At 38.1% G+C, this 59337-nt stretch overlaps 4 protein-coding genes across 12 annotated transcripts; 1 reads left to right on the forward strand and 3 right to left on the reverse strand.

Moving 5' to 3' along the window:
* The first annotated feature begins 13147 nt into the window (after nt 1-13147).
* Nucleotides 13148-16905, forward strand: LOC103707891 (elongation factor 1-alpha-like). The gene is made up of 3 exons (XM_008792592.3): nt 13148-13306; nt 15110-15596; nt 15699-16905. The coding sequence occupies exons 2-3, from the start codon at nt 15135-15137 to the stop codon at nt 16578-16580; spliced, it is 1344 nt and encodes a 447-aa protein (XP_008790814.1). The 5' UTR covers nt 13148-13306; nt 15110-15134; the 3' UTR covers nt 16581-16905.
* Nucleotides 16906-20150: 3245 nt separating this feature from the next.
* Nucleotides 20151-26400, reverse strand: LOC103707890 (protein ALTERED PHOSPHATE STARVATION RESPONSE 1-like). Its single transcript, XM_039134260.1, has 5 exons — nt 24394-26400; nt 24214-24285; nt 23848-24062; nt 21897-22120; nt 20151-20983 (listed from the first exon to the last, which is right to left on the reverse strand). Exons 1-5 carry the CDS (start codon nt 25466-25468, stop codon nt 20320-20322), a joined length of 2250 nt encoding a protein of 749 aa, XP_038990188.1. The 5' UTR covers nt 25469-26400; the 3' UTR covers nt 20151-20319.
* Nucleotides 26401-29090: 2690 nt separating this feature from the next.
* LOC103707888 (metallophosphoesterase 1-like) lies at nt 29091-35249 on the reverse strand. Of its 9 annotated transcripts, none has more exons than XR_604209.4 (6): nt 34840-35249; nt 33951-34549; nt 31178-31261; nt 30633-30813; nt 30005-30395; nt 29091-29897 (listed from the first exon to the last, which is right to left on the reverse strand). XR_604209.4 is itself a non-coding variant. In XM_008792588.4 (5 exons), exons 1-5 carry the CDS (start codon nt 35065-35067, stop codon nt 30336-30338), a joined length of 1152 nt encoding a protein of 383 aa, XP_008790810.2. In that variant the 5' UTR covers nt 35068-35249; the 3' UTR covers nt 29091-30335. The 9 variants fall into 9 exon arrangements, 4 of the variants coding, with proteins under 4 accessions (XP_008790810.2, XP_038990189.1, XP_008790811.2 ...); XR_604211.4 differs by having other exon boundaries at nt 29091-29768; nt 29930-30395; XR_005515146.1 differs by having other exon boundaries at nt 29091-29768; nt 29930-30395; nt 30574-30813.
* Nucleotides 35250-36514: 1265 nt separating this feature from the next.
* On the reverse strand, nt 36515-43845 carry LOC103707887 (2,3-bisphosphoglycerate-dependent phosphoglycerate mutase 2-like). Its single transcript, XM_008792585.4, is given in 10 exon segments — nt 36515-36770; nt 36847-36904; nt 39380-39499; nt 39616-39696; nt 39698-39718; nt 41204-41360; nt 41468-41586; nt 41763-41986; nt 42303-42568; nt 43511-43845. Coding segments are annotated over 8 exon segments (1032 nt in total). The 5' UTR covers nt 42568; nt 43511-43845; the 3' UTR covers nt 36515-36770; nt 36847-36859.
* Between the last annotated feature and the right edge of the window lie 15492 nt (nt 43846-59337).

Genomic DNA, 59337 nt, shown 5'->3' on the forward strand with positions numbered 1-59337 from the left:
TGACCCGTCTGCGTTTGAGTTGGTTCTATCTGGACAGGATAGTTATTCACCTGGTGTTGAGAAAGTTACCATCCGCAATCCATCTACTCAGATTCAAAAGAGACGGCCCAAGCAAAAGGTAAGTACCAAATATTTATTTCCTTACAATAGGTATCACAACGTCTACGGGACGGTCCGTGCCGTGCCGGTATGTCATGTGCCGATACGGGACATGTCGGGACGTGCCGTGCCGAGATGTGCCGATACGGGACATGTCGGGACGTGCCGTGCCGAGATGTGCCGATACGGGATGTGCCGTGCCGAGATGTGCCGATACGGGACATGTTCTGCCATTGTTACATATTTTCTATCATTTGATATTATTTGCAGGTTTTTCGTACTAGAGCCCAGTCACATACGCCCATTATCTATATTGATGCTATTCCTTCTGCCTTGAGACCATACATCCAGCATATCAAGGATGTAAAAGCTGATGGGAATTGCGGATTTAGGGCAATAGCTGACTTACTGGGATTTGGAGAAGATGACTGGGTGCGTGTTAGGAAGGATTTATTGCAAGAGTTGCAATGTCATTCGGACCACTATCGCACATTATATGGTGTGGAAGGGACGATTGCTGAGATCACTCATGCATTATCATATTATGATGATTGTCCACCATATGACAGATGGATGACTATGCCGGACATGGGTCATCTTATAGCATCCTGCTATAATGTTGTCCTATACCATCTCTCGTTGCAACAATGTCTGACCTTCCTACCTCTCCGTTCTGTGCCAGTACCTCTTCTATCCCGCAAAGATATCGCTATCGGATTCGTAAATGGAAATCATTTTGTTGAGGTACTACGTTCACAACACTTGCGAATATTTAATTTTGCTTATTTAATTTTGCTTATTTATAATTTTGTAGCTATTAATATTTTCTTATTTCTAATTTTGAAGGTGTTCTTGTTGCCGGGACATCCCGTTCCGCCAGTAGCGACCAACTGGCGAAAATATCATCTTCCTTGTGCTACCGGATGGGAAAATTCATATGAAGCACGGATTCAACAGTTCAAAGAGAGCATCTCACCTAATGTTATAATTAGCGAGACAGTAGAGTTAGATTGATTATTTATATATGTACAATTTTTGAAAGTTGTAAATTTTTTTGGCCTCTTAGAGTCATGTACTGTGAAACTCCATCATCAATATAAATCAAAAAATATCTGTCTTCGCATTGTTAGATTGATTGTTATGTGCACTGTTATATTTGTGTAAAATAGAACGGGCCAGGCTTTACAAAGATTACACGTAAATGTACCAAAAATATATATTTTTCATTAATATCAAAGGCTTTACAAAGATTACAAAGGCTCCATCATCAATCCCTATGACGCCATCGTCGACGCGTGTACTGCTGTACGTCCGAATGAGAGGGTCCTGGATCCGAATGAGAGGGTGCTGTACTCGGGCCAGGCTCATCACCCAGAAGTACCTGATGCATCTGAGAAATAGCATCATATAGGTGCCCGGCACCTAGTGACGTAGCCTCTGAGGGACCCATCCGTACAATGTCGGTACTGATACCGAGTGCAGCTGCATTACGCCGCCGGTGCATGTCAGCATCATCATGACCTCCCCTAGCTCCAGAATGAGTACTCGAGCGCAGATGAGGAGGCTGAACTGCAACGTGCGTGATACGGAGATACCACTCCATGTATCCCGGTACGCTGTCTGATGGCCGGGTAACTGGGTGGCTCCTGCTCGCCTGGCTCAGCACATGGTCCTCCCACCGCTCCCAAAGCTGATCCATATAGGAGTAATGTATCCGGTACGAGCCTGCTGTGGAACCTCTGTTGGCTCGCGTAGGGGCTAGTGGCGCTCGAGGGATGGTCTGAATACGACCAAACTGTCTAAGAACCCTTTCTGGATGATAGGGTTCTACGATATCAAGGCACTTGATGGAGCCACTAAAAAATGCGACGGGTATATATGGGCGATCTCCCCGAAGCCGATGATGGGGATCCCAAATAACCTGTAAAACAAAAGGTCCATTTCAGTTTAATACTATATCGCATATTAAAAGTACTGACAAACACAAGCAAATGGTAATATGATACGTACCTCATCGATGCTCAAAAGGTCCAATGACTCACGTAGAACCACTAAATGGTCCATCGTGGTACGGGATGGAGTACCGGGCATCCAGCGGTGCACGCGGGGACTGGCATCAGTATACTCGAGCGACGGGTGAGGACTGAGTGCTGGAAAATGCTCATAAATCCATGCCTGCAGAAGCGTCATATAACCACTGATCTGTCTCACTGATGACCTCGACGCAATCCCCAACTGCCGATACAAATATGCTAAGGCAGCTGTACCCCAGGCATATGTGCTCACCCTATCTAGATCCCGCAGTAAACACAGATACGCTATAGGCACCCTGGTCCCACTCTTATCAGCAAAGAGTGTGCAGCCTAACAAAAATAACAAATAGGCTCGTGCTGCACACTCTATCCTCTGCTGCCTGTCTCTATCAGATACAGAGTGAAACTGAGTCCTCAGCCACTCCATCCTCACAGACTGACCGCGCGATGATAGTACCTCCTGACGCGCGTCTCCAGCTGACACCCCCAACAACTCCACAAGTAGCTCCTCAGCATCCCGATCACTCATCCTCTCAGGAGAAACTGATACTGAGGAACCTGCGACAGGAATCCCTAAAATGGCGGATACATCATCCAACGTGATAATGATCTCGCCAAATGGTATATGGAAGGTGTTCGTCTCGGGCTGCCATCTCTCTACGAAGCCCGAAATCAGAATCTTATCGATGAATCGATAAAAGCACTGTACTAACTCTACGAGGCCCGACTGCCTCAATAGTGCTCTGAATCTGGTATTTGGTTGGTTTGAAGACCACCACTTCCATTCACCAACCTTGGCAGTATGGTTCATGCACTTTAGTGGAGCTCGTTCCTGTAATATAAATGTATAATTACTACTACTTTATAAAACATCAATAAACAAAATATAATGCTATAACAAATAAACAATACCTGTTGCCTCCAGATGGAAGCTGCTATATGCGTCCTGAAACTGATCAGGACGGACTCATCCTCTGGACCTCCTGGACATGGTCCAACGGACTCATCGTCTTCGCCCCTAGCGGGCATATCATCATGCTCTGACTCAGGAGAGTCCGATGGCATATGAGCAGGCTCGGGAGAAGCAATCCTAGCACGACGTCTCCTAGCTGACGCCGTAGGTCTAACTCTGGCGGGACGGGGATCCATGTCTGAAAATATAGAAATTCAATGTTAGGCTATATCAAAGAAAATAATTCAATTGCATACATAAATGTTCGGCACAAAATTCAGCACGGCACGCGATTTGGCACCAGAAGCCTTCTGTTCGGCTGCACAGTGCCGAACAGAAGGCTTCTGTTCGGCTGCACAGAGCCGAACAGAAGGCTTCTGTTCGGCTGCTCAGAGCCGGACAGAACCATTCTGTTCGGCACTGTGCAGCCGAACAGAAGGCTTCTGTTCGGCACCGTGCAGCCTTCTGTTCGGTTGAGTGTTGCCGAACAGAGGGCTTCTGTTCGGCACTGTTCAGCCGAACAGAAGGGTTCTGTTCGGCGATCCAGTGCCGAACGGAGCACTGGAGGCGGGGGGGCGGGGAGCTACCTCGACGTGGTCGTGGAGGCGCCGGCGAGGTGCTCGTTGCTCGGGAGATGGCCGGGGAGGTGGTTCCGGGAGAATGCCGGCGACGAGAGGGAGAAGGGGAGAATGCCGGCGACGAGAGGGAGAAGGGGGAACGGGGGGGTTTTGGGCGAGGGAGAAGGGGGAGACGGAGGGGGTTTGGCCGCCGGCGAGGTGCTTGAGGTGCTTGAGGCGAAGTTTTTTGGGCGAAAGGGAGAAGCCGGCTGGAGTGGAGTTTTGGAGGGGAAGAGCGGGGTTTTGGGGGGGGGGTTTGGGGGGTGTAGAGAGCAATTTAGGTGAGGGGGTGGGGAGGGTGAAGGGTAATTTAGGATTTTTTAATTTTTTAGGGGTGTCCTTAGCAAATGGGGGGGCGTAGAGAGTATTTAATTTTTTTTTAATTTTTGGGGGGTGTCCTGAGCAATCGGGGGGGGTGTATTTAGAACTACCCCTTTCCACGCCATCGTGATACCTTCCTTCCCTCCCGCCTCGGTCTGCCCGCCCTGACCCCTGGGTAACCCTGACCCCGTGTTCCCCTAACCCTAGGTTTTCTTCCATCTTTTTTTATCTTTCCTCGTTTGGTGTCGTACAATCGGGTCAATATCGGGCGTTGCAGCATTTACAACCTTGTTCGTTTCGTTAGGAAACGGACGTGAACTCGTAGTCCCATGCTTGTGGGATGGACTAATATAAACCCAAACCGCAGAGTTTGGCCAGAGTCCGGTCTGGTTTGCTTCAGCACCGGAGTACGATTATATATATAAATAAATATATATATAAAACTTTTTCTTTCAGACTGAAAGATAGCATTGGATAATTCTCCTAATTTAGGATCTGTTTGAAAAATTGGCACCTTAATTAGCTGATTTTTACTAAATTTTAAAAAATCTTTGGTATGATTAAAAAAACATCAAATAGTGTTAGAATGCTGGTTGATATTTTGCATTGGGCCTAAAGAGAATTATAATTAAGATTTGATTTATTTTCCTGATTAATCCACTTTTATGATCTGTTTATAAATCTATAAAATTAAACATGATTATTTATTATGGTCCGAAAAAAAGAATAATAAGTCAACCCTACATTGTTATTTTGTAAATACTTAAATATAACATCAAAATAGCTTGGTTATCTCTGTTCCAGTATAATATAATTAAATAATTGATCAAAAGTAGTTAAATCAATGTTGTGCAATCTTAATGTTATATATAATTAAATTATCTTATACTTTCTATCCAAGTTATCACAACTTTTCTTTATCATATTTGAATTAAAGTGGATTATCAGGTAAAAAAATGAAGAAAGTTTAAAATATATATGTATAATAAATTGGAGTGCAAGGGGTGACATTATATGATGTCTGTATGAAATTTTTCTTTAGAGAAAACTCCAATAGATCTCTGAGATGAGAAGGTTTCTACATTAAAAACTCTTGCGACCTCGCCGGTTTGGTTCGGTATGAAGCGGTCATGAACCATTCGGCTCAACTCCAACGGTAGCTTAACGTCCGCTTGGTAAAAAATAAAAAGTAATAGTGATGGTGTCGGCTGGATCTACCCTCAACCGCAAAGCAAGACAGAAAGAATTAAATACACGGAAAGCAAAGCTATATCCGCCCCCATTAACTGAACCTAGACGTCGGTGAGCTCTACTCCAAGGTTAGCAAATCTAACCCATGGTCACATCCGTGGTAAAAAAAGGAGGCGATCTCTCTCTCTCTCTCTCTCTCTCTCCCCCTCTCTCTCCGAATCCAAGCGATCCTAAAGTCCGGCCCCCCTCCGTCGCCGCCGCCGTCGGAGACGTGACACCTCGCACGTGAAATCTAACGGTTCTCAGGAAGGATGCCGCAGATCCTCAGCCATCTGATTAAGATTGAGAAGAGGAAAGCACGTGAGGGGGGGACAGCGGCGTTTCCGACGTGGAGCGCACGGGAAGGGAGACGCGTCTTTGCAATAAATTGCGGTTCTTTCCGTCGTCGCCTGTTGCACTAGAAAGAAGGACTCACCTTCCTTCGCGCGAATGTACCGTTGGATCACACAACATCCGCTTCTAGATCTGTGCGGTGAGAGATCCAACGGTGAATATTGCGCAAGAAAATCAATCGTTCCTTCGTGCCCAAGATACGACCCGAACCCATCTCCAAGTGGAATCTGCGACGCGTTCAGACCGCGTGGGGACAGTTTGGTTTTTTGTTAATATCTCGTGGGGGCTCGGGGTGTGCTGCAAGGAAGGGAGGAGCAGTGGCACATGCATGCCTGTCCTTTTATTTGTGTGCGTGCGTGTGTTTTCCTTCCCTTCCACTTCATTTCAAGGGGAGAAAAGTTCACTGCTTTACCTTTGCATGCAAAACAGCAAATGCTTAGAGTCTTATGCAGGGATTATGATCTATATCATCACTAGTAATATATTTCAATCTCCTAATCAATAATTTAAAAAAATAAAAAAATAATTTTTTTTTTGATATCCAATAAGCTAAAGTGAATTATTACCTTCTGCGAAAGACTGATTGGCTTTCTTTGCTTGCAAAATATAAGATTGATTCGTTATACATGGTAGGATCGTCAAGAATAACACCGAGGCAACAAGGTTAGCGAACATGTGATGACAATGAGTTGTTGAAGTCATTGGTCATGTGAATGAGGTGCTAACACTAAGTTTTAGGAATTTTTTGGGAGAGTTGCATGTAAGCGAGTTTGGCACCTGAGCTTGTGAAATTTCTGTGGGAGTATGTATACCTTTGACCTAATGAGGCTGAGGAAAAGATGTAGGAAACTAGCCAGCTTAGTTCCATCGGCAAAGCAGGTAACTGGTATGGCAGGCTGTTTGATGAGAAATACTACCTAATTTCAAGTTGACCTCACCTTTTCTTCTCCCAAAGAGGCACCACTCATCTCATCCTATTGGGCCCGACATAAAAAATAATAATAGCAAGTAGGTGTAACTTGCGACGTTAGAAGGGCGTAGGTGCTGCACGCCATGCACAGTGGTCCTTTTTTTTTTTTTTTTTTGGGTTAAAAATCTAACATGAGTACACCCATTTAGATCACGGGAAAGTAAAGACAACAAAGCAGAATGAACATCTGATCCGGACGTCCACAAAAAATTTTCGGAGTGCCGAACGACATAGAAGGCGACCCAGTCTGCGGCTCTGTTCGCCATGCACAGTGGTCTCTCGCCTCATGCAAGAGTCGCAGCATGCATTTCCCTGGTGAAGCAATGATATCATTCGACATTAGTAGTCAAATGATTAGTGAAAATAATTTTAAAAAATAAAATATTTTTTTTGTGCCAGATCTTGGTTTATGCATCAACGCTCTTTTATTATTTTGCCTAATTCCTTCCAAATTGAAAGGCATGACTTCGTCGAAAATTTTCAAAAATGAAAAAACTTCAGTTTCATTGGGTATTTTGGAGCCTGAACGGCTTCGAGGCAGGATTTTCTAGCATCCGATGGGCTACAGACCGGTCATCATGCTATAGATATCTTCCAAGTTAGGCATACCTCGGACCACATACTTGGCCCATTGAGTCCGAGATGGAGGAAAGTTGGTTTAAGTCCATAATTTCAGCCCATAATTTCAAGGCCTGGTTGCAGTTGTACAAATCCACACCCATCGGCTTTAAATTTGTTACCCTACAGGGTCCAGTTTGACGTGGAGACTCAGGCGAAAGAAATAAAGCGAACGGGAGGGACTTCGATGTGAGTGGCCTCATTCGGAATCGGGATGTTGTATTTAAGCCTGAGATCTTACTTGGCAACAGAATATCTCAAGTCCATGGGTGGGGAGAATAGGTTACAAATCCACTTAACAAGCAGGAATTTGGGCTCACTTAGGTAAACCGTGGTTGGAATTGTTAGACCTTCCTCACCTCCCTCATCAGTTAATAGAAAGAACTATATATATATATATATATATATATATATATATAGAGAGAGAGAGAGAGAGAGAGAGAGAGAGAGAGAGAGAGAGAGGGGGGGGGGGGGGGCAAATTAGTATTGATTTTTCTCAATTATCATTTCACTTACGCTGCATTTGCTGTTGATTTATTTTGTGATTGCACAAATTTCCATCAATATTAATCTGTTTGCTGTTTCAAAACAATCTTAGGGTACCATAGAGCCTAAATGCAATCAGAGGTATTTTTTGTTTTTTTTTTTTTTTTTGTACAACGATTGCTCACATAGCTCTAGCATGAGTACACTCGAAAAAGTCGAAGGAAAGGAGATGACATAGAGAAGGAGGGGCAGATACATAACACGTCCAAAGAACTTCTCCCAAGTGTTGAGTAGTAAAGGAGGTAACCTAGTCTGCGACCCTATTTGCCTTTCGATACATATGAACGGTCTGAAATGAGCCGTAATCTCTCACCAGCTAGCGAATGTCATTGAGCAACGGGTGTCCATCCCTCCGCCGCTCCTTTAGTGGAGTAAAGACAATTGGGTGCTCTTCTTACAAATTAAAACAAAGTAAGTGGCCAAAAAACATAATGTTGAAAACCTATGCTATCATTCAGGGCTCGTTTGGTTCGCGGGAAACATTTTTCCTCCTAGGAATATGATTCCTGGGAAACAAATTTTTAGGAAGAGGATGCTTAGGAATGTACTTTTGGCATGTTTGGTTGACCATGGGAAAGTGACAATTTTCCAAAGTGCTTATGTTTGGTTGGCCATCCACTTTCCTAAGAAAGTTATGTATAATTTCTATTATGCCCTTAATAAAAATTAGATCCTTAATGTCTCTTTAATTCTTCTTTAATTCTGAAGGGCCAATTTGGGAAAAAGTAAAAATGGAATGATTCGCACCTCATGGGAAAGTAGCTTTCCCATGTTTCTCATGGGAAAGACTTTCCAATGAAATGTGGGAATCATATTTCCATGAAAATATAACTTTTCCGTTTCTCTCCTTTGAAAACTCCAACCAAACAAGAGACATTTCATTACTTTTCCGTTGACCATACTTTCCCCTCTTCTTTTTCCGCAAACCAAACGAGCCCTCAAGGAATGTTTGCTTAGAAGTTCTAAATTCTCTTTGATAGCATGCCAACTTTGCATCCAAACATTGCTCAAGACGACACTTCCAAACACTTCCTTGAGTTCAACAGCATTTGACCTAATAAGCTTCTTATAATATCCATTTTCTTTACATGGCAAGGGCTGCTGATGCCATTGCCGATTGGTTGGCAAGAAAGGGACGCGAAGGCAAGCTTCAGCTATCGCTGGAGTGGGACTTCCTGTCTGAAGTTTAAAGAGCCGGCTTATCAGGGTCATGCCTTTTTTTGTTAATTGGGATGTAAACGATGCTTTTTCATTAACTAATCAGCTGATGCCTAATGCATAATGCTTGTCATTAAGTTAATCGGCTGAATTAAATAACAAATCTTATACTCTCTCAAGGAACAAAATTAAGGACATAATTAACTATGTAGAGTGTAGGACATGCCAAATCCTTTACCATACTACGAATAACATTATGCAAGTTTCGTAATCCTTGTCATGATTGCATTATTGCATAATCTAGAATTTTTCCCCGTTCAAAGATCTTAGGAATTGGAGGTGCTAAACGATTTGCTATATAGATGATCTTTCCATGGTTTCCCTGAAAATTTTTGAACTGAATTCAACTATTGTCAAGGCCGATGCTGCTAGCACAAAATTACATCAAATCTTCTCTTTCAGGTCCAGACATGATCAAATCTTCTTTCCATACCGCCTGCAAGTTGAGTTGCAGGCAACGGCAGTTTAGAGGTTTGCAAGTCAATTGCAGGTTGTAGGTCAAGTAGCAGCCCAACTGCAACTCAAGTCCAAAGCATTGCAACATAATTGTGCAGCCAAAATTGTTGGAAAAAAATATATTGCCTAAAAATTGCTAATATTGTTATTATAGAATAATAGAATACTATGATAAAAGAATAATCTGTAAAAATAAATTCAGAAGATTGAAAATATTTTGCCTGGATTGAGGCGTGCGATGTACACTGCCTTAAGAACATGATTCATCCTCTACGTTCTGCAGCGATCTCGTCTTCAAAGTACAATAATCCAGCTCAGTTTGATTCTCCTCTAATGAGCACGATTACTGGAGAGGTTTGACCCGATCGAATCTTTCAGATGTTTAGAAAATAAAAAAAAAATAGAAAGCAAAAAGTTGGAGGGTGGAAAAAGTTTTTGTCTGCAAAAAAACTCTTAAAAAACAGAGTACCAATGAGAAAGAGACCGGACCGGATTGTATTAGATTAATTCTGGAGAAGTCTCTCCGTTGTCCTAACTGTGCGCTCCCTCCAACCCCTCATCCTATTCCTCTTCCTCTAACTCCCCATCTCCTCAATTGCTCCCCCTCTTCTCTCCTCTGACCTCCTCTTCCACTCTTCCCCCACCCTACTCCTCCTCCTCCTCCTTCCCATTCTCCTCCTCTGGTGGCGGCAGCCACCTCCTCCATCTCCATCTGTAGATATCCGCTGCCATTATTTTTCTTTCCCCTCCTTTTCTTTATCTCTTTCTCCCCCTTGATTGCTCCCTCTCTTTTCCTCCTTATCTCCTACATCTCTTCCAAACAAAAGGAGATGAGAATCCTGTAACATAACTATGCAACTCAAGCTGCAATGCAACTTGGGTTGTCATGCAACTTCAAAATAAAGGTTCGTAAAAACACCTAAACATATAACGAAGCTCTGATAGGATATTAAAGGAGGCAATAAAAGGATTCTTTTATAACAACTAAGATTAATTGATCAACATATCAACCCTTGTCATCTTGACTACTAGACTTTTTCTCCCTCCAACAAGAAGCTTTATTTTGGCACTCCCAAGCAGTCATCCTTCCAATCATAAATTATGATCATAAATTGAGATCTCACATGGAGGGATTGCTTTGTTTATGTCGATCTCAAGCAAAACAAGGCAAGCACTTACCATGAGATCATAAACTAGGATCTTGTTGGATTCCTATAGAAATTGGATGATTTGGCTTCTTGTTAAAATCCGTGGACTCAAAATAAAACATGGTAGAAGGATGATACTCAAGTAGAGTGCGATGGGTGCAGTCTTTACGGATATACAATCACAACCATCAATATTGCCAACCAAGCTCAATGCATGGGCTAATAGTAAAGTAAAAAATCATATTAACATATTAGAGTCATCCAAAAAAACCACCCAAATTGCTCCCAAAACTTGTAGTCCTCTTGTGATTTTTGGTCTTTGCTAGGTTTTTATTATGCCATTGTTTGTCATCACTATTTCAAGTTTAACCTTATTGATTGTTATAATAAAGATATTTATTGATACTCATTAATTATTCATTAGCCATTATAATAGAAAAAAGTTTTTTTTGTTGTTTTGTTTCAAAGGACATGTAATGGGGACACCACCCAAGTTTTTATTATGCCATTGTTTGTCATCACCATTTCAAGGTTAACATTATTGTTTGTTATAATAAAGTTATTTATTGATATTCATTAATTAGTCATTAGCCATTATAATAAAAAAAGTTTTTTTGTTGTTTTGTTTCAAATGAATTGCAATGGGGACACCACCCAAGTTTCTATTATGCCATTGTTTGCCATCACTATTTGAAGCTTAACATTATTGATTGTTATAATAAGATATTTATTGATACTCATTAATTATTCATTAGCATTTAGCCATTATAATAGAAAAAAAGTTTTTATTTTGTTGTTTTGTTTCAAAGGAAATGTAACGGGGAAGCCACCCAAGTTTTATAAGAAAAAATTGTTGACGCAGTGCAATTTGACTAAATAAATCATCCATATCGATAATTTGAGAAAATCTTGGATAGTGCATTCTCAAGTATTGAGACCTTATAAGTGATTGATGTGAGGATGGATCTTCCCCATTTTATCTCAAAAAAAAAAAGGACAAAGCCATTGGTATAGATAAAATCTTTTTTTTTTGTTCGAATTAATACATATTATACATTATTTACATTAGGACTTTATAAACGAAACTTTGTTCTGGATATACTAAAAATTTGAATGAAGGTTGTTGTCTTGGTCATATGATGGCCAACATGATGAGTGTAACAGCTGAATATTGATGGTTTTTGGACAATCTAATGTATGTAAATACAACAAACTATTGTAATGGCCGTTTATAGACGGGTCCACGTTTCATTTCTAGAACTATGTAACTTTGAAAAGGAAGAAGCTGCCAATCCTTGACCTCTTGACGAAGTTACTAAGAGAGATTCTACGGCCACGAAGGCAAGACGAGCAATTGGTCTACAAGTACATAGTTGAAATTCGAAAACAGATATTGACTCTCAAAGAAAACTCCAAATCAGACAGCCATCCTTGATCGATGATACATGTACTTCATAGTGTGTTAGGAAAGGATCCACCGTATACCATATGACAATGTGAGGTGATTCTTGAGCATTCTTTGGGGCTAAGATGCCTTCTTAAAAAGAAAGCATCCTTGAATATAAATAATATTTTTAATTTTTTTTTTAAAGGACTTGGATGAGAGGAGACCAAGTCGAAAATCGGACAGAGTGTGACTTAAATATAAGTCCTTGATATCCATTGATGCCAAAATTCTGTCCATCGAAGGTGGACGCTCAGTGAGCATTGGTGAATCTGCACATCAGCTTGGTTCCAGTCGGGCATGTATACCCCAGACCAGATGAACCGGCCTTTCGATATTGAAATCAGAAAGTGCTTTGAAATTTTAGTCGGAAAGAGAAAAATTAAGAGAAAAGAATATAGTGTTCTTATTAGTATACTTGATATCTTAGGCTCCTTTTTATAGAAGAGAAGCTGTTAGATTAGTTTATCGGATATGCTTTGGTTAGCTTAGTTCTTGTCGGCATGGATAGCTCGCCTTGAGTCTGTTTTAGTTGGCTTTTTAGCTCAGGGTCAGCCTTGGTATCTCTATGAAAGCTTTGGGTTGTTAGAGTTCGAAAGCATTTCCTTTTAGGATCCTTTATCTTATTTACATAGAGGAAGTAGTGTGGTTCCATCTTGAAGGCAGAAATATATGGCCTATAATTATTCTTCCATATGTGGATCACTTTAATGAAGAAGTCATAACGGATTGTTTTAAATATGCCTTAAATTTAAATTTGCCAACTTAATAATTTTATCAATATTGGAATGACGTTTTAGACCATATCAATATCAATCTTTAATAATTTTATCAACTATACAATTTGCCAACTTTGACACAAAATTATATAGGTTGAGTAGGAAGAAAAGATTTTTTTTTAAAAAAAATGTATATGCAGTAAAGTCTAATTTGATAATTGAAATCATAGCCACTGATCTTCCTTGTGTTGTGTGTCACATGTGCACAAGAACCAAGCTACCATCATTATGACCCGTCTAACGGTTGTGATTCACTTGCAATCACTTCCATAAACCCCACTATACCGTCGCCCGCACGGCCAAAATCGCCGCCTTTGGTGGCGTTCCCGCAGAAAAGACCGAATTGCTCACGCCGACCTGGCGAAACCCTAAGGGCAATTCCGTAATCGCGTCATCTATAAATACTGGCCTAATCGCGCTAGGGTTTTTTCGCCTTCCCATCGCGACCCAGCTCTCAGGGGAGTGGAATCGGCGGCCGATCCCATATCTCTTGATCCCTTCCTACACTCGAATCCTCTTGGGTGAGACCTCTTCACCTCGATCTCTTGTTCTTTTCCTTTAGTTGGGGCCTTCTTTGATCCATGATTTGCTTGTTTTTCCGATGGTTTTGTGCTTCGATTCTCTAATGTTATCTAACTGATCTATATGATGAACCTATGAAGTCTTCTTGGAGATTTTCGGGTTTTTGACACGTGGTTTTTGGTTCACATATGCTATATTTTTGTAGAGAAACTTCTTGTTTTGCGATCTCTACGATCAATCCTAGAAATTTTTTCGTACGACCTTTTTTTATTGAAAATTTCCAGTAGATAATGAAAAGATCCATACCATGGTATGGATCTGTTGTTGGATTTTTTTTTTCGTTTGTTTTTATTTTGCTTCTTTAATTGTGTGGCATTTTTTATCTTACCTTTATACTGATAAGGACATAATGATTAATTTAAAGGTAATAGTAGGAGGCGCGTTAATTAGGCATGCAACCCATGTTCTTTTGCTCCGCCAAGTGATTGAGAAGTAGGAATTTGAGCTTGAAAAGGCGATTTTTAATCGTGTCCATTTCCCTAGCTACCAAACAGTAGCATGTACGTGATTTGGATGCTACCTGTTAGCCCTTTTTTTGCAACTATATTTATTTGTCTGAACTGATTTGTGTAGCGGATGATCTATATTTAATATCAGATCATGTCAGTCCCTTAGCTGTCTGATTTCCCAGTTGGGACCATGATTTCTGAGAAGCCTGTTATTTAACAAGTTCTTAAGGTTCCCTAAGAACTGTTGATGTCATATTTGCCATATTTATCCTTGTGTAAATAACAGAATGCTAATTGGAAATCATATTTGTATTATTTTCCGATATCTGTAACAGGCATTGCTGCTGGTGTTGTTTAGAGTTTCCTTTGATTGTTGCTACTAGTTGTTACATCTTACTTTCCACTAGCATTTAAGCATTGATACCCCTGCCAGCTACATTTAGTGTTGGTTCTATGTAATTTAAATTACAGAAAGGAAAAAAGAATTCATGGTTATGCAATGCTACCAATTTTTGTTCTCTTGATGGTTGTTCCAAGCAATTCCTTTCTCTGTTTTTGAAACCTTCATAGATAATTATGCATCAATAGTATTTTTTATGGTAATTTTTTATAGTATAATTATCCAAGCAATTTTACTCTTTGGAACCATAATTTTGGCATTCTGGGAGTTATTACAGTTGATTTGACATACCATGATGGATTACATAGGGAAAAAAGAAAATATATATTTTTTGTTAGCATATTGTTTTCCACGACATAATGCAAAGCATGATACAAGACTGAAGCTAAAGGTGTTAAGATTTTAGAACTTCTATATCTAATTGGTTGTGATCTTTAAGAAAGTAATCCTAGTTGGAAACCGATTATATCTATGCTTGTTGACAGAAAGGATTTCAAGCATTGTGAAACACCTATACTTTACTTTGTAACTTTTTTCCGAAAATAATTTTTGAGAAGTAAAATAGAAATATGACAAAAAGTTCAAAACTAATCATATATTGTGGGAAATCCGTGTCCTTGGGATATATTCTATTGATTGTCCAAAAGATGAACTTTGTGTTCTAGATGATAATTATATTACTGATGTATCACGGCCTCATTTCGCTCTCATGGTATTGTACTTGTATGTTGTTGTTGAGATTAATGTATTTGTTGATAGTGACTAAGCTGGATATTGTGATTCAGGCTTCTAATTGCTTTCTATAAATATTAATGAGTTGTTTGTATTCTTGGAATATTTTTTTGATGTCTGAAGTTGATCTTTAGACTCACCAAAATTTCTTTTTCTTGCAGATTGTAGATTAACCAGCAAATACCAATGGGAAAGGAGAAGTTTCACCTTAACATTGTGGTCATTGGCCATGTCGATTCTGGGAAATCAACTACAACTGGGCATCTTATCTACAAGCTTGGTGGTATCGACAAGCGTGTGATCGAGAGGTTTGAGAAAGAAGCTGCTGAGATGAACAAAAGGTCATTCAAGTATGCCTGGGTGCTTGACAAGTTGAAAGCTGAGCGTGAGCGTGGTATCACCATTGATATCGCTCTCTGGAAGTTTGAAACCACAAAATACTACTGCACTGTCATTGATGCTCCTGGCCACCGTGATTTCATCAAGAACATGATAACAGGAACCTCTCAGGCTGACTGTGCTGTCCTCATTATTGATTCCACCACTGGTGGTTTTGAAGCAGGAATTTCGAAGGATGGCCAGACTCGTGAGCATGCTCTTCTTGCCTTCACTCTTGGAGTCAGGCAGATGATCTGTTGCTGTAACAAGGTAACCATGCACTGTGTAATCTCATCTACCGATGCATGCTTCTTTTTTTTTTTTGTGTGTTAGTCATCATTAACTAATTTGTGTGGCTTATCGTGTTGATAGATGGATGCCACGACACCCAAATACTCAAAAGCAAGGTATGATGAGATTGTGAAGGAGGTCTCATCCTATCTGAAGAAGGTTGGTTACAATCCTGACAAGATTCCATTTGTCCCAATCTCTGGTTTTGAAGGAGATAACATGATCGAAAGATCCACCAACCTTGACTGGTACAAGGGCCCCACCCTCCTGGAAGCACTGGACTTGATCCAGGAGCCCAAGCGTCCATCAGACAAGCCCCTCCGACTTCCTCTGCAGGATGTCTACAAGATTGGAGGCATTGGCACTGTTCCTGTTGGTCGTGTAGAGACTGGAATCCTCAAGCCTGGTATGGTTGTGACTTTTGGACCGTCAGGACTGACAACTGAAGTCAAGTCTGTGGAGATGCACCATGAGGCTCTCCAGGAGGCGCTTCCAGGAGACAATGTTGGCTTCAACGTCAAGAACGTTGCTGTCAAGGATCTGAAGCGTGGTTATGTTGCTTCAAACTCTAAGGATGACCCAGCTAAGGAGGCCGCCAACTTCACCGCTCAGGTCATCATCATGAACCACCCAGGCCAGATTGGCAATGGTTATGCCCCAGTTTTAGACTGTCACACTTCTCACATTGCTGTTAAGTTTGCGGAGCTTTTGACCAAGATCGATCGTCGTTCCGGTAAGGAGCTGGAGAAGGAGCCCAAATTCTTGAAGAATGGAGATGCTGGGCTTGTTAAGATGATTCCCACCAAGCCAATGGTGGTGGAGACCTTCTCTGCGTACCCTCCTCTGGGTAGGTTTGCTGTGAGAGACATGAGGCAGACGGTCGCCGTGGGTGTCATCAAGAGTGTGGAGAAGAAGGATCCCACTGGAGCCAAGGTAACCAAGGCGGCGCAAAAGAAGAAATGAACCGAGGAGACCTCTGCATCGGTGTGGTTTGGAGTCGGTAGCAGTTGTGGTGTGGTAGGTCCCTGCCGTCATTATGTGTCCACGGTATCTGGTTTCTGGATGCAGAATTGGGTGCTTGACCGGCGGTGGCAGTATTAAACGTTAATTATCTTCTACTATTATGTTCTGCATTACCCAAAACTGTTGAGGGTGTTTAACTTGTCTTTTTAAATGCTACTACTACGTGTTTGTGCTTTGTGAAGGGCTGGGATGTTTGCTGTCATTTTGCCTACCTGTTGTTATTTTGGATGCTTTTTAGTATTAAATAAACGAGTCTTTTGGACAATGTGCGATGTTATTTAATAGCACTTTTTTCTTTTAATACAACAGTATCTCATGCGATGCATGGGTGCACCCATAAGAGTAAGAGAGAAACAAAAGAAAGGAGAAAAGAATGAACTCAATATTGCCTGTTGTAGCACCGTCCTGATATAAATAATATGCTTTCAAGCTGCTTTCAACTTTGCACCACTGGCTGGCTCATTAAATATGTGTCATTTTCAATCAATTGTGCCTGCTTTTAACTCTACACTACTGATAGACTCATCAAGTATGTGCTATCCCCAATCAATTGTGCCATCCCAATCAATAATCAATTGTGCCGTCCCCAATCAGCAGCATCTTTTATTGATTGCTGTGGTTTGAAATGATTTCAAAGCGAAATGCCTCGCCGATGTTATAGGACGTAAAAAGCTAATGGTGGTCTTGTGCGAATGCTTCCAGGTGATAAACGGGTGCAACGTTTTTGGCTTTTGTGAGAGCTGAATTGTGATGGCCGGTGTTTATGGGTTTCAAAGCGAGAGCTTTCCCGACCTTTTTGACTTTGTGCGATGAGAATCTTCACACGTTTATCCCAAGTGCCTGACAATAGCACGTACAGCCTAGCACTGTTCAATTTCTGTCTTAAGGGTTTATTGTCTATTTTTTTGCTGTATATTGTTTTAAGATTCGTTCTGAAATCGGTTTGTGCATTTTGCTGGTCGACTGAACTCGTTTTAGAGGCTAAGTTAAAACTCTCCAGATTGATCGAAAATATGACGCTTGGGCACTGTAATTGGGCATCGGTCTATCATAGGGTGCAGTCCAGGTCCGAGTTATGACGTAAGAGGCACTTGGATTGGGAGGAGATGCTGCTCGAGTTGCAAGGGAGCTAGCAGCTAGCTACAAGGGAGCTTGGGATATATATATATAAATTGTTGTGCTTGGGACTGCCAATCTTTTGGATGGAATCTGAACTCCCATCTCTACGGAGGTCTAAATTTGGCGAATCTATCTTGTTTAAAAATGGTTCTGCTAGTGACTGCCATCCATTTATTTTTTGATGAAAAAACCAACAGCCATAATAGAATCAAGGCCGTATTGGGGAATCTCATCCAACCCAGCTAGGGAGCTTGCAGGAAAAAAGATAAGGAACTTTGAGGGCGTTCAGGGGATAATCTGCAGTTTGTTGTTAGGTTTACTTGTATTAGCTGCGCCAGGGGCTTGAGAGGTGGTGATGTGATCGATCACTTCAGGTTTCAAAATATCAAAGCTCGAAGGGACTGCTCTTTTTGAGAGAGAAGCTCTGAGATATCGTGTGCGTGTGAGAGAGAAGGTTTGGGCATGCTTTCCGGTCTCCGCTCCCCCTGCCATTCTTCTCCCACTCTCTCTCTTCTCCCTTCTCTTCCTCTTCTTCCTCTCTCTCCATCCCTTCTTGCTTTTGTCTGGTGGAACCCTTTTGCCCATGCAACGCCAGTTTGAGAGGCATGTGGGAGGACAAATGGCGACCTCTATCTCATCCTTGGGGTTAGAAAACTATTATCTAGAAATTACTATATCGTTATTTTATAAAAAAATAATTTACTAAAATAAATTGAAAAGATTGAAAAGAGTTTATCTGGATCGAGGTATGTGATATACACTGCTCTAAGAACGTGATTCGCCTCCTACGTACAGGTTTGCGGCAATCTTGTCTATAAGGTACAATAATCCGGCTCATTCCGATCTTTCTCTAACGAGCACGATCATTGGGGAGGCTTGACTCGACCGACTCCTTCGGTTACCTAGAAAAGAAGAAAATATAAAAGAAGCAGCAAGTTAAAAAGTGGAAGAAATTTGTCTTTGCCTATGGAAGAAACTCTCGTGAGACAGAGTACCAGTGAAAAAGAGAGAGATTGGATTAGGTCGGAGAAGTCTATTTATAAACTCTATCCGAATACTTAAGAGACGCGATGGTTTCGAAGATATGTACTGTTTCGGAAACACTGTATATTTTCTGAAGCCAACATTCGTCACAACTCTTCTAAAAAAGTATTCTGAAAGAGATGTCTCACAAAAGAATAATTTAAAACATTTAAAACAACTGAAGATTAGAAGATAAAAAAAAATTTAAATATTTTTTTTAATTAAAACTTCAACACTTCGCATCTGGTGCAGGGGAGGCTGAATGGTGTTAAGATGATTTATTGAATTTGTTCAATTCTTTCAGAACATGCGAGGGGGCCGAGGAGGCTGGAGCCTTGCCGTCCAAAAGTGCAAGCAGAGCGTGTGAAACTTGCTACAAGAGATCGTAGACTGTGTACACTTCAGACGTGGGCACATTGGGCTCTTTAATAAACATGTGTAAGCATTGGCTATACTTGAACTATTTCAGGGTGATTGAAGGCATGCATGGCAAGTTCTATGTGATAGCAAGAAGAGGGCAGAGAGCTAAACCAAGTTACCGAGCAAGCATGAGAAGGTAATGCCGAAACCGGGGCAATTTCTTGCGATCGTTTTCTGCATTGAGCGCCAGTAAGAATACCAAGGATTCCTGGTATGTTGTGCATCTTTCTCCAAATAAATCTATGGCTGATAATGCTCTAACATGTATCATATCGAAATGGATCACCAATAAATGCTGATGCTTGTGAAAACATATTCAGGTAGGCTTCCATGCATATTCTAAAACCACTAGTTTTATATTTCGCCTAAAAGAAAAGAGCTTTTTTGAGATTGTAACGTCATTTTTCGCCTACCTGCTGTAAGGTTCCTGAACAATGGGGGAAGAGATAGGACTGTCCAACGCCATGCTTATCGACAGAACCAACCACCATCTAATTCTTGGTAATAAAGCTAGAAAACACTGTTTTTCCCCCCTCAATGTTTTAGTCAGTAAAGCCTGGACAACGGAAATTTACGCTTATGCGTCTCAGTAATTTACTCTTGATTCCACATCAATTTTCCTACTTTCGTTTTTTGAAAGCAACATGCCGGGATGCACACAACGGAAATCTCTCCAAGAGGAGAGAAGTGCCGCCCGAGCAGAAGGTGGTTTATCATTTACATAGCTCTGTTTTTCAGTGAAAAATATTGGTCAATTGTTTCTTTTCTCCCAAAAAGAGGCTAACCAAATTAACTCTACAAAGAACTAAGAAGCCACCTGGAAAGACAAGTCTTCATGAAAAACCTGGATTCCTTCTTTTGTCATTTGCAGTTGCAGGTTGCACCCTGCTTTCTTTAGCATGTTTATTACTGATCGCATAGTGAAAAACCAGCCACAAACTCATTTTCAATGTACTCTGGCAATGTATGCTTAACTGGGAATGTCAAACATTTGATAGCATCAAGCCTTGCTGACAAAAAGGAATTTACAGCCAACAATAGATCTCAAATCATCTCCTCACACAAGGTTCCTTCCATCAAATATAATTACCAAGATAATGTTCACATAGTTATGTCATTACCTGATTCTACCGTCTGCATATGCATTCCGAGCCGTCTCATTTTCCCGTTTGACATCTTCATAAATTTTCACTATGGCCTCTGAAAACTTTGTCAACCTATCAAACGATCTTGTCAAGCTAGTCTGAAAACTGCACAACTTTGAATCCCTCTCACATTTCTCCTCTCCCTTGTTCTCCCTGAGCTCAGATTTTCTCTCAATTTCCACCTCTTCATCTCTCCTTTCTGCTTGTCTTTCTTCTATTGGCTGCTCAAAGAAGCTATGCAGGTCTGAGGCCATGCTTTTGATGGAATCACAGACCTCCGCTGGAGGGAGTGTCTGGATTCCTGCCAACCAATCACGCAAGAGGACAACTATTGGAGGAGCAAGGGCACGGCGAGGGGAGAAGGTTACCTTCCTTCCCCTAGAGGCACGCTCTTGAGGCAGCAAGATGCACTTCTGAATCCAGGTGTTGAGAGCTTCCACGTAGGATTTATGTGCGTCAACCCAATGTACAAAGCTAGACTGAAAGCAAATAATTTCATGTCTAAGGTGCATCAAGGCCTCTCTGTAGAACTCATTTTGTAGTGCTGCGGTTGGACTTTTTACATGGTAGGCTAATGAGATGATGATATATTGTGCATGGTGGTTTTCAAGCATAGCTCTCCACATCCGGATCAACCTGCAGAGGCCATATATAATTACATTTCTCGCCAAATTTAAGTACATATAAAAAACAATAACATTCTTTTTTCTTCTCTCCCCGGCTACAAGCATGCAGCATGAAATAAGTTGGAAGCTTCGACAAAATCATTGTTCAACAAAGTAGTTCCTGAACTCAGTGCTATCTGTCTGGCTGGAGTCAAAATAATTCTCCCCTCAAAAAACAATGCTTTTCAAATTCAGTTATTGTCAACAAAGTGAAGAATTTATTTTTATCTAAACTAGGCATTTCATATGTTCGATGGAACCAACCCAACTGCTCACACAAGCATATCAACGGTGGACTGGATCCAGACAGCATCATAATATGTTGATCAGGATACTTATAGTCAAAATCAAGATCTAAGAACACATTTGAAATTTATCTAAACCAAAATAGAACTATTTTCTTAGGTTATGTCTCTAGTGTATTAAGGCATGACTTGCCTTAAGACTATACCACGAAACATCTATAATGAAGGTTTGACCTTGACATCTTGGATATAACCTGATATTGGGAATGAAACTGTATCAGATTACTGAGTACTGATAATGCATTGTTTTCATGCTTCTCTGTGCATAGGAAGTTCTGAAAAAGCTTCATGTGAAGAAATATGGCTTTTGGACAAGAATTCTTAATGCTTACAATGCAGTGCACGAATATGCAAAGTTTGTACAAATGCAGTCAGAGCATCAGGAAAATTTAACACGAACAGAAAAACAGAAAATTTAATGACACTCCACAAAAAAATCACAAACCTAATTATGAAATGTCTGTCTTGGGAAGAAAATCGTATCCACAATTAACAAATGTATAAGGCATCAATTGACATCTACATATGATATGCTATTACTACACAAAATTAAAGGATAGGAGTTCAATGGATCCATACCCTTGTACTAGTTCTATAAGTTGGGGTTGCAATTCTTCATCTCTCAACTTCTCAATTCTTCTAGATATTGATTCAACTGCTTGAATGGATACTCTTACTCGTGAATGGAGATCCTTCACAGCAGCCCTAGTTTTGTCGATTACTTGGGCATTCATATCCCTTGCAAATTGGTGCCTTAGCTGGTTGCACTTCTGATCATATACCTTTCTGATGGATTCACTAGCCTAAGAAAATAAAGGAACGGATTGCAACAATAATTATAATCACATCAATAATCAAAAGAAGAAAGGGTAGTGTATCCATGTGGCAAAGAGGAGGTACGTAAAGTGAAAGATAATGAGTCGATAAAGCAATCTCCATTTTTTGTTTCCACCTAAAACTTCATCACGACTCATGAGTATCACTTGATATGACAACTAAATGCTTATTACTAGTCTAAAGAGCTGTATCATTATGACAAAGAAGCTAGAACCCATAAATCCAATCTAGTCACAGAGATGTTAGTAATACTAAAGAACATCTTGTCTTTCCTCAATACTAGATACCAAGTTTACATTAGTTAAATAGATATCTTGCATTCCAAGATGACAGAATGCTTATTATGTTGCCATATGAAAATATGTTGGCCATGCTATGAACTTCACTAGAAAAGAGAGAAAAAGATGACAAGCTATGCACATGCAATAAGGAAGACAAGACAGCTAATCAAGTGCAAATTCCAGGCATGTAAGAGCATATAAAAATGTAAAATGGATATACATTAATAGAAGTGTCACATAGAAAATTACCATCATAAAATAAACAATAGGCAGTGTCCTAAAGCAGTTTCAGAAATAGTATAACTCCATAATGGAGTCCACCTATAAAGTATCTCTCCACTGAATCAGAAAAATCTTCTACTGCATTAAGTTACTGCTAGGAAAGATTCATCCAAAAATTAGAATCTCCATTATCGATAACCTATTCTACATAAGATTTGATTGATAGTTACATTTTATTTTAGTGAAGAAGACAATTAATGGCTAAGTATATAATTTATTTTACTAAAAAAATAGTTTCTTATATCCAAGGAGTGTTATGGAATATATGGTGTATTGGTTTTGGATTGGTTCGGGCTGGTTTGGGTTCGTATTAGGAACCTAGAGATCCAAATCCAATCCATATCTGAAACTTGTCATATTTTTGACTCCAATCTCATCCAAATAAATTTGGTTTGGATTCGAACAGATTACTTTTGGATTGGTTCCAGATCTGAAGCAGGTCAATCCAATCCACTTGCAGCCCAACACAATTTTTTTGGCAACCGCACCTATTACCTAGTCATTCTTGCTCAACTGAACCATCCCAACTATTGTCGGAATCAAGGTGGTGCAATATCTATATAATCTAAACCAACAACTCTTTCATGGACTTGAAGGGTCGAATATAAGTACTTGTCTTATTTATGTTTAGGAATTTCTTCTTGCAAACCCATGACCAAGTACTAATCCCCATAAACATGTCTAAGAATTGGAAGCAAACACTCTAAGGTAAACCAAAAGGTCCAGTCTATCATGCACCACAAAAGCAAAAAAGAGGAAGAAGAAGAAGAAGAAAAAGAAAGAAAGTAGGCTGATCAAGGATATTCCAGTTTATTAGGATGCTTCCATTCCGATTCAATCAAACAGTCTATCATCCAGTTTCGTTTGCCTAAATAAATATTAACTTGGATGATCAAACTATTCATCCCACCAACCTTTAAAAGTTATATCATACCAAACAGTGATAAGCCTATTAAGTCTTTCTTACTTTATGCCAACCTCTATAAGGGTTTCATCAATGCAACAAAGAGCAGATTCCTTGTGTTTATAAATAACACACAGGCATGATTGATCAAGAGCTATCATAAACTGATAAATTTTACCCAATGCAGTGAAAAATGCCATATATGGAGTGATGCAAATTACTGTACCTTCACTTCGTTGTAAAGTTTTCTCTCCCAGGCAAATAGTCTATCCAATGTGGATGAATGGCTTCCAGATATCATGCAAAACTCTTCAATAAAATCACTACCACTTTCAGCAGTGTCATCTTTTGGTGCCGATACAAGAGGATTTCTAGATGATGATGATCGTGACGAGACTGTGCGGCTCCAAGTAATGACCTTTGTTGCAAGCTGGGCAGATTCTACACAGAATTAGGGAAGTTAGATATGCCAAGCAGATATCACCACAATTTGAAACAAAAAGTTCTTTTGAATTGAAACAAATTCTTGTGAAAATGCTCATTTCAATAAATAAAAATATTGAGAACTCCAGAATATCCTGAAACAACCTACCATGCTCTGAGACATTCCCTGCCCTACAACAGATCAGGAAGGCTGAGAGAAATAGAGAAGCTGAAGATTTTCCTGTAGAACCAAGAGTTCAATTAAGGAGCTTGCATGGAATATTTGAATATAGAGTAAACAAAGCTCTATGAAATGAATTACAAATTCTTCACAAGTCACATGTGCCACCTATTGTCTCAGAGCAGATGCTGAGCCGAATCTTATTTGTCTCCAGCATTCTTGAAATCTCATGGCCAGACTCTGCAGCCCTGGTAAAATAGAGTTCAATGTCCTTTATGCTTGAGAGGAAATCTTTAGCCCTACGAGTGATGAACTCTGAAGCATCCTTCCTTTCTCTGGATGGTTCTTCCTGCAGGTTAGCCTTCTCTCTCTTTGAACTGTGTAGCTCAGATGAAGCAATTCCAGACAAAGCCTCAGCTGATCCATTAACATAGCTACAATCAGACTTTAGCCCTCTACCATTGCAAATTTGTTTTTGTGCCAGATCAGCAGATTCCTCTAAGCCAGTGCCATTCACCAAATGTGGATGATCCATCACCCTTCCACCACCATCAAATTTGCGCGATGTGGAGTTCAGATAAATTGCAGAATTTCTCTCTGAATTATCCCCGTTCCATTTCATTTCTTCATCTGCTCGAGAGAACTTCGCTTCCTCTTCAATTGAAGGAGCCATATCTTCTTCCTTCGACTGTCTCAAGCCCATCAATCTGCTAATGTCCAGGGTTATATCATGTTCGCCATTCTGGACCCCAACCTTGTTTAATGAATCAACGGGATCAAAGAAGTCCCATGAGGAACCAATTTCAGGGGGTGGTGGTGGAGGGAAGGGAAAAGTAAGCGACTCCTCATCAACAAAGTGGCAGGATGACTTAACTGTGACCTTCATAGAACTACCCGCTGCTGCCTTCATGTAACTAATACTGGATACACGAGGAGAGAAAGGACTCGAGCTATGTGATGGTGAAGCAACATGCTCCGCTATGTGGGAAGGAGATGGTGAAGCATGAGAGGAAATGGAGGGAGATTTGTCTGGTTCCGAAGACGCGAGTGATGGTTTGATCAAAATCTCAGCCTCGACGAACTGCCTTAAAGCAGCCCCCATATTGTGGAGGGATCGGACATAGGAAAGTTGAGCTGCTGATAGAGCATACCTCGAGTCGATCGCTTGTTTAATGTACTGCATGCGCTCTTTGCAGAGAGTCAGCGCCTTGTTCCGGTCTGGTTTCGAGCCCGAACAACCCATCACACTCACACTGGAGCCGCCTCAGCTTCTCAAGAATCCATTTTTCTCTGTAAACTCACAATGCCACCATCTCCAGCACTTCAAATTCTGTCAGACAATTCGCTCTGCAATCTTCTTCACGGAGTTCAAAGATCACCTCCCGAAACCTTCATAATAATAAATCACCAAGATCTTTCAATTTTGCCGAACAGAAAGACCTCTCCTCCACCCACACGCACTCTACTTTCCCACTTCAAATGTCCACCTCAGAAAACTCGAATCCAAGAATTTAAGAAAAATTTCTCCACAGTCAGACCCAATGCCGAATGACAGGCCTTTCTTCTTCACACCAGAAAACCCCTTCTGCTCTTCAAGAGACCATAAACCTAATCATAAAAGGACCTCCAATCTCTACACTTCAATGTTCGATATGCCTCAGTTCTTTTCCTAACTTAATCCTATACCAAACATCTTTGTTTTCGTCGGTCAAAAATCAAAAACCCACTTAGGGATTTTGTATCCTAATTCCCAAAGAAAAAGGAGACCTTTTTCCAGCCAAAAAATCTCTTCAACTCTCCAAGAAATTGGAGAACGGAAAAAACTTTCAGAAACCCCATGCCCCAAAACCCATAGCCCAGCCTCGAACAGCCGATCTCCTTCCCCAAAATCCACACATCCCGAAACCCCTCCAATGCCCAAAAGCCCGGCGACCCTCCTCAAAACCCCCCGCCCCGATTCCTTCTACCTCTTTCCCCCATCTCTTCGGGCTTCACGAACACCAAAGAGACCGAGACGCGCCACCGCAAAGCAGTTCACCCCCTCCCTTTTCTGGCTAAAACCGGCGAAGCTCGGCAGAAGATAAAGCGAAAGCAAGCCGAGAAGGAAGAGAGGAAAAAGGAGACAAAACAAAAAAAAAAGGACAAGCGGAAATAAAGAGAGCCATAAACAGAAACACAGAGGGAGCCATAATGAGAAGCATAAAAGAAGAAACACCGCCTTCTCTCTCTTTCCAAATTTCTTTCTTTTTCTTTCTTGTAGTTTCCTCTCCGTATTGGAATCTTCGGTTCCATCGCTACAACCTGCGACCGAAGGGGCACCACCACGCACCAATATGAGTGCGAGGACATCGTCCGGCGATCGCTGGCGGATGCGGGACGATGGCGCCACCCCAAAACCTGGAATGATTTTAGGACGAAAACGCCCCTAAAAATTTCGGCCGGCATCCAGCTCCAACGGCTCTTTCGGGTGGTGGGCCCTCATCCGCCACCTGAAAGGGCTCTCGCCGCAGGGAAGCGGCGGGATGACAATTCAGTGGTTTTTATTTTCGCATGGGTTTTCTAAATCAGGCCGTTCATTTGGTGGACCTTTAGGCTTCTGGTGTACAACAGTCTGCATCAATCGGAAGCCCTGCTTCGAGTTTTTTCGAGCCCAAACCTCAATGGATGTGATTTGTACAGTGACAGTAGCGGTGGTGCAGATTTCATGATCAGAAATCCAAATTTTAGAATGGTGGCCGTCTTAGGGTCATCGGTCTTTGATATTTCGATTTTTAGGACGGAGCTGAAGGCAGTTTGAATTAGTTTGTATCATACTCAACAGGCGCTGCTGACCAACATTACTTTATCCAAAGGTAACTCAGCAATAGTAATTAATTGGATTTAAAGAAATACTGATAATATTGGTGGCTGCCAATTTTGCACCAAAATATTTAAGATATGATTAACAGTGATATTATCTTCTGGATTAAGCATGTATCTAAAGAAAGATTGATGAAGCTCGACTGGGTTGCTTTTTTCTATTTTTTTTGGCTAATTATTATATTTTTTTTTTTTGGACCGTGAGAAAGAGTTGTCTGTAACTCATTATATTTTAAAGTTTTGGATGCATTCGTACCAGGTTGGTACAAATCGTCCCCTTAAAAAAAACAAACAAAAAAAAGAACCGGCTTCTGGTATACAGGACGGTAAAATAGCTCCAACGGGGTACGGAATTTGTGGCGGAGGTACAGGAATCAGAGGGCTGTAATGAGAAGTGGAGGACTTTTGGGCCTTTTCGTACTCCCTCTACTTTGATAATCGTGTACGGGCCAAGGCTGCTCAACCTTCCTCAGCTTTCACATGAGCTGCAAGTTCCGTTGCACGGTCCATTTTCGGAAATCTGAAATACGCATGACCTTTCTTTCTTTTTTTTTTTGGAGAGACAGCGAGCGAGAATATTTTAAATTATCTAAGTTTAAATTTTTGGAGATGGACCAACCAACCCTTTGCAAAAAGATGAGACCATTGAAGTAAATCCATTCACTTAATATCGATCATTTTGCATCAGGTTCTTCACAGTCTTTTACTAGTTGTGCGAACAAACAAATGACTACTATTAAAAATTTAGATGTAGGATGAGTTTTTTTTTTTGAGAAAATATGGGATAAATTTTAACATAATTAGCATAGATTAAGCACTATTATACCTTATTAAACGTTTATTTGGTACATTATTTTATTATATTTTTATTCTGGATGTTTTTTTTGATATATCGTATTACTATATTTTTAATTTAGATGGGTTTAAATTTTGAAAAATGTGGGACTTTTCTTATGCACAAAATCATGTAAATCCTAACTTAAAGCTAGTCTCTCTTGGATTCCTTCTGAGAATCGGATGACATTAGAATTCTATTTTGTAAAAGTTTAGCATCTATTCTCATTTCCCTTTCTTATGTTTATACCATCTGATCAAGCTGGGTTAGACAACTTATGCATCTGGTTGTTAACCTAGAAAGCTTCATTTCCTTCATTTCGGTGTTCTTCTGCTACTATCGTTGGTGCTTCCATTAGACCTACCATTCTGTTGTGATATCGCCCTTACCTTCTGCAAAACAACATTGCCCATAGACAAAAAGAGTGAATGATCTCATCTCACACTTGACATTGAAGACAAGTGCCAGCCTGAAAGGGTCTTATGAGGTCTCGAACTCTGGGCTTTGATTTGGCCCTGTTTGTAGGAGGAAAGAGTTGTTTTGATTGGGCCAGTGCTTCTCTGGTTGATAACCGAGACGAGGCAACCCTGATCAATGTATTTTCCACTTTCAATTGGTTCACAGTGTCTGTCGGATCACACACAATGCCATGTTCGTGTCAACTCCTCCTCCATTATAACAGCTTGAGTTTAAGACTGCTAGAAGAACCCAGCAGGACACAATGATATTTGGTCATTCGAAGATAAATATTTGTTTAACAAAATGGTCATGTTTAGGTTTAAACTTTTGACACATCTAATATACATATTAGATTCAGGTTGATAGATTTTTGATTTATTCTATATCCGATCCAACCCAATTGCCACCCTTAGATAATATCTGAACTACGTTTGATTCAGCTGATTATATTGAAGTTCCATGAAATATCCATAAGATTGTTGTTGATGGAGGAATTAACTATTACATTGCAGTCACGACTATGTATCCACCATGTTAAATTTCTGGTTTTGAGTACTCCACTTGGTGGCAGCCTTCCAAGTTACAACATGTTTCCAATGCTTTCTCACACTCCATATCATCCCAAATAAGCGCTTGAAGTAATAGTACATATTTCATTTACCAAGGAACACACGTTAAAAACTTGCTGCAACCATAATTGACCATTTGCTGAGAAAGCCATTTTAATTTTCGAAAATCGGTAAATAAGATTAAAGAAGGGTATTTCGTGTCAGATGTACGAGGTGAAAATACCTTGACTCAGACGGTTCTCTAGCTCTCTGACAAAACTCTAAACAATATAGGCAAGTAAACTCAGGAAATTTGAAGCATGAACATTAAGGCTATGCCTGGTTACTTGATCCTTTGGATAACTCAATAACTAGATCATGATTCGCCATGCCGGCCCGAATCAGACACTGTGCTAGTATGGCACCAATACAAAATCCGATACCAAGACAGTGAACGTTAAGCTAGATGCTTCAAAGATCAGAGACCAAAGAATTATATATACCAGCAAAGCATAAGCGATCAGCTTCATTTTTCTTAGTTGTGAGCTGGATGGCAATTCAAAGAGCCCGTGAATGCTAACCCCGAACAGCCTGAAGCATAGAGAGGCCCAACGGCCCAATTTATACACTCGGCTATGTTGTACATGGAACGTCACTTTCTTTGAAGCAACCCGAAAAAAGGCAAGAACAAGCCAAACATCAATATCTCAACACATCCTATTCTCCATTTTCAACCAGTCTTCCCACAACACTCCTTCGGCAACTTTTTCTTTGATGAAGGACATGTTTACATCACTAATGCCGTTATCACCTAGAATCTCTCGTGAAGAGGGCCATTCGATCTGACAATGCCCAAGTCAGAGCCAAATTAAATAAGAAAAGAACAAAATAATGAATCCAGGAGAGTCCTTGCTGGTTGCTGAAAAGCTGGAAGCTGCTATCATAATTGCCATGCAAGGAGAATCCACACCCTAAAATAAAGTAACTCGGTATTAGAACCCACCTGCTGAATACTAAATCACAAAGTTTCCATTCAATGATTACTGTAGAGTGGCAGGGAAGATCGACTAATTCTCACAGTCCAGCATGAAGAAGACAAAAAATAGAGACTTTTAGTCGGACAACAAAGTGGCATTCAGACTTCATATTCTTGATTCCTTGCCTAGATAATTAGTCACACCTGCATCTCCCACACTAGTGTACCATTGACACAGCAATAGAATCCAGGAGAGAGAAGCAACTGCAAAAGTCAGTTTCAAAGTTCAGCCAGTTTCACAACCACAGAATAGTTAGATGCTATTTATGAAAAAATTATCTTCATCAGTAACTCAAGTAATTTCACATTCCCTCATCTTCCTTTTTGATGCTTTAAATGGGAACTCTGAGGTGCTGATCGGACTCTTTCTTTATCAAGATGAAATAGTACATATGTTTAAACATGTTACAAACTTCTTTCCTTTCCTCGAATCCTGCATTATCAAGAAGGCCCTTTCACAAAATTCCACCAATAATCTTAATACAGAAAACAGTGAAGCTGCAAGACAATTGAAGTATAGTGATCAATATCTCAAGACATTCTTTGAAATGTGCAATCAGAAAGTAGAGGCAAATTTGTGGGTTTGGCATCTATGTTAAAAATGTGACCACCTCATCACCAGTATTGTTGCTATTGACAAGATGAATATAAACATATAAGCCATCGTTACTTGTGATTCCGTAGCCACAGAACATTGGTTCACAGTCACTGCTTTGTTCTGTCCGAAAGTGACAACAACAAATCCAGGCTTCCCTCTAGCAGCCCATGTCATGGCTGGGATGGTCACCTCACGTGTCCCATCACTATGTTCATGGTCACAAAATCTATGGGCATGAGCACTGAACACCATCCTGCAAAAGGCGAGTTAACGATTAATTTTCTTTTTCTTTCATTCTTTAATGGTGCCAAAAAAAATTAGAGAAATTAAACAAAATCAAATGTGTTCTCCTGGTTTTACTCATGCTGTTAAAAAAGCCATATGGGCATATAAAGACAATGTTAAAGAAAATTTCATTCCAGAAATGTAATGTGCATGTTGTGGCTTATCCTGCCAGCATGATGTCAGACACAAACTCTTATCTACCTTGAAAATCGATGAACACATAGGGATCATATAATATGACAGAAACTTCATTGGTATCACTAATTATATATATTTTAAAATTCTTATGCAGTTTCAAAGCATTGAAAGAAAACCAAATTTAGATTACGAACCTTGGCTTAAGAGCCTGAAAGATATATTCAGTTGCATTTAGAGGAAGAGTATGCTTGAACTCACATGGTCCCAAATCCACGTCCCTGCCAAAAGAAAAAAAATGAAATAACACATAAGAAAAATTACGAATAAGTAAATACAATTTAGTACATGGTGTCAATATTAAAAGAAAGTTTTATAGTAAGAACATATTGTTCATTTTTCCGATATCACACACACACACACTGAAGTATGAATATACAGGTATAAAGATCATGCATGTTAATTTTGATAAAAGTCTTACAAACAAGAACCTTCACTGAGAATGTAGATCATGTCAGTTAGTATCCGCATTTTCTATATGACATCATGACAACAATTTGGAAGTTAAATAGAATGAGAATGGTAACACAAACAATTTTACTATTATTAGTATGAGGCTAACTTGAACGGAAGTACAAAATGAAACCATGATTATACACCCTCATTCATCATCTAGTCATGGTTTTTCAGCAGCAGCGATTCACTAAGATCTTTTAGTTATCTTGATTACAACTTGAAATGATCAAGATGATGATCCATAATTTTATGAATACTGTCTTCCCATTTTCCATCATCCTAAGCTTCTTCGAAATATTTTTTGCCATTTTCATCAAAACTTTTAAGACTCTTCCTCTTCTTTCAACAGTCTACAACCTGAAATCAATATTCTGTGCCCCCACTGTTAGGATGGTCGAGTCTTTGTTAACATGGCAAAGCCATCTTACACAGTTCTTTAACACTAACTTACTAATAATGATGCTCCTTAACTTCCTACTTCCTAGTCTTATTCATCCACCCCTCACAATGCGTCCACCCAGCATCTTTAAGTTGGCCACACTCATTTATGAGCACTTCACTTTTATACTGAATACTCTAATCCACACAGCATAACTTAATTTTTTGGATCATTGTAAATTTTTCATTTGTTTCCAAACAATGCTAACAAAATAACTATGCTTCTCTTACCAATGCCTATTATATTGGCAACACCATCATTATTTTCAAATTTAGATGTATGATAAAACATTGATTTCTATTTTGGTTAGAGAAGTAAAACAAACAAAGGATATGAAACAGTCTTCAACATGCTGATATGGTCAAAGCTAACCAACAAACAAACCCATGTAAGAGAAAATAGGTAAAGCAAAGAAAAAGAAAAAAGATATGCAAACCATCTGCAGGAACAAACTCTCAAAACGAAAGAGAGTCCTAGGTTCCTAGGTCCTTCAAAAAACATTCTAATTCTTGTACTATGTCTCCCACCAAATTGCACTAAAAATGACACACCAAAATGATCATTAAGTCTAAGATAAGGTCATTGTGTTCTACCCAAACAAACAGGCAAGCTCTTGCATTGCAATGAGCAATCATGTGAACCTTCCAGTGTAGAAGACAATACCATATAGTCCACATAAAATTGACACCACATGAACAATAGGATTGCCCTCCAAGATGCAAAGAGCATGTTTCTTATCCATGTTCAATCCCTGGTTCCAAGGGTAATTCTAAATGAAAATTTTACCTAAACAATTGCCCAGAAAAAATAGTTAGGCCCTTAGGGTTTGTTTGATGTATTCTGAGTACCTCAGGATTATCAGATCCCCTCTAGAAATACTTATGAATATATTAAAAAAAAATCTGCTGGTCTCCCAACTCCAGACTATTATTCTATAAACCTTGGCCAAAAAACTTTAAAAAGTAGCATGGATATGCTATTTCAGCTTCATGCCAGTTCATCCTAAGACCGACCCCCCTGCATCCCTACCCTTCCATTGCACTAACAACCAAATGAAAAAGGGTATTTGTCAAGAGCACTACTTTGGCATGGCTGTTGGATCTTGCTTGACCATCAAATTCTAAGGATCTTTCTTTGACTAGGGTGTTACACAATTGAACAATATATTTATAATATATATTACAACAATATAATAATATATAATATATATATATATATGAATTTCCCATTCTATTTATGGTTTTAACTGAGATCACAAATAAACATTATGCAGATATCTTTGAACCTGTCTTTAAGTTAAGTCCTAAAATCCAAGTAGGAATTATTTATTGGGAGCCAATAAAATTATATACACAAAAGAAAATAATCCTTAGTGACACAACAAAGGCAGGTCTTATAAACAAGTAAAACATGGAATAATAACTGAAAAAATGCCATTTGCAACCAGATTATTCAATATATGCCAAACTCAATCTCAGATGATAGGTCCAAACAAACTTGTTTCCAATGTGCTACAATTGATTTTACTAAGGTCTTCAAAATTATAAACGTTAGACATAAAAAATATACATATTATTGTGTAATCAGTCACGAACACTTGGTTGCTTGAGAGGAAAAGAAACAGCTAGAAATGAACACACCTAATACAACAAAAATACAATTCTAATGGCATTTACAAAAATGTGAAAATTACAATTTTACAAAGAGGAAACATCTTATGGATTGTCATGTGATGTCCTGGGAACATATTTCTCCAGAAATTTAACATGTACAGAGATATAAATCGTGTCAATCCCTTCTACCATGTGTTGCCAGATACTCTCTCTTGTTTGTTTATCATGTCATTAGGAAATCAATCACAGGTCATTACAAAATTATCGTATAAACGTCATCAGGGGAATATATCCATATGTATATAAATCCATGCAAAATTTAATTTCTCATGATATCAATAACAAGATTGAATACAATATGTTGATAGGTTGATGCAAAAAAAAATCACAACATCATAATACCTATCTTCAGAGCTTCTTAAATCCTCAGAAATATCACGCCAAAGATCTTCTTCAACAACTTTGATCATCCCGCTGTTGCTTCTTATTTTCCGGTGAAGAGGAAAGTGAAGTAAAAGAACAGGTCCAGAACCTGATGCCATGTCATTATCTCTCCAGGGAATAAAACTGAAACGTGCTCTTTCCGCATTAGGCTCAGCAGCTTCTCCTGTTGCATCCTTCATTTGGGTTCGTAAATCAACACTTCCTCTCTCTATAGCCTTCTCGACACTGAGGCGTAATGCATTGTTGCTGCAAAGCAAAGCTACAGCATTAAGAGAAACAAAACTGACGTCGCCGATCTCAAAAGCACTGCAACCAGCTGAGTCCAGCTCTGGCAAATGACTTGCTATCTGACTAACTAACTTTTCATCTAACTTATTGCATTTCCCAACATCTCTGTCACCCAAAACAATATGAAGAGGAAGCCCCACAAAAGAACCTAGCATACTCTCAAACTGCTGCAGCACAGTTGACCACTTGCTCTTCGTCAGCTCTGATCCTCTTGCAGAAATATCACCCAATACTAGAAGCATATCAGGCTTAAACCTCTCAAAAGATTTCTGCTCGACATGTAGATCAACATCTATAATTTCAGTTTAGGTGCCGCCGGGCAGGAAAAAAAATAAATCAAAAGTTTCAAACTTTATGCTTCACGTGGGCGATTCAAGATATAAAATTTCAAGCTTGAGTGATTTGGAGAGTTCTTAATGCTTTTTTCCTCTATCCACGAACATTCCACAAAACCCTAATGCTAAAAATGGGCTTATAAGTCAAGCCCTAGCTCTAGAATTCAAAAGAAGAGCAATTTGATAGAAATTAAACATACTAAAGCGATAGGAATGAGAATTACCTTGAAGAATTTGGATATGAAGAGATCCCTAAAGTAGACGTCGGCGAACCCCGCGTCCGATCCCTGCAAGAGAAGATCAGCCACCATCATCACCTTGAGACCATCCGGGTGGCTCGAATCTCCGCCTGCTTGGCCGGAGATCTCGCACGACGGCGTCGAGATCATGTCTTCCACGGTTACCAGGGCGGCGACGAGGAGGAGCGGGAGCGCGGTTCTCCACGTCGCCATCTCCCGCGTGGAAGGGTCTTGCGTCTACGAATAGCCGAGAAGGGGAGAGATCATGCTCATCGGATCGATCCGTGGCTAGGGTTTCAAGTCGAGGGGCGGGGAGATCTAGGGTTTCGGCCCCCATGGCCGCGCCCTTTCTCCTTCACGTTACTGCCGAATTGGGGAAAAAGTTGACTACCCAGGTTAAGCCTTCGTAATTCTGAGGGAGAAATAGGGGCATTATTGTCTTATAATTTCCTGAACTACTGCTCGTGGTCGGTTCGGGTCGGGTCGCCTGAGGCAAGCTTGAGCCCACACTTGATCCCACATGCAAGTTGGAACATGATGGTTGAAGTTTTGACAAATTGGGTCAAGCGGGGTTTGGTCTTTTGGATCCATTTTATTCTGATATTAAACCTGAACTCTAGGCTCCTGTGTTTGTGAACCTGGCAGTTTCAAACTCCATGTCTCTCACCATTATAACTACTTCCATTAATATATATATATATATATATATATATATATATATATATATATATATATATATATATATATATATATATATATATATATATATATATATATATATATATATCTTGGTTCATAACCCGGAGAGGACTTGTTCTTTCCAAAGGGAAAGTGTATTTATTAAATTGTACAAATAATGAAAAATCTTTAGCATTGGAGGACCGCATCCATCTATAATAATTCTTGAATATATGGTATTTAGGGTTCACAACTAGGAGGAAAGCTAGACTTAGTTATACCCGAGTGGATCTTCACTTAGATCCGATTAGGCCTATATTAGACAATTAGGATCCTAAAACGATGATATGAACCATCGAATATGATCTACTATTTCTAAATTACTTTAGTACCAAAAATCAAGTAATTTTGAGGTCCATAGCCTATACATCAAGTAGTCAAAAAATAGATATTATTTAATTTTATGTATTTGATCATTTGATGCATAGGCTAGGATTTCCAAATCACATTTTTTGTTAGGGAGGTAATGCTTAACCATTTAACCCGTCTAATTTATTTCAACTCATTATAGATTGAGTTAGTTTACCTGTTTAATAAAATAGTTAGGTTTGGATCTATATTTTTGACCCATTCAATAAACAAATCAGATTTGGTTTGAGAAACTTTTGATCTATCATGTATCTAACCCAACTCGTATCTTATTTGACCCAACCAGATTGTCACTCTTAATTTTGGTATGTAAGTAGTTTAAAAATAGTAGATCACATCCCTCTATTCTATTTTGTCGAGAACTTCCTTCAGTCAGATCTACGAAAACATCACAAAAATAATCCATGGCACCTGCAATTCTTCGGCACAAGACCACTTTTCCCTCTCCAAGCAGCTCAATGTTCACAACATTCAAACCACCAGCTGATAACCACACAGCCTTGACATGGGTACTGCTATGAAATCTGAGGCAATTACTAACAAAAGGGCTAGGTTCTCTTGTCAAATACTTGTCATATTGTCATTATATAGCTTGCTTCTGTATAGGAAATTGTAACAAAACATTGTTGTTGATCCCACCCATGAATACATGCAGGGATCCTACATTACAAATAAATCCAGTGACAGTCTCTTATACATCACCCGAAAACTACGACTATCACATGGAACTGATCTTATATGATTGAAGCCACTAATATCACAAAATGATGCTTAAGCCATCACTAACTGGGAAGACCATCGTTATCAATCTGAAAAACAAAGAGAATTAAATATAAAGCCAATTCATGGGGTCATACTACACGGTACAAGGAAAATAGATAGTACCTGAATAAAACTATCAATGAAACATCTCATCTAGCTTCTGCCTGTAAAGAGCCAAACTCTGCATTGAGAGACACAGAGAATTATATGACCTCCTATTTAAATGAATGAAAAACTGAAATGGAGAAAAGTATTACCAAGAAGCAACAACTCATCGGTGCTTACAGAAATGCTTTGCATGCAAGAGAGGTTTTTCATTTTGTAAGATGGCGAGTGTGGTTTGTGTTCATTTGTTATTCATAACAGAAACCATTGAGATATGGATCAATCCTTTTCATGGCAAATATTACTTTATGTTGCACGAGAAATCTTTTTTTTTTTTGAAAAAAAAGAAAAGACAATTACCAGACAATAAGCAAGCAGGAAGATAATAAAAAGAAGACAAACAATGGTTATCAAGTATTCAATCAGCAGCTGCAAAGGGGGGAAGAGAAACTAGATGATTTTTAACAAACTTTATAGCTATCAAGGACACTTTGCCACTATGATTTGGTCAAGGATCTTCATTGCATTCCGTACATATCATTGTGCACGACATATACATTTTGCCACAAACTGGTAGAAAGCCATGATTATCGTCTAAATTTACGTTTGAAGCAGACTAAGCTATTCCAAAGAATGATGACATTTAAGAAATCCTTTACAATGTCACAAGCAATGGTTTCCCATGCAAAATTACCTATTGATGCAATATTATAGTCTGAGAAATGCTCTTAACTTACACAGCTGTTAGGTAACTTTCCTATTACTCTGGCAACTGTGATAGTGCAAAGAGGGAGCAAAGTGAGAGTTGTATATCAGAATTTTGTGGTGTTAGAACCTGTTTATTAGTCAATAATAGTGAAGTCATAATAAAAATCTTCTCAAGTTTTTGCTTGAGAGCAATTATCCAAGTAACCAGTCGAACTTCTTGAGCATACCGTTGACATTATATCACCTTGCATCCCTTTCATACTCAGCATTAAAGCATCACCTCCATGAGCTTGAGAAGTACTTTTCAACAATATTCTTGAAAAACATAACCATAACCATCAGACCCCATCCCAAGCACCAACAATTTGGAGTTAAATTTATGAATCCTCATTCACTAAGAATACCTATTTAGGCTTACATTTAATGTTATTTAAGCTTTTCCATATCCATTCTTACCAATGACTACTTCCATAACTGTCAAGCTTTATCCCAACCATTCGGGTCTCCTAAGCCTTGACTCCTAGCCACAATCAGTTCCGGTTGTGGCATGTTGTGAAAACAGAGAATGCCTAAATATCAAGTTTGGGGATATTTTGAAGTCTGACATGTTCTATGTAACTAACTTGCAATCTAAAATCAACCCTCAACATCATTCTGAATTTGGACCAGCATCAGCAACACTCCCAGTTCTTGATCATACAAGAAAATATCTCCTTGAAAACAATCTGTATTTGGCAAAAGAATAGACAGACAACATTGATAACAAACAAACAACCTAGAAACCTTGTTTCCATATACCAAGTTCAGGCCAATACCCAACACCTACATTAAAATCACCACCACCCATTATTAACCTTAAAACACCTGGAAAAAATCCTATAAAATAATTTAAAACAGGGTGGATAGCCAAACAAGACTTGAATTACCTATTCCAAATGGTAAAATAAAACATACAGCCAAGCCAACCAAAACCAATTTTCAATTGATTAGGTGTTTAGGCCAAAAAACCTGGGCAGGTTACCTGTATAGGTTTGAGCCTTAGTCTTTCCCTTGACCAAACTATCCCATCTTTGTCCCTAAATCATTGATTCCTGAGTACATAATCGGAGCAAATATTCATTGAGCAAAATCTAAATACAGAACAAGCATGGCGTTACACATTTGGAATCAGCTCCATAAACCTTCACAACTTCGGTTTAAGTTGATTGGTAACTTACTCTATTCCCTCACTCTTTTCAAACCCTTCCATGTATCTGAGCATGCCTACACCGTGGGGCCATCAACTTCACCAACTATGAAATACCAATTACAGTCACCATCAACCAGTGCCTTATCAAGTTCTTTTCCTAACAGCCTTGCATTTGGACAACTCTTATAACTTTTAGACCTTTATCCTCCAAATCTTTCTTCCTTGAACCCAAAAAAGTGGAGGGGGGAACCATATCTGAACATGCCTCATTAATAATTTGCATGGAGCACACATAGTGGGTCCTCCAAAACATCAGCAGTCAAGTTCATTCATGACGAAAGAAAGAAAAAAAGGGCCTGAAGTCCCAAATTTTGGAAAGCCCAATCCAAATTTAAAAAAGAGAAATAGCCAATCATGCTGCAATTACTCAAAATAATCATCATTCTCCCTGTGTAAAATAACACTTGAGTACATCTTTCCCACTCTATTTTTTTTTTGTTGTCCATGAACACCGCATAACATATGATCTATTATTATACTCATATTGGATACCATAACAAAATCATGTTTAAAAGAAGAATAAATATCATTTACTGAGTTTAAGAGATGGGCTAAAAAATCAATGTTCAAAAGAAGAAAATGGAAGTTGCATACCCTAGTATAAGCATAAACGCCAGCCTCGGAAGGTCCTACAGGACTCCCTCTCCTGATGAACTTTCCATCTTTGAATATATAGAGCATAGGAATGCCAGTTGACAACTCAAGGTTGATTACCTGTGGGGAGAATAATTTCATTTTCCAGTTTGAACTTTATATGCAAATCAATGCATTAAAAAATCTGGAATCTTGATATTAGCAAATGTCCCAACATAAATAAGACACATGCAGACCTCTTGAGAAGTCAGCTTGTCAAGGTACATAATAATAGACCTCAGTGAATTCCCATGTGCAGCAATCATCACATTTTTTCCCACTCAAAAGTCGAGGTTCAATCTGTCACGCAATCCATTTCAGTGGTCAGAGGTTTGAGTAGAATAACTGGTATTTTAACGCTAAACAGATTAGACAAAGACTATTCTAGACCTGTTTCACTAGAAAATATCAAAAAGATTGACCAATCTTTTGTCAAGGGACAGACAATAAAGGTACATTTGAATGTCAAGACATGAGATAATAAACACATAAATCTAGAGAAGTAAGCTTTGATCCTTTGAAAATGCATAGTGGATAACTTTGAACTTGTTCCTATATCTTTCCTTGTTTTAACTTGCTCAAAGGACTCAGGGTTTCATTGTGAGGCTTTTGGTCTCCAGTACAGTACAGATTATGTGGCTTTGACTATTTTGGCCAGTGTAAGCTAGCAAGGAGGGACAGTGTGTCAGGCCTTGTTCATTAAAACTGAGATTTCATGACTGTGTGGAACTGCAACTATAAAATTACTCATAGAACTTATAGTTGCAGAGCGGGCTTATTGTATAGAAGAGTAAAAATGCAATCCTAGTTAATAAGGGAAAGTTTAAATAAGTTAATTGATGAGAACTATGTACTTGTTGAAGGCGAAACAGCCAGACTTTTGCCGCTCAGGAGAGGGGCATTGTAACTTGCTGTCAACAAGATCTACATAATACAAAAAAGAAAACAAAGAGTAAATGCCATCCAAAAGGTTCTGCTGCTGCACTTTCATTTGTCTTGAGGTATAAACAGGTCAGTAAAATTCTTAACCAAGTAAAATGTATTTATATGTAGCATATCTGGTGACAAAGATAAACAGATATATTTGAGTTTTGAAACATTAATTAACATATTATCCAACAATGAAACCATTAATCATACATTTAGGTAACAAATGCGAAATATCTTACAAGCTCTCAGAAGCATAATTTAAAATAATGGCCATTATAACAGTTCCCTTCTTGAAGTTATACATACATAATGAGAAAATAGACAATGTCTGTCATAACAGTTTATTACTTTATTTAGTATTATAACAGCCCGTAATACAAATAACAGCCATTATTTAGCATTTGCACTGTTCAATTAATAAATTAGTATTTCTTTTCTTTTCAAAATTCGTTTTTTTAAAAACTTACCTCCAGAAAAATGTTTCGAGCACCTAAAAAAATGTCTTTATCTAGTGAACAGTGATATGGAGAACAAGATTTATTTTTCTAATACTGTCCACCATTTTCTGCTATAATGGTTGTCGTAACAGATTGTGTTCAATAACCACAAATCGCACAGGATGGGCAAGTAATGGCCATTATAACAGACAATAATGGTTTCAATTTGGGTCTGTTGTAACAGAAAAATGCCATTACTGAAACTTGCTCAGAAATAGGCACTTATTAATCGAATCCATTTTTTTACAAAGAAATAGGATAAATCTGGAACAGCATAAGACAGAAAAATTATCAGCAACATGCACCAGCCAACACATAAAACTGTTTACAATGAAATTAGTAAATCAAGGATTCCTACCTGCTCTTTGAAATAAGCAACAGCTCTTTGAGCACACATCTTTAAGCTCTCTCCATTCGGAGGAGGGATGTCATAACTGCGACGCCACTCATGAACTTTCTCTTTCCCAAATCGATCTGCTGTTTCTTGCTTGTTGAGACCCTGTAACTCACCATACCTAGAAGAAAGAGTAGTTGATATGGCAAAACAAAAATTATTATCATAATAAAGTTAGCATTGCTTCAAGTAAAGAAACATTCATTAAAAAAATGAAGAAGTCATTACATTCTCTCATTCAATTGCCAATCAGCTATCACTGGAATAGATTGTTTCTTTGTTTCCTCACTATAGATCTGGCTCCATCTCTGGGCCTGCTCACTCTCATTGTGCATGAAAATTGGAACCTGTAAATCAAGATAGATGCAAGAGTAAAATAAACTCAACATACCATAAGGTGACAAACTAAGTAAATTTGTAGTTCTTCATTAGTCATGTTATGAAGGATACATAACATGACCATGCAAGAAGGAAGATCCTTAGCATGACCATCAAAGTAAAGAATATAGCAATAAAAGGGAACCTTCTTCCGGCGATGCTGTGTCATGGCAAGCATGGCAGTCATCTGAGCACGAATCAAGGCAGACGTGTAGATCATGTCAACAGGTATATTGCATATTCTTTTACCTGCTTCAATTGCCTCCTCCACACCCTTTTGAGTCAAGGGTACATCAACACAACCCGTAAACAAATTTTTCTCATTCCATAGAGATTCACCATGCCGGATCAATATAAGCGCAGTTTCATCTGCAAATAGAAGAAAAAATAAATAAGTCTTTTTCAAAAGGAATCAGGTTCAGCATTCAAAGGGGCAAAACATTATAAACAGCCTATAATCAAGAGAATGGATATGGTTGTAATTGCACTAGCTGATAATATCCTTTTTGCGTGGGAGAACTTTGAAACAAGCTCTGTAAATATTTGTTTTAAAAAAAATCCAGTAAATTCAACTCATTCTTGTAATATTTGAGACGAATGCCACATAATCAATAGACATAATATCTTACTTACAATCTTGAGGGTTTCCAATGTGTAACAAAAGCTGCAGATGAAAAAGACTTACCTGATTTTTTCTTTGAATTGCTAGAGTTATTCTTTGATGGTATTTGAACTGGATCAACTACTGAAGAATGTGATCTAGATGCATGGATTACACCCAATTTCCAGCTCTTGGAGCAGCAATTTTTCCTTGAAATCAGCCGTAAATCAACACCGAAAACCTTAGAAACCATCTTCACCGACAACTTTCTAATTCCATTCTGAGAGCCAAAGCTGCTGTGACATTCACGGGCGGACCCAATGGCCTGATGAGATGTGGTGGCAGCCATTCTAATCTAATTCATACAGACATAAGACCATAGATATGAACGTTAAATGATTAATTACTTCAGAAAAAAAAAAGAACTATCAGTAAAAAATCATTTAGCTTCTATTTTTCTTTCTTGCTGTGCAGTTTAGTCACATAAGCAAACTACAAAGATCTTTTTCTTTTTTTTGATGATAATGGAGGCAAGCTGCCACCCTGCTTTTGTTGCAAAAGGAAGCTTTTGTACAAGAGGTTACATTACAGGAGAGTGACAAGAAACCTGCTACCATAAGAAAAAAGGAACAGAAATTCAGAAACAGGGTTTCCGAAAACAGATACGACGGAACGGATACATGGATGAAACAAGGAAAGAAAACCACAAAGATCATAGTAAAATCAGCTCATAATCGCAGCTGATATTGCATTTTACATATGAAGGATAATTTACTTAAGTTTAGAGAAGATATATTAAAAGAAACTATAACCTACCATTGAACAGATTCGTTACACCAATATTTTCGCCAATTAACTGCGAACTCGATCACACGCAACAAACTGAATGATAAATATGCTTTAAAACTATATAAAGAAAAGCAAGGAAAAGGTGATACACTACAAGGTCCCAGAGAAAGGAAGATGAAAACCACAAACCCAGTAAAAAAATGGCTCCACATAAAAATTTGCTAGACGATTTCTGAGCTAATATGCAAATCAAAACTCCATCTCAGATCCCAGTAAATTTAAAGCTCTGAATGCTGCTGAACACGACACAACACCCAAAGGAACAAAAACATCGAAACCCAACAACACAAGATTCCTCCCTATTCAGGATAGAAATCGCGCACACAGCGAACAATACAAAGAAATCAAGAAAAAAGACCACCGTACAAGCAAAGAAAGCCAGGAAAGCGGAGAACCCGACACAAAGCGAGCTTGATCGAGCCGGAGAGGCCGCAAGATCTCACCTTTTATAGCGAATCGGACTCGTCCTCCAGAACCCCGAAGCGAGCGATGAGACCGAGGGCCAGAGAGGGAGCTCGGAGGGATCTTAGCGGGAAAAAGGTGAGGAGAGGAAGAAGACGACGGGGGCCACGGCGCCGTATGTCGATTCCGAGGTGGAGATGAGAGCGAGGGAGAGGATCGACAGTGAGAGAGCGATCGAAGATATCGCCTCCGGGATGAGAAAATCGAGGGCCTCGGCAGAAGTTGGGCACGTTGTTTTCGGGATGCGAAGGCGAGTAAAAATTTAGCGGCGTCGCCAAACTTGGCGGAAGGGGAGAGGGGGGTTGGTGGGGAAAATTTATAGTAGGACTGTAGGAGTAGCAGCAGCAGGAGGGGAGGAATCAAAGCCCAAAATGAAATGAAATGAAATGAAAAGGACTCCTGAATGCGCATGCATTAGAAGAATAGAAGCGTGACACAAGTAAGTGAGAGGGTCCCATTGGACTCGGCATGGTTTTCGTTTGCAGCATCGTATGGGTAATTACCACATTGCCCTAGAATAACGTTTGATGTGTCACTGTTTAGCATGTCTTTTGTGTGTATCAAAAGTACCATGTATCCTACAAATTTAAGATAGTTTATATATGTCCCTTCTATTAGGGTTGCAGGATGGGTCGGATAGACTACGAGCATATACACCAAATAATAACTAGAATTTAAACCCATGATAAGGTGTGAATTTCAAATTTAGACTTCAAAATCCAATTTGTATAAATTCTCCTAATTAGGGTTGCATAAATGTGAGTTTCGAACTTAGGCTCAAGCTCCTCTTAGATCAACTGCAGTTTGGCATTGATCCACATGACCACAAAGAAATTTTTTGATTAGACTGAATAAAATTAGTTTAAAATTTAGACTCTTAGGTGTGATCTAGCCCTAGTACAATTGGAGATCTTGAAAACCAAATGATCGATCAGATCAGATATATACCTAATGTTGTTTCTGAAGCTGCTTTGGCATGAATCTAGGTTAAATTTGTACTTAGAACTGCTCTTGACCTTTCACACTTGCAAGCTTACTCTTAATTTGAATAAACTTAGTGGTTGGAGGGACTAAAAAAAGACCCCAATGAGATGACTAAGACAATAGGGTGACAAGAAAAGAGCATTATCTTGGATCAATTTAGCAATTAATTTGTCTCTTTTAGAAATAAAATGTCTAACAATCATATTTGAATTCATAAAAGCAGCCCCATATAGATGTAATATGTATAACCTTTACTTTGGTTAACAATAGACGAAGCATTCTAGAAGCTCAATTTATGTTTTTTCAACGGTGGCATTTCAGATCGATAGGAGCCTCTTTAGCCAAGTTCCGTGTTAATAGATCTAGCCTCTTTAACACAACAAAACAAAAGCTAATCAACTTATAAATGATTGAATATTTCGTGATTATAGGGAAAAAAATCTAAATTTAGTAATGTTACCATGCATGGGTATTTATGTCATTTTGCAAAGTGGGTAGGTATGAGGGGACAAAGAAGTAGATGGTAGCCTGGTAGGTGCTGTCCTAAGGAAGTCACATTGGCCTTGCTGGAAGGTGGGCTTCCCAAATTTTGAAATCTTAATTTCTCCATGGTGGGAGTTTGAGTCTAACAAGCCTGTCTTACCAATAATTTGACCAGTATGGAAGCACCCTTTCAAGCTTCCAAGTTCTGACCACTGCGCCTCTCTTAGGGTCAAAATTTCTTTTTAAATTTAGGATTGCTCTCTTCCATGTTATCCACGTGGCATCACCATTTTCTTTGATTTTCAAAAAAATCTATTTAATACCATTTTTTTCCTACTCATTGAACCTCAATCAAGAAAGCTCCAATTTTGTCTTTCTTATTGGGCCAATTAAAGTGAATGTCTAAATATTTTCTCACACCAAAATGGTGCACTAAAAGAAAATAGAATATAGCTTAGTCCATTATGAGAGAAAAAGTAGTTACTGTCACGTGTAATATTTAATGGTAGGTGGCAGTTGCACCTTAGGATATCCTCTTGACATATTCCTTTTCCCTTCTAAGCATGATAACGAAATGTTTTTTTTTTTCTTTGTCGTGCCTTTCAATTATGGAAAACTGTAACGTTTGATATTACCCATGGTCAAACCTATCTTTCTTGCACATACTAGTATCCAAGAAAGATATCATGCCGATCTTCGTCAACTCTAGCTAGATTGTTCACTTGAACTGAAAAAAAGAGTAGAAAACTTTTTTTGAATGGAAATAGAAATTATAAAAAAAAAGACCAATTGAACGGCAAGACAACGATCAAAGTTAAATTGTCTCGATCGTAATTTGTTTGCACTTGGTGTTTTTTTTAAGGAGTGGTTTGCTAAAAAAAAGTTTGCGGTGAATATATTTTTTGGAAGTTGAAATAACAGATTTTTCTAAATTTGAGATGAAGAAGATCCAAATTTACCTTAGCTAAGATTCACTTTTATAAAAAAATGTTGGCTACTTTGAAACTATTATCATTAAAATTCTGTGAACCAAAGATAATTTAGAAGAGATAGCTGCCATTGAGGATCGTTTTGCTAACTGCTGGAAGAATAAATCTATCACATTTTGCATTTGTCGCAAGATTAAATGCTGCAACGCCAATTAATTTTTGAACTAATTTTCTAAATACGATAAAGAATGTTGTACCAGTGTTGTCTTCAATAATATTGTTTAATTTATACCTAGCAAGGTTAGATACACAGACCGCTATTTTTGTTTAATTAAAAAACTATAGCCATTTCTAACAAATAAAATAGGATAACAAAAAGGATATTGTGATCCTACCATGGCATTAATGGTTGATTATTTTTACCACACCGATTGCAGAAAATATCACTATAGCATACTTTGTACCACCAACCATAGGATATGTCAATTTTTTATTTTCAAATTTGTCTAATTTGTGAATTTCACCCCCTAAAGAAAATAATTCAAGATTCTCGCACAGGTACATGACAATTTCATAATCAAATTTTAGATATACCTGAAAGTCATGTGGATTCAATTTTTCAGTAATTCTCCAATTATTTTTCTGTTGGTGATAGCTTCATGCTAGGGATTAACAATAATTTGTTACTTATGCTCCATGAATCTAATTGAGGCAACCAGTGCATTTATCCTATACATGAATTCATAAGTATATTTAGACCATAATACATCATTTTGATTTTTGTCAAATACAATATTGTAAACTTCTATGTCATAACCTATCCCAGTACTCTACTAGTTTTGACATTTTCATGTTCATGTAATATTTTGATGCTGAAGATGTTGATAAGCATATTTTTTTTCTATAGATACAGAACATGAAAAGAATTTTAATAATGACAATATCAATTTTCCTGGTAGAAAATATCGTAGAGAAAAAATTACCTCTATATGTCCTTACATTCATGCCCATCAAAATAATAATAATTGGGCCTTCTCTTTCCTTTTCACATATAACATCTTGACTGAGCTCTTCAACGAATTTGGCCCAAAAGGTGACGGATACTTTTTTGCATCCTACGAATTAAATAAAATAGTTCTGAATATTTGATGATATTATAGTATTTAAAGATGAATAAAAATATTTGTATATAATGATAATCGAAAAGCAAATTGAGTTGATATATGTTACTTTAAATTTTCTATTTCCAATTTTTTTTTATAAATCAACTTTTGCCTGATATATGTTTGATCAAGAAATCCAACAGCTACTGTATGACCAATAACATCTTCAAAATAAATAGATTAACGTAATAAAATAATATATTTTTTCTAAATCATGAATAATGGTGAATAAGTATATCATTATAATTTTTAACCGGCTGCTCATCAAAATCAATAAAATTAAATTTTTGAAGGGCCATGGAGCGTCATAGCTATCCATCTATTGATGTAGATAATATATTGATTTATAGCATCTTTAATTTTTTTTGTTCAATGAAATATTAAATGTTTCAAAAAAATATACATTCCATTCGACGAGGAAGCTCTTGAATTGTGTAGTATCTTCTTTATGAATTGATACTTGAATTTATCCCCTGAACTGAGATGAACATAAACAATCCTGTCAATTTGATTTTTTTGTTTTCTTCTAGTCTAAATCTTATCCTTAGAATTCTATACCCATTTTGTAAGAAATTCTGTAAAAGTCAAATCTTGAGCATCATCGAATATTTCATGAGCTCGCATCCGTTCTGTGAAAATTATTTTTTTATATATTTCCTTCGAAGAACGAACGACAAACTCTGATTTCTATGATAGGTAATTTTGTTCACAAATGGGAGATGGAGAACCAAATGTTCAACAGTTGATTCTGGAAAATGAATACAAACTGAAACAATCTCTATATAGCTTAGACCACTTGAATCAACCAGATGAGCTAAAGAAAAGAGACCCCACAAATAAGTAAACAATCTAAAGGAAACTTGAACTACACAAAAAAGAATATAAAAAAACATAAAGTGCAGACCTGGAATTCTAGGATAAGGTTTATAAGGAACTTCAGCAGTGGAAAATCATACTATGTTCTGAAAATAATGTTTTCCAGCATTGCCAGTTCTTGATTATGAAAACTTGATATCTTTTGATTGATACCTCACAAAGACACCATATTGAGTTTGAAGAGTTTCTAGAAAACATCCTGATGAGCAACCACAAAATTTATTATGGCCTTCAGAATATACTATATGCAAAACAAAATGTGTGGATTAATGTAAGGACATAGATTAAATAATTCACCATATCGACACTCATGATGTTAATCCAGAGCCAATTCTTGATTATGGAAACTCAATTTATGTCTTGATTGATATCTCACAAAGATATTATATGGTTTTGGAGAGTTTCTGAAAAGACCCTGACAAGCAATCCTACATTATATTGATTACAGCCTTCAAATATACCATAGATTGATAAAAGAAGTCTGAATTAGTGCAAGGATATAGATAACATGATCTACCAGACCAATTCTCCATAACAAGGAACAGAACAAAAGCTCCATAATCAGTAGTTTTTTTGGTTAAGAACACAGAAAGCTTGAAAACATCTCTTTTAGCAGTAATATTCTGCTTCATGACCCTCATCATGCTTTTACAGTAAATAACTGATATACATATGCATGCATGCATGTATGTATATGTATGTAAGTGTATATGTACACATATGTACATACACATGTATCCATATATATAATAGATAGCTATATTACAAATCCAAAAAAAAAAAAATTAGAAGGCAATAGAATTGATTGACCAGGGCGTGAATCGAGGGCTTGACCATATCCCTTATCTTCACAAGCAGTCCAGCAAATCAATTTTTAATAGGCGATGATCATCAAATTGCTTGCAAATAATTCAAATATGAAATTAACTCAGGGATGATTACAGTTTCCACAGAAACATTTCATATTTATTTTGTATATCCGATGGGTCCTACCTCCTTGCCAAAAATTTAAAAAAGAAAAAAGAAAGAACAAGAAGAAATAGTGGTAGGATGACCATATTAGTGAGAGAAAGGACTTTCCTTTTCCATATAGCATCATTCCAAAAAACTGTGAAGAGAAATCTGTATATCAAATTTAACCTAAGGAAGATGCAAAAGATTGTAGCACAAGAGCTCAAGAGTTCATGGGAGAATTTTTCCCTCTTAGCTCCACCCAATAACTCAATCCAATTCACCTTCTTTCTCCCTCTTAGCAGATTCCTTAGGTTGAAAATGTCGAATACAAATTATTCGTCTTCACTCCACGAAGTTCGATCAGACAAGGAAGGAAAGGTCCAGATGGATTTTAAAATGACTAGATGATGAAGAAGGCAATTATGAAAACCATTAATTCAGATCTCAAAAATCCTGTTAGAAATATGTATAGCTCGTTTGTTATTTTTATTTCTGTTATCCTAACAAATTCTTCATGAGAATTTTGTGTTCATTATAACTTTATATGAAGGTCATTTGGCCCCTAAATGCGACTCGACTGCTCACAGCACTACGCAACCAATGCACCTCCACAAGTCTCATGGAACTCATGATATTCGTCCTAGGAGCAGCAAGCCAATCCGAGAACCTACTCGATATCTTCATTTTGTGGGTCGTCTTGTATGGTTGATCATTCATGTTGAAATCACTACTTTTTCTAAAAGCTTAAGCTGATAGGATGAGATAGATTTATTTATATATTTTATATTTTTTTACATCCTGCACCAAATCAGCAAATCAAATTGGTTTTGCACTGGCTTGGTTCTGTATGCCCTGAAACCGGAGGTTTGGATGGTTTTGTAAACCTTTAAACTTGAAAGGTAAAAATGCAATGGGCATGGAACAAGATTCTTGGTTTCTAAAACTTTGTTCCTCAGTTTAATAAGGGGCAACCTGTAGAGATTGAGTCGGACCGAGAGGTAGGCTCAGCAAACACCAAAGGCCATTGGTATAGATCCAATATTTCATAATCCATTTGAAAATAAGCTCATTTCAGAAGTACGGTTATTCGAGATTTAGAAAATAGATATGTTCGCTAGAATGTCAGCTCAATGACTAGTTGGTGCTGCCTTTGAGTTTTATACTCGTTTGAATTCTATTGCACCTTTAGTAATATATGCGGCTTTCGTTTAATTTTGTTATAGCAATCTATTATAATTTGGTTATGAATGATGTAAAACAAGTATATTTCGGTGACTAGTGACATGCATGGGAGAGAGGCCTTGCCCATGTTGGTATTGCAGTAATGCTGCAACCTTGAGTAGTCTCTTGCAAATTTGTGCTCGGATCAGCAGCTAAAGTTTTGGAGATGCCGTGATTTCAGAGCAGCACTGTAGCCATAATCAACTTTTGTTCCAATGCCAGTAGTCATTTTGGAACAGTGAGTATGGTTGGGAAGACAGAGGCCTCAGATGAGCTCTAAAGGGCCACTAGAAAGCCTGAACTAAGTGATGCCCACTTGGAATATACATCATTTTGTCACATGTTCCTCTCATCTCAAGGCTTAAGGCAGGAAATGCTATTTCCTATTGCTTTTTAAACCAACTTCTCTTGGCCCAGTTGTACTTCCTCTTTCATCTCCAGGATTTTGGTCAGTTGTTTTAGTTACCATTTGTTAGTGACTTTGTTTGTCAGCAATTCTTAGCCAAGTATTTCTGTCAGAAAAATTCGAAGCTCTATCGCTCGGTGCTCTTCTTCAAGAACTATTTCTTTCTTGAGAGCTGATTTTTTGGAAACCATCTGTACTTAATCTACTGAATTTTGGCAACTTGTCAGATGAGCCATCTGGATTTTGGAAAAAATGACCCAATTTATCATTCCTTTTGCAGATTAAAGCTACTCTTACTCTTTTGCAGGAATGACTCAATTTTCAAATATTCATACATGTTTTTGCCCCTATCCCCAACAGATTAAAAGCAAGGCATGTTTAAGCAGAGTTTAATGCACATATTTTCATAGTTAATGATACATATCTTGATAGTTAACACATATTTTTGACACCGAAAACATGCACTTGTTCGGTATGCAATGCGCATTCAGGGATGGAATGTATCCATGGCACCAGGGGCAAAAGCTTCCAGAAATGCCTCTTGAGCTCATTTTGCTGATGTCTTTAGCTGAAGTCTGGTTCTAGCGGGGAGGCAAAATGCCTATGTTTCTACTTTCTGTTTCACTCGGTACTTGGTAGGGCCAAGACCTGACTCATCTCCTCTCTTTTGTTTCCACGCACAGGTCCAGTGCGCACGTTAACAGAAAACCAGTGGCGAGAGGGGCTTGCCTCTCAGGTGTAATTCCCACATTGTTCTTTTAAAGAAGAAGTGGTCACCTTTAACCTCCATTGATGGTGGAAAGAGTGTATGAAGGAAAATTATCCACACGTTGCCGCATCTCTGGTGCTTCTTTTCTTTGGGCCTAGTGGGGAACACTGGAATATAAAGCAGCATATGAGTAAAGGGCGAGGAGGTGGTGCAAGTGACGCTCCTTTGAAAGCCACAGGGCTTCTCTTTATGGGCTGACGATCCCAGCACGGTGTGTAGAACGGCATGTTGCCCAAAGTAGATCAACCATGCCGGCCAAAGATCCAGAATAAACACCAAATACAAAAGATATTTACAAAGAATTGCAAGAAGAAGATAATACCGGAAGAAAAAGATATATATATATTTTCAAAGAAAACAATAGCCCAAATAATGAGTTTGGCTCTTTATCATAACGAGTCTTCACTAAAGAGGCTCCGACATAAAAAGAATTCTCTCTTAGTTTTTTCAAGTAACTCTCTCTCCCTTAAAACCACACTTTCTCTCTCACTAAGGACCTCTTTGGATATTACTACAGAAATTTGCTGAAAATTCTATAGGATTCATGAATTGGGCTGTCCATCTTATCATGCCCCAGTATCAACCACAACCATCTAGTCCAAATCTTACGGGAAGAAAAAAAAGAACTTTATAGATCCTTTTCTTTTTCCTGCAGCCGAAAGGTTAGGATCTGTGCTGGATTTGGACATGCTTTTAGAAAATGCAAGATGAATATACCAATAGGCCTGATTTCTACAAGATTTTCAATCCAATCCTATAGCAATATCCAAACATGCCTTAAAGACAAAAACATCACGATCTCACTCTAACAAAAAAATAAACTCAAATACATTAAGCCTAAGGCTCAGCCTAATTTAACAAAGGCTTGAATCCTAAAGTTATTAAAACTAATGACCAACTAAATAAAAATTCTAATAAGATTAGAACCTAGCAATGAATCTCAACATGGTGCGGTTCTTTATGTGTTGGTTGCCTGAGAACCAAAAGTTGGCGGGGTAGCTATGTGGCAATATGGGGGAAGGCCTTTCAGCAAGCACTAATGGTGGAGACTTAAAATGTTGCGATTTGTTTCCTTGGATGTTCAAAATGCTCATAATTTGAGCTTATGTTGCTCAAGCTAGTTATGATGATTCATGTTAGCAACTTTAGTGGCATTGTGTTGGAGGATCTAAAGTTACAAATGAGCCGTACTTGAGTCCAAATCTCGATCCATTTTGGATATAAATGAAAGATCAGAACCAAAAACCTTAGGTTATGAGTTTATTTTTGAGTTTTATATATTTAGTTTTTGCAATGAACTTGTAAGTTTAGTGGCTCTGGTTTTTTTGAGTACTAGTGAGAGAATATATAGGTGGATTGATAGCTCCGCTGCCTTAGTAAAGAAAAAAATCTGGTTTAAAATTTTGATCTCAATGCTTAAATCTTACATTGATAGCATCCGACAAGTTTAACATTATGCAGCACATGTAATGTGGAAAAAGAACATGAATTACTGATTAGCACTAGGTATAAATTGAAGCAATATGAAGTGGGTTCCATATGCAGTTTTCTCGCCTAGCCTGAGGCTTAATCCAATTAGTATTGGCATTCTGATAACAATCAGTATTAATACTAGGTGAGGCTTAAGTTATAAGTCATAAGTAGGGCTCTTATTTAACGCAATTCTTTATTTTTCAAAATAATATATTTTCCATACAATCAATATTAAAACATTTATTTTTAAAAGAAAAAAAAATCATATCTCGCGCATTGTGCATGATCAGTATTGGTGACAAAAGTTTCTACACTTAAGCTATTGTGTAGAATTCTCTGTTCGCCATGTAGAAGTTGGTACTAATGATGCCCATACTGATACCAGAAGTCTCTCGTCGACCATCATTTTAAGTTCATTGCATAATATACAACAGAAATTTAGATATTGAAGCTTTCTATTTATTATAGTTCGTTACATGACTGTGATGCATCTCAAAAGTAGTTAAAAAAAAGGAGGAGGAGAAAACACTGTACTATGTGCATCATGTAAGTTATATTACTAGTATCCTAATAATTTGAAACTACTAGCTTACTGGATATTGTGGTTTCTTCAAGTATCGTAGAAGACCTGGACATAAACTGGTCTACTTAGAATTGTGCACACGAATGGAGGAAGAGGTGGGGTTCTTGCCTAATTTGTATCTCGTTCATGTGGCCTTTTCCTAGCGTTTGCCATCACTTATGGAGCAGTCCATAATAGTTTGAGCTGAACTGTCAAAACAATGGCTTTTGATGCTTTTGTTATACGATGGGGTTCTAGGGTAATGTTTCCGACTGTAACTTGTCAAAGTTTGAGGATAAAAAATGAGTGAGTCTTATTTAGTGTAAATTCGCCTAGGTTAACTTGGCTACTTTTGAGAAAATTTTTCCAACGCAACAAGCTGAGCTAGCTAGCTTAAACTAAGGCATACACGAAAGAGCTACTGTTTCAGTTGACCGCTGATGCATACATCATAGTCTAACCAAGGTAGAATGTCACGTCCATTTGCCTGCCTTTTCTAATCTATTAATAGCTTAGGCTAGTCTCTTCAACAAATAATAAACTTATATATGACACTTGGTGACCTAAATAGGATCATAAAAATGATCTTAGATCATTGATAATCCTTATTTTGAAGTAATTTGATTTTCGATGATTTAAGATTACCATATTATGCTATGTTCTAGTGAGTAAAGATCTCGAATATTCATGAGTCATATATTTGGTATTCTATAAAACTTCAAGGTCACTAATTTATAATACAAAACTACCCCTGATATATTTCATAAAATTTATTTATTAATAATTTAAAAATATATAATAATAAATATTAATATATTTACTTATTAATATATTAATTATCAATATATTTCTAAAAATATGCTTATTAATTCCATACATTATTATCATATAAAAAATATATGAATTATTTGTATAGAATTAATAGTTTCGTTTATACTTATAATATGCTATTATTTTAATAATAATGCTTATTTTGATTAAAAAATAAGGCAAATATAAGTAATATATTAAATAATTGTACAATATAAATATAAAGTACAATAATTTTTTTATATAATTTAAATATATAAATAAATAATAATGTGACAATAATATAATTAATACAATAATATAATATATATATATCATAAATACTATATATATAATACTAATAGAATATATTAAGGTTATATTGGTATACCAATTCTTTCGTTGGATTGAGAAGTATTTTTGTCCCTAAATTTTAGCCTAAGATAACTACCTCGGGATGATTTTGGATACCAGTTCTCAAGAACAAAATTCTGATCATCGGGTTGGACAGTGATTTGAGGGATGGTGATAACTTAGGATCGCTAGCATCATTTCCACCCATATTATTCTTGATGTTGGAGCTATCACTCCATACGAGATGCCCCCATAATAATATTATTGTTGCGTAAACTAAGGCTTATCCTATTGGTCACAGCTATTTGCTTGGCAATCAGAAATTTTGGGTGGAGTCTTCGATGGTGCATCTCTAAATAATTATAATATGAATGATTCTCCCTCCCTTTCTCTAAAAAGATATTGTTATTACTATTGTAAGATCAAGATGTTTTCTAGAGTTTTGCGATTTCGGTGCATATGAGAATCATAGTTTAACGGGAAGCATTTAATGCAGTGGATGCTTTGAGTGTAGTCTGAATTGAGGTATATGTTAAAGTGTTGATTGAGATAGATACAGCATGGGCGTTTGCAAGTTAATCCGTTTTCAGAAATGCTTTAGTAACACGGAAATCTCCAACAGGAAAATTAAAGCTATTGCATGCAACTTTTCCCTTTGGTCCACTCACTGGCACTTATCTGTAGCAAATGGACCAATTCAAGGAGCATACAAGAATTTGCAGCCTTTCCGTGTAAGATTACAGCGTAATGCTCGCACCACTCTTTCTTTTTCTCCTTTTTGATTGAAGACTATATGCTTGGCCAATGAAGTCAAGGGAAGGACTATTAAGGGTGCAGGTAAAGGCCAAAGGGTACACCACTGCATTTACGCATCACTTTGCAATCAGAAAGAAGGATTACGGCAAAGTAAATCAGCTTTAGCTGCCTCTTCATCCAAATAATATGAGCCAATGCGACCAGCTAGAAGAAGCATGAAGATACTCATCATATATGAGAATTTTACCTTTCTGCATAAAATTAATAACTTTGGCACCGTGTCGGTGGTGCAATTTGGTCTTGCTGGTCCTAAACTGTGCAAGTGATCGACGAAAGGGACGACATGGTTGATCAGTCAAAGTTGCGGTCCGGAGCAGAGCATCAGAGCATGAATCTGGCTAGAAATTTATGCAAGAAGTTGAAGTGAGTGCTCATTGCACTTGATGCCAATCTAGCTGGTGGATGGAGTATGAGACAAATTCCTTCTATTAATTGTATAAAAACCAATGTGACTTAGGCTAGTTGGTCGGTTGCTTTCTTCTCATTAGGATTTTTTTTTTGTTCAACGTGATTCATAACTCCATTTTACTTTTTGCCCCCTAAATAAAAAAAAAATATAGAATAAAAATAGAGGTCTAAAGTTTATGCAATGCGATCGATATATTTTTGGCTTGACTCGTATCCGATTCGATCCAACCTGATTCTTCCCACCCTATAATGCTATCAACGTTACTTTATGCATGTATTTATGCTATGCTAGGAAACGAATAAGAAAAGTAAAACTAAAAGGAAAAATTGAGCAGACAGGGCTGAGTAAGCGTGGGACCAATGCTTGAAAGGTGGGGTCCATATGGTGACATCATCATCTTCTTGAAATAGTTCATCTTAGCTGGCAAAAATTTTTAGTGGAGAAGTATTTAACTTTTTCCATAAGAAATAAAAACGACAAAAGCGTGGGTCGCAATAATTGAAGCGACGCCCGTATAATTGCTGACAGCAATCGCGCCACCCCACCGGCGGTCGCCGGTCTCGCCTCAATCTTCTCGTTCAAATTATCGCCTCCACTTGTCGCGCGGGGAGGAGGCTGACAGCGGCGATTCCGCACGTACGAAGTGTGGGAATAAGCTTGTCGTCATCACTACTATTTTTTTAAAAAGATTTTCATGGCCACCTAATCCATCAAAAATTCTGCATTGGCTAGACTTCTTTCAGAATCTGGGTACATGAGGTATGTGTCTCCAAATCCTGCAGACGTATTTTGGATGGAAAACAAAACCGAAGCGAAGTCTAAGCGGTGCGTGTGTACGCGTGCGGGCTTCGGAACCGAACAATATCGAATAGGGGAGTCTCGTATTCCCCCCTCATATGGCCCCCACATGGGCATTGGGTGCCTCACGTGCCCCGCGCAGGTGGGGGCGTGACATTTGGTATTAGAGCCGAAGACGACTCTAGTACGAAGGTGGGTGAATGAAATATTTTACATCGGCTAAACTCGTTTCAGAGCCTGAATATATGAGGCAGATGTCTCCAAATCCTAGCCTGGGCTTATGTGGCTAGGATCCAAATCTAATGCATGTGAAAATGTCCAAAATTTTTTGTTTGATGTGTTAATTAGGTCTTACTATTTGATACCAGAGTCCATTCTATATCTAGGATTTGAGTCACGTAAGAGTTAAATATATGGAAAGGATTACCTGAAAAAAAAAAAAGGTGATATATTAATTAGAATTTTGATATGAATGCACAAATGAGAAGGTTGGCTCATCGCAACCCACTCAACCATTACAAAAGAGAGAAAAAAAATCTTAAATAATATCCAAGCAAATAGTTATTTTTACTAATATGGTATAAGTTATTAAGTCTCGAAAGCTTCACGTCCACGTGTGCGTGTTTTGTACTGCACAATGTTATACGTATCTCAATCATGCTATATCATCAGATCATGAAGATAGATAATTGTTTGGATCCTATGATTATACACTATGTTTGGCACATAATGCGATGCATCTTATTTGACAGCCATTTATCTCCACAATCGCATGATATAGCGGCGATTCGAGAATATACAGCGTTCTATGGTGTATAATACACACCACAAAGGATCTAACCCTTAAAGTATTCTGCAGGGTATCATTTCTTTTGATAGAAATATATCTTGATTAGTTTATTGTTTCAAGAAAAAAAAGGATAGAAAGTACACCAATTATAAGTGGGGTTGCATTTGTACACGTATTGCAATTAATTATTTGTTATATGCGAGTATGACCGTCCATGCTTTCCATTATATCTGTTACGTATGTATTTGACGTATGTTTTCTATGTCGATTACAGCCTATTGTATATATATAGCTTGGACTCGGTTGATTAATATGATTAGAAACAAGGCTTAAGTTCAACTTTTTTCTCTCTCTCACTGAATTGAGTTTCAATGAGCCCCTCAATAAATTAAATCCAAGTAAACATTATTTTTTTCCTTCTTACCTTGATTAAACCAGAATAATTTTATCTATTAGGAGATTAGCTCATCGGCTTTGATTGCAAAATAACTAATCCTCATGCCAATTTTTGTGCAGGAGTTTCTTGTGCCCTTATCCTACTTGGTCGTTTCCAGAATAGCCATGATTGCTAAGGACAACTAGGGCTCGTTTAGTTCACAGGAAGCATTTTTTCTCATAGAAATATGATTCCTAAAAAGCAGATTCTTAGGAAGAGGCTGTCTAAAAAAGTACTTTTGGCATATTTAGTTGACTATGGAAAAGTGACAGATTTTAAGAGTGCTTATGTCTGGTTGACCATCCACTTTGTTTAGAAAGTTATGTGTAATTCCTATTATACCCTTAATAAAAATTTAGTCTTTAATGTTTTGGATCAAATAAAGATAATTGAAGGGCCTTTTTGAAAAAAAAATAAAAATGTTTCGATCTCTGGCTCACGGAAAAGTAACTTTTCAATATTTCTCATGAGAAAGACTTTTCTATGAAATATGAAAATCAAATTTCCATGGAAATACAACTTTTCCGTCTTTCTCCTTTAAAAACTCCAACCAAACAAGAGATATCTTTTAACTTTTTCGTTGACCATACTTTTCCTCTTCTTTTCCCGTGAATCAAACGAGCTCCTGGAGTCATGGTTCTTGAATACAACCCAACCTTGGTTGGCCAAGCTTGAGACAATGTGAGAGTCATAGCAAGGCTGTAGGGTCCAAGAGCCGATAAGAATGTTGAAGGCATTGAGCTGGCATGATTTAGATAAATGATGAAGTGAGATACATTGCATGGCAAACTCCTAGCGAGGATGGTCAGATGGGGAATTATCTTTCTCCCATTCAACCAGCAGAACTAGGAATATATAAATCAAAACACAATTCGATAACATAGAGGCTGCTTCATAGATAGGTTACCATATGATGCACCATATGGTGACAATTTCATTGTAATCATAACTAGTTAGTAACCAAAATATGCTACTCTTGTAAATATGTAATACCTCGGGAAGAAGAATGGATCATCAAGAATTCTAGACATGTTTAAATTAGAGAAGCATGGATGACCATGATTCAATCGAATCATCCAAATTATCTTCACTTTCGCTCTTGGATGATGCACATCTGTTACTTTAATTTGATTTTCATTGTTTTCAATATTAGGCCACAACAATGCATCCATCATGAAAAGGAAGAGAAAACATATCGAGAGCCCAACTGCAAAAGCCTTACCATTGTTCAGTGTTTAGGGTAACATGGTGCATTAATAATCTTGTATAATTGTACAATAATTTAGATTACATTAGGTTGCTAATTCATTTCATTTATCGGGTCTTAAAGTTGTGTAACATTATTTGGAACGCTCTTGTGTAATTAAAATAAATCTATAAGCCTATGCTAATTGATGCGAATTGATTTTTTTTCTATTTTCTATTAGAGTTTCAATTTAAGAACAAACAATATAAATTGAAACTATATTGTATCTTAACACGAGTAACTCGTTCCATTGAATAAGTATTTTCATTCTTTGTTGATCAAATTTGATACATTAAATAAGAGCAAATTGTAAATTATAAGTTGATTGGAAGCTTCATCAGACTTATGAC

Source organism: Phoenix dactylifera, chromosome 15 (genome assembly GCF_009389715.1).
Source record: "Phoenix dactylifera cultivar Barhee BC4 chromosome 15, palm_55x_up_171113_PBpolish2nd_filt_p, whole genome shotgun sequence".
NCBI lineage: Eukaryota > Viridiplantae > Streptophyta > Magnoliopsida > Arecales > Arecaceae > Phoenix > Phoenix dactylifera.

Coding starts and splice junctions, on each gene's coding strand:
- LOC103707890 (XM_039134260.1), bottom strand. CDS start 25,468: ATGGGTTGTTCGGGCTCGAAACCAGACCGGAACAAGGCGCTGACTCTC. Junction 24,063..24,213: donor AGGGAATGTCTCAGAGCATG/GTAGGTTGTTTC, acceptor AATTCTGTGTAG/AATCTGCCCAGCTTGCAACA. Junction 22,121..23,847: donor AACTTTACAACGAAGTGAAG/GTACAGTAATTT, acceptor TTATTTTCTTAG/GCTAGTGAATCCATCAGAAA.
- LOC103707888 (XM_008792586.4), bottom strand. CDS start 35,067: ATGGCGACGTGGAGAACCGCGCTCCCGCTCCTCCTCGTCGCCGCCCTG. Junction 31,262..33,950: donor TTAAGAAGCTCTGAAGATAG/GTATTATGATGT, acceptor TTCTTTTGGCAG/GGACGTGGATTTGGGACCAT. Junction 30,461..30,573: donor GCAACAATACTGGTGATGAG/GTGGTCACATTT, acceptor ATTGTCTTGCAG/CTTCACTGTTTTCTGTATTA.
- LOC103707891 (XM_008792592.3), top strand. CDS start 15,135: ATGGGAAAGGAGAAGTTTCACCTTAACATTGTGGTCATTGGCCATGTC. Junction 15,597..15,698: donor TGATCTGTTGCTGTAACAAG/GTAACCATGCAC, acceptor TCGTGTTGATAG/ATGGATGCCACGACACCCAA.